Source organism: Acomys russatus, chromosome 21 (genome assembly GCF_903995435.1).
Source record: "Acomys russatus chromosome 21, mAcoRus1.1, whole genome shotgun sequence".
In the NCBI taxonomy this organism is placed as follows: Eukaryota; Metazoa; Chordata; class Mammalia; order Rodentia; family Muridae; genus Acomys; species Acomys russatus.
This window is the reverse complement of record NC_067157.1, coordinates 30,205,068-30,276,664: the sequence shown is the minus strand read 5'-3', so window position 1 is coordinate 30,276,664 and position 71,597 is coordinate 30,205,068. Positions and strand designations below refer to the sequence as shown.

General features: G+C 40.7%; 7 protein-coding genes and 1 pseudogene across 7 annotated transcripts; 6 read left to right on the top strand and 2 right to left on the bottom strand.

Moving 5' to 3' along the window:
• The first annotated feature begins 1,522 nt into the window (after nucleotides 1–1,522).
• LOC127204965 (trace amine-associated receptor 7b-like) lies at nucleotides 1,523–3,328 on the top strand. The gene is made up of 2 exons (XM_051164081.1): nucleotides 1,523–2,445; nucleotides 3,271–3,328. Exons 1-2 carry the CDS (start codon nucleotides 1,523–1,525, stop codon nucleotides 3,326–3,328), a joined length of 981 nt encoding a protein of 326 aa, XP_051020038.1.
• A 1,503-nt stretch (nucleotides 3,329–4,831) lies between these two features.
• Nucleotides 4,832–5,908, top strand: LOC127204964 (trace amine-associated receptor 7e-like). Its single transcript, XM_051164080.1, has one exon. The coding sequence runs from the start codon at nucleotides 4,832–4,834 to the stop codon at nucleotides 5,906–5,908; it is 1,077 nt and encodes a 358-aa protein (XP_051020037.1).
• Nucleotides 5,909–15,773: 9,865 nt separating this feature from the next.
• On the top strand, nucleotides 15,774–16,850 carry LOC127205226 (trace amine-associated receptor 7e-like). The gene has a single exon (XM_051164418.1). It carries the CDS (start codon nucleotides 15,774–15,776, stop codon nucleotides 16,848–16,850), a length of 1,077 nt encoding a protein of 358 aa, XP_051020375.1.
• Nucleotides 16,851–29,864: 13,014 nt separating this feature from the next.
• Nucleotides 29,865–30,943, top strand: LOC127205222 (trace amine-associated receptor 7e-like; annotated as a pseudogene).
• Nucleotides 30,944–33,836: 2,893 nt separating this feature from the next.
• On the top strand, nucleotides 33,837–34,481 carry LOC127204963 (trace amine-associated receptor 9-like). The gene has a single exon (XM_051164079.1). It carries the CDS (start codon nucleotides 33,837–33,839, stop codon nucleotides 34,479–34,481), a length of 645 nt encoding a protein of 214 aa, XP_051020036.1.
• A 5,084-nt stretch (nucleotides 34,482–39,565) lies between these two features.
• Nucleotides 39,566–40,638, top strand: LOC127205223 (trace amine-associated receptor 8b). The gene has a single exon (XM_051164415.1). It carries the CDS (start codon nucleotides 39,604–39,606, stop codon nucleotides 40,636–40,638), a length of 1,035 nt encoding a protein of 344 aa, XP_051020372.1. The 5' UTR covers nucleotides 39,566–39,603.
• Nucleotides 40,639–53,231: 12,593 nt separating this feature from the next.
• On the bottom strand, nucleotides 53,232–54,304 carry LOC127205224 (trace amine-associated receptor 8b-like). The gene has a single exon (XM_051164416.1). The coding sequence runs from the start codon at nucleotides 54,264–54,266 to the stop codon at nucleotides 53,232–53,234; it is 1,035 nt and encodes a 344-aa protein (XP_051020373.1). The 5' UTR covers nucleotides 54,267–54,304.
• Nucleotides 54,305–61,790: 7,486 nt separating this feature from the next.
• On the bottom strand, nucleotides 61,791–62,837 carry Taar9 (trace amine associated receptor 9). Its single transcript, XM_051164448.1, has one exon. It carries the CDS (start codon nucleotides 62,835–62,837, stop codon nucleotides 61,791–61,793), a length of 1,047 nt encoding a protein of 348 aa, XP_051020405.1.
• Between the last annotated feature and the right edge of the window lie 8,760 nt (nucleotides 62,838–71,597).

The following is a 71,597-nucleotide window of genomic DNA, read 5'->3' as shown; positions in this document are numbered from 1 at the left end:
TCATGCTTAGCATGTGTATGTATGACAGCATATGTGCCCATGGAAACCCGAGGAGGACATTGTGAGGTTTCAAAAACTACTATCCCTTGTTCTTTGAGAAAAGGTCTCCCAGCTGAGCCTATAGCTTGCTAACACTTCTGCTATAGCTAGGCCACTTGTTCTGGGCATCCACTGAATCTTCCTTCTGCACTTTGGAATTAAAGGAGAGCAGCCATGTGCACCAGGCATTTACAAGGGTCTGAGGGCCCACACTCTCATTCCCACATATGCCCTACCAGCACCTAATTTTCTAGCATCTCCTAGCTATATAAGCATGGTTTTATTTTGGGTACAGTCATAAATGTAAATCAGAGTGCACTGCTGTTTTCTTGTTAAGGTAGGCAAATATGAATGATATTATTTTGCATGTAATGATGATGATGAGGATGAGGATGATGATGATGATGATGATGATGATGGTGTTGTAAATTGTAATGCCAGCGAGACTACAGTTAGTCTAAGGGAGTTTCATGTTAGTATGTGCTATACATGAAAAAATGCTTAACATTCTTTAAATTTTTATGTGAAATATTTAAAGTATATTTTATAATTACACACCCAAAACTAGTACTAAGACTGTCCACACACTGAAAGGAAAAACCTTTTCTGATCTTAGCCAGATTCTATAACAGTATTCTGGGAGGGAAACACACATTTTACAAGTAAGAAGGAAGCACACACTAGCAGCCCACACTCTGAGATTCCTGCCACATCGGATCTGTGCAGTGTCTTCCAGTGATTCCACCACTACAAAGAAAACACAAAGAGAGGAAACTCCTACTTGTTTTAACATCCTGCTTGCTTCATTCCAGCAACAAATTCTGGCACTAGATGCACGCACTATTCCAAACAAAAAAGATTAAAGCTGAAAGTGGGGGAAAGTATGTGTCAGGACTCTGCATTTATTTCTTTAACACAAACTAGTGCTTGAAAACAGAAGGAACTGTATGCAGGGATTGTGACTCCTTTCTCTACAGAGTCATTGATAACATTTCTCACAAAGAGGAATGGCCATCTCTAGTAAAATAACAAAACCTCAACTTCTGAGCAAAGTTCTGTTGGGACAGGTATCACATCCACCTACATTACAGGGAAAGGTCATTAGATCCATCAAATTAGAAGGTAGAATGTGGTTGTGCATTAACAACCTGCTACTGACAAACTCTCACCTCACCTTACACCAGGGGATTTCAGTCCCAGGGACACTGTATTTGTCATCATTAGGCCACCTTCCTGAGGTTTAGGAGTGCTTAGGGTACTAATGTAGGTTAGCTAAATAAGGCTGAGAATTCAAAGGTGAGATTCAAATGTGCATCAAAGAACACACTGATGCTTTTGAGATGCGAAGAAATGAATGAAGGAGAGAAAACAGATTTAAAAAATTAGGAGGGTTAGTGTGAATTAGGAAGATCATTTTAGGATATGAAAATGCATTAGCATTGACATTCTGTATTTTAATTCTCAACATTTTGGAATAGCATACATGGCAGAAGACAATGACAGTTTTCTCTGGGATCAAGGCAGCATCCTGAACGGAGACCTGCTCTCTGCCACATCTGCCCAGCTGTGCTATGAGAACCTGAACACTTCCTGTATCAGGATCCCATACTCCACAGGCCCTCGCCTCATCCTATATGCAGTCTTTGGCTTTGGGACTGTGCTGGCTGTGTGTGGAAACCTCCTGGTGATGACATCAATTCTTCATTTCAGGCAGCTGCACTCTCCTGCTAACTTCCTGGTGGCATCCCTGGCCTGTGCTGACTTCTTGGTGGGATTGACTGTGATGCCCTTCAGCATAGTGAGGTCTGTGGAGGGATGCTGGTACTTTGGGGAGACTTACTGTAAATTACACACTTGTTTTGATGTATCATTTTGTTATTCTTCTATCTTTCACTTGTGCTTCATCTCTGTGGACAGATATATTGCAGTCAGTGACCCCCTGATCTACCCCACCAGGTTCACTCTATCTGTATCTGGCAAGTGCATCCTCTTCTCCTGGCTCCTGTCAATCATCTATGGATTTTCTCTCCTTTGCTCAGGGGCAAATGAAGCAAGGCTGGAGGATCTAGTCAGTGCCCTCACCTGTGTGGGCGGTTGTCAATTTACTCTAAATCAAACCTGTGTCTTCATCCATTTTACATTATTTTTCATCCCCTCACTTGTGATGATAACTGTCTACTCTAAGATTTTCCTCATTGCTAAACAGCAGGCTCAGAAGATTGAGAAGATGAGCAACCAGACTGCCAATGCAGCAGAGAGCTACAAGGACAGGGTGGTCAAGAGGGAGAGGAAGGCAGCCAAAACCCTGGGAATCGCAGTGGCTGCCTTCCTCCTTTCCTGGCTGCCATACTTCATTGACACCATTGTTGATGCCTTCCTTGACATCTTAAACATCTTTCCTATTTTGTTGGGTCTAAAATTCTGCATGGAGTTAATATCTATCATATCTCATCTCTATTAACTTAAAACATCTATCTTGATCTAAAAACATCTTAACCCCTAACCTGCTAACTTAATTGAAAGACTAAACTATCTGGTCTTCAAACCCATCAGAGACTTGAGAAGGGATAAAGCTTAAATACTTGAGTGAACATGGAGTTCAGGTTAGCAGCTTCCAAAATGAAATAATGACTGAGACAGTTTACAGTTTTCTACCTGAACAATCACCCAACATTCTCTATAATGGTGGAGCATCATCTTCAGCCTTCTGGTCCAATATATCTGACAGACATACTTGCGAGGCAGGAACTACTGAGGACTTGCTTACCCTGATCTTGGCAGAGTTTGGCCGTTGACTCTGCCTGCATCTAAACTTGCCCATTTTTAGGCAGAATTATGTCTGGCAGAAACAAGGGAGGGGACGGGATTAGAAGGGGATGAGGGAGGAGGTGGAATTGGGTGGTGATGAAGGAGAGGGCTTCAATCGTGATGTAAAGAATTCAAACTGCAGAACAAGCACGTAACTAATATTGTTAATTCCACTACATGAGAATAGCTCTGAGATTGGCTGAGATACGAAGGTTTATAGATAAGGTTTTGTGTTGGTCGCAGATTCTCTGTGACTTGTAATTAGAGGCCATTCTTAGTATGGCATGAGCAAGATTTGCAGATGTCTTACTTCTGCTCATACAATGAGCAGAGAACCAACCTTAATTGCTCTGTGCATCCCGCACACCTCACACCATCACAGTGTCAGAACTGTATAATGCCTGTGAGAAATTATGTTTTCAGAACAAAAGAACTGGACACCGACCCTGGATCAGATTCCTCTCAGCAAGCTGGATGCTGACATACTGCATTCTCCATGTTCCAGCCCCAGGCGCTTCAGTTGCTGTTACACATCAGAACAGGAAAGGACTGCTTTCAGGACAGTGTTGTAGAAAGCTTCTGATCCCAATTGGTCCAGCAGTTCAGACTGCCCAACACAGGACTCCTAGTAAGCCTGGAATTTCATCTCTATTGAAAAAATGGATTAAAAAAAAATGCTACCGCTGGCTTACTTAACCATTTCCCCAATTTTTGTGGAGCCCACAAAGGAAGTATTTGCCCCAAATTAGCCTGAAGAAACCTTAAGAGAATGATGTCCCATTTCCTCTAAGGTGGATTCGATAGGTTTTGGTTTACTCTCTTGGTCTATGGATGCTTATTTTCATTGGGAGTTGGTTATAAGTATTATTGGTCCTTTACAGAGAGGAAACTAGGTTTGACTCAGGGATGTATCTCTTTTCCTTTATCTTTCTTTGGTAGCTAAGGACATAGGACCTGAAAAGAAAGAGGGACGTATAGAAATATAGGGGGAGGATAGAACAAAAGATAAATTATTGAATCTACCCCTCATCCCAAGACCCTAATTGTTACTTACAAATAAGGTTAGTTTTAATTCATTGGTATTGAATTTTGTATATTGATACAAATCATAAACTAGTCTAATTTTATCACAAGAATATATATTCTAGGTCTAATAGATAGATATGATTCTATAGACATATGAGGATAAATAGTTAAAGAAAGTCTTCAAAAACCTCAGAGACCTACAGAATATGGCATTTAAAGATCTTTTTTATTACACTAAAGACTTTTTGACAACAAGACAAGTTAACTCCTGGCAATACCCAGCCTGTCTCAAAGAAGAAGACTTGCATCTTATTTCTTTAACACAAACCAGTGCTTGAAAACAGAAGGAAATATATACAGGAATTTTGACCCCTTTCAATGTAGAGTCATTGATAACATTTCTCACTAAGGGGAAAGGCCATCTCTAATAAAAGAACAAAACTTCAACTTCTGAGCAAAGTTCTGTTGGGACAGGTATCACATCCACCTTCATTATAGGGAAAGGTCATTAGATCCATCAAATTAGAAGGGAGAAGGTGGTTGTGCATTAACAACATGTCACTGAGAAGGTCTCACTTACCTCACCTTACACCAGGGAAATTCAGTTCCAGGGACACACTGTATTTGTCATCATTAGGCCACTTTCCTGAGGGTTAGGAGTGCTTGGGGCATTAATGTAGGTTAGCTAAATAAGGCTGAGAATGCTAATAAAAGGTGAGATTCAAATGTGCATCACAGAACACACTGGTGCTTATGAGATGTGAAGAAATGAATGAAGGAGGAAATTTTACTTGAATTTAAATTTTAATAGAAAAATCTATTTAAAACAGAGTTAAACAGCATTCTTGTAATTAGGAAGGTTACTGTAAATTAGGAAGATCATTTTAGGATATGAAAATGCATTAGCAATGACACATTATCTTTTTTTTTTTCTCCTTAGGATTTTGGAATGGCACACATGGCAGCAGAAGATGACAGTTATCCCTGGGATCAAGGCAGCATCCTGAGCAGAGACCTGCTCTCTGCCATATCTGCCCAGCTGTGCTATGAGAACCTGAACACTTCCTGTGTCAGGATCCCATACTCCACAGGCCCTCGCCTCATCCTATATACAGTCTTTGGCTTTGGGACTGTGCTGGCTGTGTGTGGAAACCTCCTGGTGATGACATCAATTCTTCATTTCAGGCAGCTGCATTCTCCTGCCAACTTCCTGGTGGCATCCCTGGCCTGTGCTGATTTCTTGGTGGGACTGACTGTGATGCCCTTCAGCACAGTGAGGTCTGTGGAGGGATGCTGGTACTTTGGGGAGATTTACTGTAAATTACACACTTGTTTTGATATGTCTTTCAGTACTTCTTCTATCTTCCACTTGAGCTTCATCTCTGTGGACAGATATATTGCAGTCAGTGACCCCCTGACCTATCCCACCAGGTTCACTCTATCTGTATCTGGCAAGTGCATCCTGTTCTCCTGGCTCCTGCCAATCATCTATTGCTTTTCCCTCCTTTACTCAGGAGCAAATGAAGCAGGGCTGGAGGATCTAGTCAGTGCCCTCACCTGTGTGGGGGGTTGTCAACTTGCAGTGAATCAAAACTGGGTCTTCATAAATTTTGTAATATTTTTAATCCCCACGCTTGTGATGATAACTGTCTACTCTAAGATTTTCCTCATTGCTAAACAGCAGGCTCAGAAGATTGAGAAGATGAGTGACCGGACTGCCAATGCAGCAGAGAGCTACAAGGACAGGGTGGCCAAGAGGGAGAGGAAAGCAGCCAAAACCCTGGGAATCGCAGTGGCTGCCTTCCTCCTTTCCTGGCTGCCATACTTCACTGACTCCATCATTGATGCCTTCCTAGGCTTCATCACTCCCACGCATGTGTATGAAATACTAGTTTGGATTGGTTACTATAACTCAGCCATGAACCCTTTGATTTACGCATTTTTTTATCCTTGGTTTCGAAAAGCCATCAGAATGATTGTCACTGGCCAAATCTTGACAGAGAATTCCTCTACCACCAACTTGTTTCCTGCGTAGAGTTTTGGTTTAGTCAAGGATTGAAGAGACACTCACAGCAGAACATCATCACTGGGGAAATTGAGTTCCCCGAATGCTCCTGCAAAGTGATGACTTATGCTTCAGCAGTGACCCAGTTTTGTAAATTCAGTGTCTGTCCTCTTCAGCAAATGTGAAATTGATTTCTATGTATAACAGAATCAGATGACCCTGGATTCAACCATTTTCTACTGAAGTGTGCTGGTTAGTGTGGCTTCATTTTCCTAACTCCTTAGCTAGTAGCTCTCTTTCCTGCTTTCCTAAAATTCTAGTTGTTGGCTCATGTTAAACTTTCTAACCCTCATATTTGAATATATAATCTTTAAATCCCTTCATAATATGCTTTTAATATAATGAAAGTTAAACAGAGTTCTTTGGGGGCCCTTTTTGCTCACAGGAGGATAGATGGCTTTCTGTTAACTGAGACCCAGATTTGCACATTTAAAAATGTGATCTTTGATGTCAGGTAGTAAAAGCCAAGATGCTAATATATACTCAGTTGCTTATAGAGGAATATGAAAATGGATAGTGACTTCTGCTCAGTGACCTGCTTTCTAGGGAGGACGCACACAAAGGCATGGCCACAGTCCTAAAGCTTTCCAAGGTGTAATATGGTCAAAGCCAGGATTTTTAGATGGTCCTTCCTTATTCACTATGATTTATAAATTAGCTGATTTTCACTTACTTGTTAAGCTTCTAAAGATTTATTCAAGTTTTCCTACATTTGCACTAAAGCAAAATTAATCATGTATTCAGAGGAAAGCAGGCTGAGCAAAGGAGCAGGTACCACGGTCTCTGCATCAGCTCTCGGTTCTCGGAGGTCCCTGGCCTGTGTGAGTGCCTGCCCTGCCCTACCTCACTGAAGGACTATTCACTGGAAGTGTAAACTGATGTGAAGTCTTTCTTCCTGAAGTTGCCTTGGTCATGTGATTCACCATATCAGTGATGACTGAGGAGTTAGTGATCACTGAAGCAGTGAAGACCCTGACTAAGATACCTTTGAAACACTAGACACGGCATTTCCCCCATGTCCCTTCCTCGATCACCATACTTTTCTGAATATTTTTATTCGCACTGGAAAACAGAGTTATGAGTTTGAACCTGCTAATGTGTCATTAATCTCTAAGAGTCTCTCACCTGTGCTGGCTTCTTGTACATGAGCCCTTATTTCAGTGAACAGGTGCTGAGCTACCCAGTAGCAAACATACCAACTCTGGAAACCTTCAGAAGACTGCATGTAAAGTTGCAGCGTGTTTATTCTGTGTTGTGCACTGCTTTAATCACAAACAGTTCATTTACTTTCACCATAACCTGGTAAATCAGGCAGGGCTGTTCCTCCATTAGTGAGTGTATTTAAGTCAGAAGAGGTCAAGTCTCAAGCCTAATGCCACCATACTCAGTGTGAGCCCTCACCACCCAGGACTCAGAGAGTAAGGGGTCTGCTCCTATATATTCCTTCCATCACAGAGGAGATGAGGCCCTGTCAGTGATGACAACTTCTTTATAGGACAAATTTTAGACCACATGAATTTCACATTATTTCAAGGGAATATATGATTTTAATCAAGAAAATCATAATTAAAGATCTATATGTGTGTATGTATGTGTGTGAATGAGCATATGTATGTGTATGTGTTCATGTGTGTGCTTATTTACATATGTATATATGTGTGCCTTTGTGTGTGTGTGTGTGTGTGTGTGTGTGTGTGTGTGTGTGTGAGTGTCTGTGTGCTATTCTGTTTTTTCCACTAATTTGAGCACCTTTGCTTTTTTTGATCCTACAGGTTCAATTATTAGGGTGTTTCAGTAAGAATGCAAGGATGTAAGTAAATTAAAGGATATAAGAACGTAAGGGAAACTTTGCATTTAGTCTGTGTGACATTTAGGTGGTGCACACTCACTCAACAATTTGAGTGTTAAGATGAGAAATAGCTCCATCGCTTATTTGAAAGTGTCTAGGCCTTGAGCCCCCACATGATCTGACTCCTGCCTCCATATTTCTTAGGCTACTGCCTAGTCCAGAAACTTACAGGATCTGAGGGCCACGCTGTGAAATATCATAGATTTGGGCTGGTCGTCGCCTGTTTTTGCTCTTCCCATTTTGGAATATGGAGTCTGCATATAACATCTGCAATCAAGTGATAATATTTTATTGGACATTTTCATTACAATAAACTTAAGTTTTTATAATGAAAGCCCAAATATAGAATTTAAGCCCAAGTACAATATTTAAGATGTATTTTAAAAACCCTAAAGCATCTGTTATTATTTCTTATGTTAAATAAAGAAATGAGATATCTCAAAACCTGTGATAGTATACAGTGGCATATTTAAATTATTAAGAGAATGAACAAAGAACATGTTTTAACCATCAAAATCTTCTTTACTTCTAGTTGTACCATGAACCTGACTGGACATATGTATCTGTAGTTTTATATTAATCTAAATTTGATCTATCATAAACATAAATGACTTTATCATTTTATTTCTCTGCTCTGTTTACTCTCCCTCCACCTATTCACCATCTTTTATTAATCCATTACATAGAGTCCAAATCCTATCAACTAGTTCATATATGTAAAAGTCTATTCAAGATATAACTTAAATTAAAATTCCAAAATCATGTGCATTTAGCACATTTGAAGTAAAAAAAAAGAAACAAAACAAATAATGTAAATTTTTACACTCTCTTTCCTGCACATGCCGTCCGTTCCAGATAAAAGAATGATATCTTGTATTTTTTCATTCTATCCACTCCTTCTCCTTTTTTCCAACATAATATTTTTATTGATTCTTTGGGGATTTCACATCATATACCCCCATCCCATTTGTTTCCCAGTCTTTCCCAGCCCATCACTCCTGCCACCAGTTCTTGCAACCTCCTTGCAAATGAGAGGGAGAGAGAGAGAGAGAGAGAGAGAGAGAGAGAGAGAGAGAGAGAGAGAGAGAGAGAGAGAGAGAGGTATTTGTGTTATCTATATATTCATTGAAACATGACCATATTCTCAACAGCCTGCCCCTTCAGTAGAGCTACAAATTGTGATAGGAAGCTGTGTGTCCATCTCCACAGCAAATGGCTTCCACCAGTGGTGCTTCAGGACCCTACCCCCCAAATAGACATGTACATCAGCCTTTTCCGCGGATCTTTCCCAAATGTGGTTGGCAATAAGGCCAAGACAGAAAACTTTGTGGGATTTTCATAAGGTCGTGTGGTCTGATGGTTCAAGCTTTTGTCGCTAACGATGCCTCCTTAGTCAGTGATATTTCTCCACTTTCCCTGTGAATATCCAAAGCAGTAGGGAGGAAAAACTTGGAAGGAAATTTGAGTGACAGGGAGAAACCACCACTAGTCCTCTCTGCCATGTAACAGAGAAGAGTGAGCTCCATATGACATGGAAGACAGGGAGCCTTGGGAAGGCTTGCATGGATTCAGTATGTGAGCTGAGGCCACAGGAAGAGGTCAGCTTGATGCTTTTATAACAGGGGAGTTATTGTGTTTCCATTGTGTGTGGAAGATGAGACCAACATGATTAAAGGTGTAATGCAGAAATGAAGTCCACGAAATGAGGCCCGTGAGCAGACAAAATATTTATAAAATTATTTCATTCATTTTCATCTTCCCTTTTGCTCCTCCTTGTGGGATAGCAGGAGAAAAGGCTACAGTAAAACGACTGTAAAGACAGACAATCATCTTCCTCAAGCCCAATATTATGCACTGTTGTTTAGCTACCACTGAAGAAAGGGTGACAGCAACACTCCAATGTGAACTGACGATTTGAACTGAAGTTGAAAGAAACTTAAGTTGTCAGTGCTCATGGTGACTGATAATTGACTTTACCAAAGGAGGAAAAGGGAAGACTGGCTGCAGAACATTTGCTGACTGTGGTTGGAGCAAGCATGATGTCACATTGTCTCACACGTGTCTCCAAGAATTCTTCAGGCAATTATAAGAAATGTTTGAGGGATGCAAAAAGATTATGTAGTAAATCAAGCTGAACTGGAACAGTTATTCATGGGCTCAAAGAACTGCTTAGACTCATTAGTAATAGACAGCTGCTGCCTGTGGTCGGTGTCCACTGCTCTTTTCACACAGTTTAGTACTTGGATCTACCTTGTGTTGGTTGTCTCCATCCTGTAACCGAGTGCATCTCAACCTGTGTGTTGTGATTCCTTTGAAGGTCAAAGTGCTTTTTCATTGGGCGTAACATGCCAGATAGCCTGCAGATATTTATATTATGATTTTCACAGTAGCAAAATTACAAGTAGGAAGTAGCAACAAAACCTTTTTATGGATTGGAGTCTCCACAACATGATGAACTGTATTAAATAGTCATAGCATTAGGAAGGTGGAGAATCACTTTATTAGAGTCTAATTTATAAGGTAGGGAAAAAAACTTACTCTAATTCCTCACACTATCTTCTTAATTTGGGCTGTGCTATGACCACCGACCATTATTACCAAACCGTTGTCTAAATAGGAACAGTTCACACTCTACATTACTTAGATGATTTCAAGTTAGTACAGTTTTACTAATGTATTTCAGGAGCCAATAACATTTAAACTAACGCTCCATGTGCATAAATGTGTATGGAAACTAAGTTCACCCAAGAGCCATGTGTTGCAGGAGAATTGTGCTCTCAGCATTAGAAACTTAACCCCCAAGGAAACAAAACTGCTGTCTCATCTTGATCTGACTCTTTTCACGGAGTCACATTTGTGCAAGAATTTTACAGGCCTTGGGCATATCTCCCAATTACATCCTGCCTCTGTACTAGGTGACGTGCTCTTCATTGAGCTAGTCTAAAAGTGAAGGTCAAATGAACCTGGATGCCCCTACTGATTTTAGGCTGTGCAGTGAAAGTACAGAATAGTTGCATTATAAAAGCATCGAAGTGATGTTTTGCATTGCCTGTACCTGACCATCCTTGTGTTTAGTACACCATCAAAGGCACTGGCTTTCCCTTCTCTAGTGCCTACTGCATTTGTCATCACTACCACATGATGCAGTTACTTCATTCCTTACAGTGTACCCAAATGAATCAAGTCATCATGCATTAAATCTATCTGCATACTTGTGTTTATTGATGCACTGTTCACAATATGCTAGCCTGGGATCAGCCTGCTTACCAAAGACTTGAGTGAATTAAGAAAGCAACATATCTGTATCATCTATCGATCTATATCTATACCTATACCTTTACCTATACCTACACCTATATCTATACCTATTCTATCTATCTACCTATCTATCTATCTATCTATCTAGTCAGGTATAATTCAGTGGCAAAAATGAAATGAAATTACTTGTGATTCCAACTCTTGGAAGGTGGAGACAGGAGTGTCACCTTCAGTTTGTAAGACTGTTTGAGATAGATTATGCACCATGAAGCTTTGCATCAAATACAAACATTATCTTACAGTAGCTAAAATATATGGAAAGTTTTGCAGAAGACTGAGCTCAGCTTTTTGCACCAACATCAGGCAGCTCCCAACTGTCTGTAGCTCAAGACCCAGTGGATTCTGGCTTCCTTGAGCACCTACATGCACATGCATGCAACCATGCATATATACATAGGTAAAGGCCAGGTATGGATCTTCCACTTCAGCACTGTGGGACAGAGACAGGTGGATATAAAGGGTTCACTGGCTAGCCAGTCTAGTACATGAGGGAATGGGAAGCTCCAGGTTTAGTCAGAGCCTATCTCAAAAGTAAGGGGAAGAGCTTTATGTTCAACATGTGCCTCCGGCCTCCACACCACACTTGCCCACATGGAGAGAGGTTCCGATGATGAGATGAGACCTTTCTTTTTGAGATGGTCTCACTCTAGCCCTGGCTGGTCAGGAACTTGCTATGTAGACCAGACCAATGTTGAACTTGGAGAAATTCACATCCCTCTGCCTCCTTGGTGTTGGGATTAAAGGTATGTGCAGCCTTGATTGGCTGTGTTGTATTATTTGTTAGGGTGTATATATATGTTTGTTTTAACTTTTTGTGCTTTATTTTAAAGTGAGAAGGTCCCTAATTTCCACCTTTTCAATTATCTCTACAAGGGTTTATCACCAAGGCTATTCCCTGTTAAGCACTAAGTCTTATAAAGAGATTGATGCACATTACTCCTCGTTGTTCATATCTAACCCTTTGGAGTCTCACATTGTCATTGTGTTTCTGATGTGAGAGAGTTGTCTGTGTTTCCTGGGAGATTTTCTCTGTCTTTACTGAACACTAGGGTTGGAAGTTGTGAAAAGTGAATAACCCATGTGAAACCCTCATCAAATTTCAAGGATTTGACAATGAGGAAGGTGGTAGACACACAGACCAGGTACTGGAAATGATTGGTTGAACTCCATTATTCAGAGATCACCCATGTCAGCAGAAGGTTTGGCTGCACATCTTATGAGGACTAACCACTGCTGGATTTGGAGGGTATTTCTCAGAACACACCAAGAAATGCATCATGAACTTAACAAGGATATTCATGGAGCACATGGATATCAGTAGGATTTACAGCTGCCTTACAGGTATAAAAACTGATGCTGAAGTCAAAGTGTGACAGGGCATGACACCTTGGATAGGTAAGTTTATGAGGGTCTTTCCACCCTTGCAGCAAACGTAAAACTATCTGTCTTATGCAGTTGCTAAACTTGTGAACAGCAGTGCCAAGAGCACCCACGTGACATACATGCTTGCTTCCTACAAGGACCCAAAGAAGAACTCTGTGAAACCCTATTCACCTGTGTCCTTGCTTATCTCCTACACAGTACTTGGCTTCAGGGTTATGCTAGCCATGTTTGGGGATGTGCTGGGCAGGATGTCCATCTTCCATCTCAAACACCTGGACTTTATCATATATTTCTGGGCTCTTCTGACATCTGGGTGGAGTTCTCTGTGAGGCCCTTCAGCATGGTGAGGTCCATTGAGAGCTGCTGGTGCTTTTGAAGACATTTTTCCACTTCCCACACCTGCTGTGTTGTGTTTCATTACTCTTTACTCTTCAATCCAAGCTTCATCTCCATCAACAGGTATATTGCTGTCACAGACCCTCCGGTTTATCTCACCAAGTTCATGGTGTCTGTGTCAGGAATTTGCATCAGCATCTCCTGAATTCTGCCCTGGGTGTACAGCGGTGCCGTGTTCTACACTAGGGTCTATGATGGCCTGGACCAATCATCCAGTGCTCTCAATTGCACTGAAGGATTTCCATTATGTTATAAATCATGGCTGACAAGAAGAGACTTGATACCCTATGAGAATATACAGGGGGAGGTAATCCCCCCCAGGAACAGTCATAGGGGAGGGGAATAATGGGAAAATGGGGGGGGGAGGAATGGGAGGATACAAGGGATGGGATAAACATTGAGATGTAACAAGAATAAATTAATAAAAAAAATCATGGCTGAGTATTCATAGATTATCTGTCACTTCTCAGATGTGTCTCTATTATGCTAATTGTATATAGTCATATTTTATAAGGACTAGAAAGTATGATAAAAGGTAGGAAATGCCAGTCACAAGGTAAATCATTATTTCATTAATTAATTTATTTACTTTATATCCTGATCACAGCCCCAACCCTTTCTTTCAGTCCCTATCTCTCACCTCTTTTCCCCATTCCCTCTACATTTCTCCTTGGAGAAGGGGAGGCCTCCTATAGATATCAACTTGCCTTGGCCTACCAAGTTGCAGTAGGACTATATGCATCTTCTCCACTTGAGGCCAGATAAGGCAGCCCTGTTAGGGGAGAGGGATCCAAAGGCAGGTGACAGAGTCAGAGACAGTGCTGCTCCTGCTTTTAGGAGACCCACATGAAGACCAAGCTGCAAACCTGTCACTTATGTGTAGATGGTATACATCTGCTCCACGCATGCTCTCCAGTTTGGTTTAGTCTCTGTGAGCCCTTATGGGTCCAGGTTAGTTGATTCTGTAGGTTTTCTTGTGGTGTCCTTGACCTCTCTGGCTCCTTCCATCCTTCCTCTCCATCTTCCACAAGATTCCCTGAGCTCCATCTAATGTTTGGCTGTGGGTCTCTGCATCTGTTTCCATTAGCTGCTAGGAAGCCTCTCAGATGATAGTTATACTAGGCTCCTGTTTGCAAGTGTAGCACAACATTATTATCAACGTGAAGGGTGGTCTCTCTCTCTCATGGTATGAGTCTCAGGTTAAGCAAATCTATCATTGGTCGTTCCCTCAATTTTGGGTCCAGTATTATCTTTGCAAATCTTGGACAACATATAGTTTTATAAAATATAAGCATGGATTTTGGAATACTTGTCACAGAAATAGAAACTAAGAAGATAATAAATTCTTGAAATTATGACCTAAAGAAATTGCACATGATCCTGAGATGTATACTAAAAGATAATACTGTGACAACTAAAATTCATACAATGAAAGCTAAATAAATGTTCCCCCAATAATAAATGATGAGCAAAATATCTACAATAATAAAATGGAGAGTTTACAATAAAACAGAGAAAAATATTACTTCTTATCATTGTGTTTAGCATATGTATGCATGTCAGCATATGTGCCTATGAAACCTGAAGGGGACATTGTGAGGCTTCCTCAACTACTATCCCTTTTCTATGAGGCAAAATCTCACAGCTGAGCCTATTACTTGTTAATACTTCTATTCTATCTAGCCCACTTGTTCTGGTAATCCACAGTCTCTTCTTTCTGAGCTCTTGTGATGATGATGATGATGATGAAGAAGAGGAAGAAGAAGAAGAAGAAGAAGAAGAAGAAGAAGAAGAAGAAGAAGAAAAATGATAATACAGTGCTGCCTACAGTTAAGCTACATGGAAATTTCATGTTAGTATGTGCTAATAAAATAAAAATTGTATAAATTTTAATGTGAAGAGTTTAAAGTATAGTTTAAAAGTAAATACAAACAAACAAAAACAGAACAAAACAAAACTACTAACAATATCCAGACAATGAAAGGGAAAACCTTTTCTGAGCTTAGACACATTCTGTAACAGTACTCTAGGAGGGAAACACACATTTTTCAAGTAAAAATGAAGCACACATTAGCAGGCCACTCTCTGAAGATTCCTGCCACATCGGATCTGTGCAGTGTCTTCCAGTGATTCCACCCCAACCAACAGAGCACACAGAAAAGAAACTCCTACTTGTTTTAACACCCTGTTTGCTTCATTCCATGAGCAAAGTCTGGCAGTGGATGTACTCACTATTCCAAACCAAAAAGATTAAAGCAGAAAGTAGGGGAAAATAGGTGTTGTCAGGACTCTGCATCTTATTTCTTTAACACAAACTAGTGCTTGAAAACAGAAGGAAGTATATGCAGGAATTTTGACCCCTTTCAATGTAGAATCATTGATAACATTTCTCACAAAGGAAAATGGCCATCTCTACTAAAAGAACAAAACTTCAACTTGTGAGCAAAGTTCTGTTGGGACAAGTATCACATCCACCTTCATTATAGGGAAAGGTCATTAGATCCATCAAATTAGAAGGGAGAAGGTGGTTGTGCATTAACAACATGTCACTGACAAGCTCTCACTTACCTCACCTTACACCAGGGGAATTCAGTCCTAGGGACACACTGTATTTGTCATCATTAGGTCACTTTCCTGAGGGTTAGGAGTGCTTGGGGCATTAATGTAGGTTAGCTAAATAAGACTGAGAATGCTAATAAAAGGTGAGATTCAAATGTGCATCACAGAACACATTAGTGCTTTAAGGTGTAGGATATGGGTGATGGAGAGAAAAAACAGACTTAAACAGCATTCATGTAATTAGGAAGATAATCATTTTATGAAATGAAAATGCATTGATGATGACACATTATGTATGTTTTCTCTCCTTAGGATTTTGCAATAACATACATGGCAGCAGAAGATGACAGTTTTCTCTGGGATCAAGGCAGCATCCTGAGCAGAGACCTGCTCTCTGCCACATCTGCCCAGCTGTGCTATGAGAACCTAAACACTTCCTGTGTCAGGATCCCATACTCCACAGGCCCTCGCCTCATCCTATATGCAGTCTTTGGCTTTGGGACAGTGCTGGCTGTGTGTGGAAACCTCCTGGTGATGACATCAATTCTTCATTTCAGGCAGCTGCACTCTCCTGCCAACTTCCTGGTGGCTTCCCTGGCCTGTGCTGACTTCTTGGTGGGATTGACTGTGATGCCCTTCAGCACAGTGAGGACTGTGGAAGGATGCTGGTACTTTGGGGAGAATTACTGCAAATTGCACAGTTGTTTTGATGTATCTTTCTGTTATTCTTCTCTCTTCCACTTGACCTTCATCTCCATAGACAGATATATTGCAGTCAGTGACCCTCTGATCTATCCCTCCAAGTTCACTGCATCTGTATCTGTCAAGTGCATCCTGTTCTCCTGGTCCATGCCGATCATCTATGGCTTTTCTCTTCTTTACTCAGGGGCAAATGAAGTAGGGCTGGAGGATCTAGTCAGTGCCCTCACCTGTGTGGGGGGTTGTCAAGTCGCTGTGAATCAAACCTGGGTCTTCATTGAGTTTTTATTATTTTTCATCCCCTCACTTGTGATGATAACTGTCTACTCTAAGATTTTCCTTATTGCTAAATGGCAGGCTCAGAAGATTGAAAAGATGAGTGACCAGACTGCCAATGCAGCAGAGAGCTACAAGGACAGGGTGGCCAAGAGGGAGAGGAAGGCAGCCAAAACCCTGGGAATCGCAGTGGCTGCCTTCCTCCTTTCCTGGCTGCCATACTTCATTGACTCCATCATTGATGCCTTCCTAGGATTCATCACTCCCACATATGTGTTTGAAATACTAGTTTGGATTGTTTACTATAACTCAGCTATGAACCCTTTGATTTATGCTTTATTTTATCCTTTGTTTAGAAAAGCTTTCAAATTGATTATCACTGGCCAGATTTTGAGAGAGAATTCCTCCACCACCAACTTGTTTTCTGACTAGATTCTTGGTTTAGTTGGGAATTAAAAAGAGACTCACAGAATAACAATACTGAGGAAATTTAGTGCCCAGAATGCTCCTGTAATGTGATGAATTATGCTTCAGCTCTGACTCAAATGGATAAATCCAGCTGACAGTTTTTTTTTATGTAAAATTAATTTCTAGGTGTAATGGAGTCAGAGGACCCTAGATCTAAGCATTTCCCATTGTGTTTTGTGCTGGTTAGTCTTGCTTGGCTTCTGTAGATCCATGGCTAGTTGCCCCCCCCCTTTTTTTTTTTTGCCTCTCAAAGGTTAAACCTTTTAAACCGAATATTTGAACACATAGTCTTTAAATCCCTTTGTAATATGTTTCTAACACAATGCAAATGAAACAATTAGACCCTCAGGGACCCCTCTTGCTCAGAGAAGGGGGATATATCAGTCTCTGTTAACTGAGGCCTAGATTTGAGCACTCAAAAATGTGATTTTTAAGGTCAAGATGCCTAAACCAAGATGTTTGTTTATACAGTAACTAACATCTACTCAGTTGTTTAGAGAGGAAAAGAAAAGCTTTGTCACAGATAGAAGCATCTGTTCAGTGACCTGTTCTCTAGGGAGGAAGCACACAGAGGAATGGTCTCAGTCCTAAAGCTTTACACATTGTATAATGTTTAAATCAAAGATTTTAAGATGGTCCTTCATTTTTCACTATGACTTATACATGAGCTGATCTTTCCCTTATTTTGCAATGTTTCTAAAGATTTGCACAGTTTTCAAAAGATGTGCATAAAAGTGAAATTAATGGTGTGTTCAGAAGTAGAAAACATGAAAATAAAAGGCAAAATTTGCAGTCACACAGAGTATGGAAAACACATCTTATTCGGGTTTGCGGATGTATTTTTATGCTTCCTTCTATAAAAATTTGAATTACTTGTATAATTTACTCTGGATAAAGCCAATTGGGTATATTTGCAATGTTTTTTTCTTTATTATAAACTAGAGGACAGGATATAGCAGAGGAATAATCAACCCCCACATCCCACTCTTTATTATTTTGTTTGATATGTAAAATTACAAAGCTCCAAGCCTTAGGCTGGAGAGATGGCTGTGCAGTTAAGAGCACTGGTTGTTCTTTCTGACAGCCAGGATTCATGGCCCAGCATCTATGACATCTGACATCCATAGATCACTATAGCTGTGTGCATAACTCTGGCTTCCTCAGGCACTTCAGTCATGTGGTACACAGACATACATGCAAGCAAAATATTGTTACATATAGTAGAAAAATCTGAGTCTACTATGTGTAGCAAAGTTATTGAAGAATATTGAAATGTTTCTGCTTGATATTATTTTCTAATTTCTATGTTGGCAAACATCAGGACTATTTATTATTTCTGTACCTTGTCTTTTACTTACAGTCTGACTTTAAACTGGTAAAGCTTGCCCTTAGCGGTGATACTGTTTCTGATTTTTACTTTCGATATAGAGACGTTCTCTGTAGCTCAGACTAACTGCAGGCAATTCCCTGCTTCAGCTTTCTGAATCTTGTGATTAGAGCTTGGATTATTTCCTATATTAATGTTTTTGAGGAAGCCTGTCTTTGTGTGACTGACAGGTGACTAATGGCACCTTAGACTCTTTAATATCCCCTGCTCGTAGCTCCTCTGTTCAGACCTTAAATATCACCAGTTTGTGTTGTCTTCAGCTGTTTCACTAAGAGCAGCTTCTCCTGCAGCCACAGAGCTGTATGCGTTAAGCTTCAGAGGAGCTCATGCTTACTGCAATCCTCTGCACTCAAAGGTAACTCTGATGGTTAGCTCAATTCAAAGCAGCAATTCCCTTTCCAGTAGCATTTTGTGCTGTCTAGTCTTATATCAACTGGACACAAGCTAGAGTTATCTGAAAAAGAAAAAGGATGCTCATTTGGGAAAAAGTCTTCATAAGATCAGGGCATAAGGAATTTTCTTAGTTAGTGATTGGTAGGGGACAGTGTGAATGGTCCAAGCCATGGGCTGGTGGTCCTGGTTCTACAAGAAGGCAGGTTGAGCAAGACAAGTTGATGAAGTCAGTAAGCAGCGCCCCTCCTTGACTTCTGCATCAGCTCCTGCTGTAGGTCTCTGGCCTGTTTCAGTTTCTATCCAGACTTCCGTAAGTGAAAGCCTGTTAGCTGAACGTGTTCTCTGAAACAAACTATTTCCTCCACAAGTTGCCTTGGCCCTGGTTCTTTATCACAATTGATGGGAACTCCTGCAGGTGTCATAGGAGGAACAAAAGTGAACCTTGCAGAGGTGAAAATAAAAACTTGATTCTGATAGGCTTCATCAACCTGCATGAAAGTTTTGAGAGTCTGATGCCAGTTGGTTTAATTTTAAGCCTATTTAAACATAATCGAATTTGGAAAAGGTTTCCAGGAAACAATCATTGTGATTCCAGCTGCAAAATAAACCTTAAGATGGGACTGAGTATAGTAACACCTTTGCAATGTTCATGTGATCATGAAGGTGCATTGTGTTGGGGAAAGGCCTAGAATCTCGTGTGGTCTCTAACTAAGAAAGCATAGTGATCCACAGGCCATAAAGACCATGGGACAGTCATATACAGGTGGAGTCTAGGAACTGAGAACTAGAGATAATGGCCCTGGTAGGAAGAGTCTGATATAGACATCCTGTTGGATTTGGGTGAGGTCTGCCACTACTAATAGCAAAAAGTTCACTGGGACAATAACAGCATCCTTTGAGAGCTGCTCATGAGGACCACAGGCATCTTATTTTCTCTCCTGCACTGAGATGATTCCCTGGGTGTTTATCAACCCTGGTTTCCCTAGTGCTTATCTGTGACTATAGGACCTTTGTGCCCCCAACATACAGCAATAGTTATCCTGACTAAGACACCGTTTAAACACCCTTGACAAGTAATTTTCCCATGTCCCCTCCTCGATCATCATACTTTCCTGAATTGTTTTTAGACACTGGAAAACTGAGTATAAATCTGAACTTGCTAACGTGTCATAAATCTCCAACAATCTCACTCCTTGTGCATGAGCCCTTATTTCAGCCACAAGATATTGAGCTGCCCAGTAGCAAACAACCCAGCTCTGGAAGTGGAGGCACATGACATGGAGGGACCCTAAGTCTTCAGAAGACTGCATGTAAAGTTGCGTGTGTTTACTCTGTGTCATGCACTGCTTTAATTACAAACAGCTCATTTACTTTCACCACAAACGGGTAAATCAGGCAGGGCAGTTCCTCTGTTAATGAGTGTATTTAGGTCAGAAGAGGTCAAGTCTTAAGCCTAATGTCTACATACTTAGTGTGAGCCTCACCACCACGGACTCAGAGAGTAAGGGGCTCTGCTCCTAAATATTCCTTCCATCACAGGAGATGAGGCCCAGTCAGTGCTGCCAAGTTGTTTAGTATAGTTTTGAAGCACATAAATTTTATATAATTATTTCATGGGAAAACAAATTTCATTAAGAAAATTAAATTCAAAGAACCTCCTAATGGAGATGGCTTCAAATGTGGCAAACAAGCCACTGGGAAAAATGTTCTCATTTCTACCACAGACAGAATTCTGCCTTAAAAAAGGGCAAGCTTAGATGCAGGTAGAGTCGACGGCCAAACTCTGCCAAGACAGGGTAAACAAGTCCTCAGTAGTTTCTGTCTCACAAATATATCTGTCAGATATGATGGGCCAGAAGGCTGAAGAAGATGCTCCAACATAATAGAGAGTTTTGGGTGACTATTCAAGTAGCAAACTGTCTTTGTCATCTTCTCATTTGGAAAGCTACTAACCTGCACTCCAGGCATACTCAAGTAATCAAGTTTATTCCTTCTCAAGCCTCTGATAGAGTTGAAGACCAGGTAGCTTAATTTTACAATGAAGCTTATTTGTTTAAGGGTTAAGATGTTTTTAGGTCTAGATAGGTTTTTTAAGTTGATAATGACAATATGTCATGGAGATTGATTTACATTCAGAAATTTAGATGCACCAAGATAGGAAAGATGTCTTCTTCAAGACTGTCAAATACAAATAGCCAAAAACACTAAGAATGTAACATTTATATAATTCCTGATTGTGTCATGGTTCTTCTTGCTATAGGTAATTTAGTGTGTGTGTGTGTGTGTGTGTGTGTGTGTGTGTGTGTGTGTGTATAAATTTAAAAAAACTTTTTTAAAAATCTACTTGAAATTATCCTCGATATGCCAGAAGTAAAAGAAAAACATAAAAAAAGAAAATTAAAATTAAAGGTCTATACGTATGTGTGTATGTGTGTATGAATATGTGCACATGTATGTATTATTGTTGTTTGGAGGTGGCCTCCCTTCCTGATCCTGTGGGAAGGGGTCCAGAAAACCCACAACTCGGAGGTCTGGAAAAGTACCCCACCTCCAAAGTGGGGCAATATCTCAAAGGAAGGGGATTTGAGTCAAGGCACCAAATATTGTTTTTTCATTTGCCTTTCTAGTACTTGGATGGAAGAGAATCCTGGTCTCAGAAGCCTAGCTTCTGAGGAAAGGTATCCTGAGACATGGAAGTGCAGGAACCACACAGCTCAGCGGGGGCAGGACAGTGTCCTAAGTGTATCCTGAGAGACAAGGAGCTCAGGAACCACACAGCTCTGAGAGGAGGCCTCCTCTGCAGAGACATTGCAGCTCCCAGGGGAAGGTTAGTCCAACCCCTGATAATATGAAGATTTTAGAAGTATGAGTTGCACTCTTTCCCTGGCATGTGTTCTCTTCTTCTTCCAAGAAGAGAGTTACACCAGCCAGTAATTCTCTTAAAAGAGATTTATTAGAGAGGCAAATCCAGGAGAAGGGGATGAATCCAGGGGTGGCTGCCTGTGCTTCAGGGAGAAAGCAGCAGAGAACTAGGCAGACACCACCTTTATAAAGGATTTCTTAGCGGGTGGAGCTTTCTGGTCAACAGTGCCAGAGTGAGGATTGGTGGGATTACAAGTCCTGGTCTTGGGGAGCTCAAGAACTGGTGGGCTTTCCTGTTTGGACACTGGTTGGCTCTCCTTCTCAGAGATTTCTAGGTTTTAGTGGGAAGGTTGCGGATTGGTCAGTTCTCTTGCTCAGAGATGGGTAGTGCTTTTTTTTTGTCCAGACTTTTCACCTCAAATTAGCATAACCTTGGATGGGTCCTACTAAGGGACTGGAGATGATAGTTTCAGAGGTCTGGAGGAGGAGCTTTCTCAGGCAGGGGTCTGGACACTTTTTTCCTTGAGGGGCTATAATGTTTACAAAGTACCTAATTTACAAAGAGTCCATGGCTCTAAAGCCTTTCCCTGCAACATGAATTGCAGACAAAGACTGAAGAGGAGGTGTTGCCATCGTGGGCAGCTCCCATGAAGGTAGTAGGCTGAAGCAGGAAAGGTTGGCTTCATCACAGACAGCTCTCATGGCAACAGTAGGCATTCTGAGGCAGGAAAGGTGCTAGCTTCCATTACAGCAGTAGGCTGAGGCAGGAAATGTCATCATGGACAGCTCCACTGAGAGCTGTCAGAAGCTGCCATTTTGTCTCTGGTGTCCACAGCCACAGGGCTGCCAGCCCTTAGGTGGGAAGGAGAGTCTGTCAGAGTTGAGGCAGGAAAGAGGGGATGGCAGTTTGCTTCTTAACATTTTGGTTGCCTGCAGCTTGAGGACTAGACATAGGTCTTGGTGAAAGGTGCATTGGGGTGCATCAGACTGCTATATCTTGGGGCTATGGGCTGCCCTAGTGGTTCCCTAGACTGAGGGTAGATTAATATTATCAGCAGCCACCTTAGCTGGGAGGGGTGGGCTGCCATGGCTGCTGACACCAGCTGCTATCTCAGCTTCAGCTGCAGCCTGGGCTGCTATTTCCAAGGTGACAGAACTACAAGGCAGGGGGGTGGCTTGGGGATGCTGTCATTGCTAAGGCACCTACTTTGATCATGTATGTATGTGTGTATGTATGTATGTATTTATGTATATATGTATGTATGTGTATATATACATAAATGCGTGTATAGGTGTATATGAATGTTTATGTGTTTGTATGTGTGTGTATGTGGATATATGTTTACGTGCTAATCCATTTTCCATCAATTTGTCCACTTCTGTTTTCTATCATTCAAGAACATGTCTTAAGGAATTTCAGAGAGAATTCATGAATAATGCAACCAAAGCTTTCTATTCATTTAGTGTGAAGTTAGGTAGTGATCACTGACTCAACAGCTTTATTATTACAATGTGGAAGTGCTCCCTCATTTATTAGTAAATACTTAGGCCTTGGGCATACATGTGACCTGACTCCTTCCTCCATGCTTGTCATGCTGCTGCATGGTCCCGGGGTCATGTGATCTGACCTCTTCCTCCATGCTGGTCATGCTGCTGCATGGTCCCGAGGTCATGTGATCTGACCTCTTCCTCCATGCTGATCATGCTGCTGCATGGTCCCGAGGTCATGTGATCTGACCTCTTCCTCCATGCTGGTCATGCTGCTGCATGGTCCCGAGGTCATGTGATCTGACCTCTTCCTCCATGCTGATCATGCTGCTGCATGGTCCCGAGGTCATGTGATCTGACCTCTTCCTCCATGCTGGTCATGCTGCTGCATGGTCCCAAGGTCACGTGATTTCAGGGCCCTGCTCCACTCTCAGAATATCACAGACTCTGGTTGGTTGCTGCCTTATCCTTGCTCTTCTGCTTTTAGAATATGGAGTGTGGCTATAAACTCAGGAATGTAGTGATAACATCTTGTTAAACATTTTCACTACAATACATTTAAATTTTGATAAAGTTAGCCAACATATAAAAATTTAAGATGTAAAGAACCACTAAATTCTTTCTTACATATCATTTCCACCAACAGTTCTAGTTTTATTTTAATCTAAATTTGGTCTATCACAAATACAAAATGGCTTTATTGTTTTATCTCTCTGCTCTGTTCACTGTCCTCCATCCATTCATTAGCTTTAATAAATCCAGTAAATAGATTTTATAACTTATTACTTAGGTTCTGAATGGATTCCGTTGCCTACCCTTGGATCCCTGTACCCTATCTGAGCTGCCTGAAAGAGGATGTGCTTGGTCCTGATGCCAGTTGATGTGCCTGAGTGGGTTAGTACATGTGCAGAGGTGGATGTCGGGAGCTTTTCTGAGGATAAGGGAATGGGAAGGGGGTGGGATATGGTGGGAGAGCAGGACTGGGAGGAGAGGAGGGAGGGGGCTGTGATCAGGATGTAAGGTTAACAATTCAATAAAGTTAGTAATAATAAAAAGATTCTGCAAAAGTATTCAAAGGTTAGTTATTGTAGATCATAGAATAGAAACAATTGCATAACAGAGACTTTTCAGTGAGCATCTCTTCTTAATATAAGTTTGCGGTGAGATGTGGAAACTGAGCTTACAATTGTAAACTCTAAGAACCTACCTGAAAATTATAGACTTTCATGAATCATATGCTTTATGATACTGTATAGTTTTAAATTAAGAAATGTATTAATTATAATTAAATAGACTGACTTTTGTGAAAGATATAATAGGCTAGGTCTATACAATGTGTTACAATGTTATTGAAAAACTAATAATTCTGAATACAAACAAAAGATATTAAATCATTAAAAATTTATTAAACTACCTACAACAATGAAAAATGGCATAGTTTTTGCATAAATTTTTAATTTAATTTACAACTTCAAAATCATTTACGTTATAACTCATGATCTTTTATGTCTGTACTATCCACTTCCACACCAGAGACTGATATCTCTTAGTTTTCAGTCTCTCTATTCCCTCTCTTGATAATCCCACTCAATGTCCAGAATTGAGAAAAAAATGAAACAAAGAGAATATTGTTAGTATGAGGGTAACCCCCACTGTCTAGTTGTCAGGTGTGGAGTTGTATGGACGTCTCCATGTGCTGTCTAACCAATGTAAGCTCTGGGATGCGGTACACACCTGATTCCATTGGGAGAATTCTGCCCTCCCCATCCAAATACATGTGGGTGAGCCTTTTAAGTGGCTCTCCCAACTCCTGTTGGCAGAAAACTTTGTGGGATTTTCAAACGGTCATGTTGTGTAAAGGACTATGCCTTTGAAGAAGTCATTCACAGGAGGGTATGAGCTTTAGTCCATAAGAATGCCTCCTTGTTCAGTAATATGCCTTAACTTTCCCTGTGTATATCAGAGGCATGAGGAAGGTAACCTGGGAAGGAAATTTGAGTGATGGGGAGAAACCTACCCTAGCCTTCTCTGATAGGAAACAAAGAAGTGTGAATTCCAGGTGACACAGGGCGCTCGTGGAAAATATGGAGCCTTGTCAGACCCTGCGAGGGGTACATAGAGAAGATGAAATGAAGTAGAAAGAGGGCAGGCTAGCGGGATAGCAAGCCTTCTGTATTTGGGGAGTTTTGTGTTTCCCATGGAGTACTAAAATAAGACCAACATGATTAGAGGCTTAATGCAGAGAGCTGGGGCCCACAAGGTGAGGCTGTGAGCGGATAAAATCAGTTATAAAATTATTTTATTCATTTTAATCTTCCCTGTGCTCCTCCTTGTGAGATACCAGCAGAAAAGGCTACAGTATAATGAATGTTTTTCAATTTTAATTTTATTAGTTTATTCAGATTACAACTAAATTATTATCCCATCACTTGTATCCTCCCATTCCTCCCTCCCTCCCTCCTGCTTTCACCCTATTCCCCTCCCCTTGGTCTAAGACTGAGGGGGGCCTCCTCCCCCTCTATATGGTCATAGGCTATCAAGTCTCATCTTGGTAGCCTGCTTATTCTTTCTTTGAGTGCCATCAGGCCTCCCCATCAAGGGGAGGTGGTCAGATATGGGCACCAGAGTTCATGTCAGAGTCAGTCCCTGCTCTCCACATAACTGTGGAGAATGTCCTGTCCATTGGGTAGATCAGAGTAGGGGTTTGATGTTTACTACTTGTATTGTCCTTGGTAAGTGAAATAGTTTGAGCAGAACCCCTGGGCCCCGATCTACCCATCAAGACGTTCTTTTTGTGGGATCCTCTGGGTCTTTCTATTTCCCCATTGCCTATATTTCTCTTACCTAGAGTCTCAGTAGGATGTCTTCACATCTATCCCAATCTCCTGGTAAGTGAAGACTTTTGTGGGACATTCCTTTTGGGCTAGTGCCCAATTATAAGTGAGTATACACCATGTGAGTCTTTCTGCTTCTGGGTTAACTCATTCATTATGATCATTTCTAGTTCCATCCATTTGTCCACAAATTTCGGGATTTCCTTGTTTTAAATAGCTGAATAGTATTCCATCGTGTAAATGTACCACAGTTTCTTTATCCATTCTTCAACTGAGGGACATTTAGGCTGTTTCCAGGTTCTGGCTATTATGAATAGGGCTGCTATGAACATGGTTCAGCATCAACATAAAACCAGAGACACTAAATCGGTTAGAAGTAAAAGTGGGGAAGAGCCTGGAACACATTGGCACAGGAGACAACTTCCTGAATAGAACACCAACAGCCCAGGCCTTAAGGTTAACAATTAATAAATGAGACCTCATGAGGCTGAGAAGCTTCTGTAAGGCAGGAGGCACTGTCAACAGAACAAAGTGACAGTCTACAGACTGGGAAAAAATCTTCACCAGCCCTACATCTGACAAAAGTCTAATTCCAAAATATATAAAGAACTCAAGAAATTAAACACCACCAAGCCAAATAAGCCAATTGAGAAATGGGGCTCAGAACTAAAGAGAGAATTCTCAACAGAGGAATATCGAATGTATGAGAAACAAAGAAATGCTCAACGTCTTTAGTCATCAGAGAAATGCATATAAAAATGACTCTGCGATTCCATCTTACACCCATCAGACTGGCTAAGATAAAAAATTCAAGTGACACCACATGCTGTTGAGGATGTGGAGAAAGAGGAACACTCCTTCATTGCTGGTGGGAATGCAAACTAGTACAGCCACTTTGGAAATCTGTCTGGTGCTATCTCAGAAAACTGGGAATAGGGTTTCCTCAAGACCCAGCTATTCCACTCCTTGGAATATACCCAGAAAATGCTCCACCACACAACAAGTATAATAAATTAACGACCGACAATCATCTTCCTCAAGGCCAACATTGTGCACTGTTGCTTAGCTACCACTGAAGAAAGGGTGGCAGTGACACACAGATACGAAGTGACAATTTGAACTGAAGTTGAAAGAAACCCAAATTGTCAGTGCTCATGGTGACTGACAGTTGACTTTACCCAAAGAGGAAAAGGAAAGACTGGCTGCAGAACATTTGCTGACTGTGGTTGGAGCAAGCAGGTGTCACACTGTCCCATATGTGTCTTCAAGAATTCCTTAGGCAATTAGCAGAAATGTTTGTGAGATGCAAAGGGATTATTTAGTAAATCAAGCTGAACTGGCTTCAAAGAGCTGCTTAGACCCACTAGTAGACAGCGGCTGCCTGTGGTCGGTGCCCACTGCTCTTCTTACACAGTTTGGTACTTGGATCTACCTTGTGTTGGTTGTCTCCATCCTGTAATGCATGGGCTGTCACCTGAGGATGGGGATCGCTCTGTGGGTCAAAGCACCTTTTCACTGGGTCACATGTCAGATGTCCTGCACATCAGATACTTACATTATGATTCATAACAGAAGAAAAAGTACAGGAAGTAGCAACAGAATCATTTTATGGTTGGAGGGCTCCAAAAGATGGGGAACTGTAGTAGATATGTATCAATCTTGTGTGTGTGTGTGTGTGTGTCCTGTTCTTCCATATATGTCTGTACACCACATGCATTTTTGGTGCCCATGGAGATCAGAAGAAGATATCAGATCCTCTGGAACTGGAGTTACAGAGAGTTTTGGACACAATGTGGGTGATGGGAATTGAACCCAGGTCCTCTGCAAGAGCCACAATTGTTCTTCCTTCTGTTCCATCTCTCCACCACCCAGAGATTGTCTTTTGTGCAATTTTTTTTTACATTTTTTCCTGAAATTTTGTGTGTCCAACGTCATAATATACAGTAATGCGGTTTTTATTTTCTACAAACAGCAATATTTCTACAATGCTGAAAAGAAAACACAATGTAGAATAAGATATGGAGAAAAGAATAGATTATTTAACAAATGATATTGTAGTATAGGGCTGTTAAAAAACTAAGTTGCCCATATCTCCTACAAAATCATAAACACTTCCATTGGATATCAAATATTAGGAGAAAATGTTGGTTTTATTTCTTGGACAAGATATTAATATTATAAAATATGAACATAGATTTTTAGGATACTAGCCACAGAAATAGAAACTAAGAAGATGCACAAAGTTGAAAATTATGACCTATAGAAATGCCACATGATCCCTGAGATGTATATTAAAAGACAATAATAGGCATCTAAAATTCATACAATGAAAAGTAAATAAATGTTCCCCAAATTATGAACTAAAAGCAAAAGTATTTCCAATAATAAAATGGACAATTAAAGAAAGAATGAAATATTACTTCTCATAATTATGCTTAGCATGAGAATGCATGTCAGCATATGGGCCCGTGGAAGCCTGAAGGCGACATTGTGAATCTTCCATAATTACTATCCCTTGTTCTTTGAGGCAAGGTGTCTCAGCTGAGCCTGTAGCTTGCTAACATTCCTTTTCTAGCTAGGCCACTTGCTCTGAGATTCGGCTGCATCTTCCTTCTGAGCACAGGAATTACAGGTGGGCAACCATGCCCACGAGGCTTTTACAAGGTTCTGAGGTTCCGAACACACATTCTCACGGGTGCACTGGCAGCACTTATCTTTCTGAGCATCTCCCAGCCATGAAATCATGGTTTTATTCTGAGTAGAACCATATGTAATTCAAAGGGTATTGTTGTTTTTGTTTTTAAGTTAGGAAAACATGAACAATACTATTTGGTATATGATGATGATGATGATGGTGAAGAAGAAGAGGAAGAAGAAGAAGAAGGAGAAGAAGAAAAATACTGCACAGCTGACTACAATTAATCTACATGGAAGATTCATGTTAACGTGTGTTGATGAAACCAAATGCTGTTTAATATTTTTACATTTTAATGTGAAGAATTTAAAGTATAGTTTACAAGTAAATACTGAAAGCCAGTACTAACAATGTCCAGACATTGAAAGGAAAACCCTTTCCAAGCTTAGCCAGATTCTGTAACAGTACTCTGGGAGGGAAACACACATTTCTCAAGTAAAGAGGAACCACACACTAGCAGCCCACACTCTGAGATTCCTGCCACATCGGATCTGTGCAGTGTCTTCCAGTGATTCCACCACAACAACAGAGCACACGGAGAAGAAACTCCTATGTGTTTTAACACCCTGCTTGCTTCATTCCATAAGCAAATTCTGGCCGTGGATGTACTCACTTCTCCAAGCCAAAATGATTAAAGCAGAAAGGAGAGGAAAGTAGGTGTTGTCAGGACTCTGCATCTTATTTCTTTAGCACAACCACTTTGTCAAAAACAGAAGGACTTTGACCACTTTCAATATAGAATCATTGATAAAATTTCTCACTAAGGGGAAAGGCCATGTCTAATAAAAGAACAAAACCTCAACTTCTGAGCAAAGTTCTGTTGGAACAGGAATCACATCCACCTACATTACAGGGAAAGGTCATTGGATCCATCAAATTAGAAGGGAGAAGAAGGTGGTTGTGCATTAACAACCTGCTAGTGACAAACTCTCACCTACCTCACCTTACACCAGGGGATTTCAGTCCCAGGGACACTGTATTTGTCATCATTAGGCCACCTTCCTGAGTGTTAGGAGTGATGGGGCATTAATGTAGGTTAGTAAAATAAGGCTGAGAATGCTAATAAAAGGTGAGATTCATATTTGCATCACAGAACACACTGGCACTTTTGAGATGTGAAGAAATAGATGAAGGAGAAAATTGTATTTGAATTTAAATTTAAACAGAAAAATCTATTTGAAAAACTTAAAACAGAGTTAAATAGCATACCTGTAATTAGGAAGGTTACTGTGAATTAGGAAAGATATCATTTTAGGATATGAAAATGCATTAGCATTGACATTCTGTATTTTAATTCTCAAAATTTTGGAATAGCACACATGGCAGCAGAAGATGACAGTTTTCCCTGGGATCAAGGCAGCATCCTGAGCAGAGACCTGCTCTCTGCCACATCTGCCCAGCTGTGCTATGAGAACCTGAACACTTCCTGTGTCAGGATCCCATACTCCACAGGCCCTCGCCTCATCCTATATGCAGTCTTTGGCTTTGGGACTGTGCTGGCTGTGTGTGGAAACCTCCTGGTGATGACATCAATTCTTCATTTCAGGCAGCTGCACTCTCCTGCCAACTTCCTGGTGGCATCCCTGGCCTGTGTTGACTTCCTGGTGGGACTGACTGTGATGCCCTTCAGCACAGTGAGGTCTGTGGAAGGATGCTGGTACTTTGGGGAGATTTACTGTAAATTACACACTTGTTTTGATGGTTCATTCTGTAGTTCTTCTATCTTCCACTTGTGCTTCATCTCTGTGGACAGATATATTGCAGTCAGTGACCCCCTGACCTATCCCCACCAGGTTCACTATTTCTGGATCTGGCAAGTGCATCCTGTTCTCCTGGCTCCTTTCCATTATTTGTATCTTTTTCCTCCTTTACTCAGGAGTAAGTGAAGCAGGGCTGGAGGATCTAGTCAGTGCCCTCACCTGTGTGGGCGGTTGTCAAGTCCCAGTTAATCAAAGCTGGGTCTTCATCAATTTTTCATTGTTTCTTATCCCCTCACTTGTGATGATAACTGTCTACTCTAAGATTTTCCTCATTGCTAAACATCAGGCTCAGAAGATTGAGAAGATGAGTGACCAGACTGCCAATGCAGCAGAGAGCTACAAGGACAGGGTGGCCAAGAGGGAGAGGAAGGCAGCCAAAACCCTGGGAATCGCAGTGGCTGCCTTCCTCCTTTCCTGGCTGCCATACTTCATTGACACCATCATTGATGCCTTCCTAGGCTTCATCACGCCCATGTATGTGTATGAAATACTAGTTTGGATTGCTTACTATAACTCAGCCATGAACCCTTTGATTTATGCATTTTTTCTATCCTTGGTTTCGAAAAGCCATCAGAGTGATTGTCACTCGGAAAATCCTGAGAGAGAATTCCTCCACCACCAACTTGTTTCCTGAGTAGATTCTTGGTTTAGTTGGGGAGTGAAAAAGTGATTCACAGAATTTCATCAGGGACATTGAGTGTCCTGTGAAGTAATGAATTATGTTTCATGCCTACGAAGATCCAGCTTCCATTTTCAGTAAATACAAAATTGATATCCAGATGCCATATAATTAGATTGCCTGAATTCTAACCATTTTCCACTGTTTTTTTTTTTTTCCTGGTTCATATAGCTTGGTTTCCCTGGATCTGTCACTTTGTGAACATCTAATTGTCAGCTCTTGTTAAACTTTTAAGCTTTAAATTTGAATAATAGTCTTTAAGTCCCTTCATAGTATGTTTCTAATCCAATGCAAATGAAACAAAGAGACCCTTTGGGGCCCTCTCTTTCCCATAGAAGGAGGTATATCTATATTTCTTTTAACTGATACCCAATTGGCCCATTAAAATGCAAATTTTAAGTTCAGGAAGTATAACCCAAGATATTTAAGTGTTAACTAACCTCCACTCAGTTGCTTACAGAGGAAAAGAAAAGCAATGTCACAGATAGTAACAGTGACCTGCTTTCAATGGAGGAAGCACACAGAGGAATGCCAAAGTTGCCCAGAAAAAAGTGGGAGAAGAGAAGGAGGAGGAGGAAGAGGAAGAAGAGGAAGAAGAATGAAGAGGAATAAAATCTCTATCTCCTTGTGAATACCTTAAAGGAGGAGAACATATCTACAGTTTGTAAAGACAACAGAACAACCCAGACAGATTCTCGAGGCTCCTTGTGTTGCCATGGAGGCTGTGATGGGAAGATGCCTTCTGGAGGGCTCTGGGCATGCACTGTGAGCCTGGACCAGGTGATACTGCGTTGGGCATCATTTTAGCCTCAGGTTGCCTTGTTTTTGTATACGGGGCATAGCATAGCATTCTGCTGACGTTCTTAGCTGTGTTCTCATGTCAGCCAGCATGAGAAGTTCTTGGCTTTTCCCCTTGAGTTCATTGTGATTGATTTTAAACTGTTGTAAAAGAAACTGTAGAACTCATCCTTGTCAGCAAAGAACTATGGCATCCGTGAAGGTTCAAGTACCCTCTGCACCTAAATGCAGTTTGCAACATTTTGTTGGCTTTTTTTCTTGTATGTTTAGAATGCTGAAATGTTTCTGAAGTTAAATAAACTGTATTACTACATTAAGAAAGTAAGTTCCTTAGGTCTTGGTGTTTTGTCATGCAATTGAAAATAACTGTGACTCTGAAGTGAGGCACTGCAAACACCAATGACCATGAGAGGCTACAAAAGGCAGGAAAAAGCGTGATGTTCTAGACCTTTCAAATGCTTTGCCCTTACTTACATTTTTAAATAAGTAGCTTTTCTTTCATTCATTTTCATCATACCCGAGGCCTTATAAAATTGGCAGGCCTTATAAAATTATGAACAAGGAAACATCAAAGCGGAGTCAAACACTGGGCTGGGCTCTTTCAAACCCAGTTTAACTGAGAGAGACCCCAGGGTGGTGAAAGTCAGAATCATCTGTACAAAATGGCTCAGTGCAGAGAAAGCGCTTCAGAGAAGAATTTCCTGGTTGTAATTATCACAGCAAAGTTCCCTTAACACCTCGTGCCACAGGGACTCCCTGAGAGGAGTTATCATGGTTGAAGTGGGTTGGCTGGCTGCCTAAAAAAATCTGTGAGGGAGAAATTCCTTAAAAGGTCCCTTCTCTAACATTTACACACACACACACACACACACACACACACACACACACACACTCACACCTTTTGCAAATTAGAGCATCACTGGATTAACAAGTATTTAAATTAAAAATTTCTAAATTATTTAGATGATGTGATTTCTGGCCTGATGACAATTCTTAAGGCATTTGCTTTGGATTAGTGAAGACATTTAGAGATAATTAAAAGTTATTATGTGAGTTGGGCACAGCTGTGCACGCCTGCAATCCCAGTACTCAAGAGGAAGAGGCAGGTGGATCTATGTGAGTGCCAAACCAGCCTGGTCTACAGAGTGAGTTCTAGGACAGCCAGGCTACACAGAGAAACTCTTGTCTTGAAAAAAAAAAAAAAAGGAAAATTATTATGTGACTGTAAACACAGTATCATTTTATGAATTTTAAATGTCTTTTTTTCATTATGTATAAAAGGGGCAATACTTAAAGTAAGCGATCAGATATGCAGTATACTTGTTTTTTTTTTTTTTTTTAATTCACAACTCAAAATGTAATGTAGATAAGTTTTCTTCAATTGTCAATGTAACAAGTCCTGGACTAATATAAGGCTTATAATAGATATACCTGGAGCTAAGAATGAAGTTAAACATGTTTATGAAAATAGTTTTCTGAGTTTACATTTTTTAAAAATTAAAATTGAAAAGGGATGTAATCTTGGACAAAGTCGAGTTGCTGATCACTGATGGGGTGGCTACTAGGGGAGAGGACTAGGTCATAAATAAAATGCAGCCACTGCTGGCCGAGCTATTTCTCAATGCAGGTGTCTACAGATGAGCTTTTCAAAACGTAAAATGACACCCGCAAATATCTTTTCTAGTCATTAACAAATTAAATTCTAATTACTAATAATATAGTAGTAATAATTATATGACAATATAAAATAAGGTCTACAATAGACTATGTACATTGCTGGTCACTTACTGAGTAATGCATTTGACTTTTTAAAATCCCTTTTTGCAACAAGAATCTGTTAATTAAGAACTTGAGAGTACCTCTGGGAAAACCTAAAATGCTTATAGACAGACATGGAAAGTGTGACTATAACGGTTAGCTTTATTCTAACTGGAGTTTTCTTTTTGTTTTTGTTGTTGTTTTTTTCCCAGAAGTCTTTGAAGTCGTCACCCCGTTTTTGTTTTAGATCGCTAGAATGGAAATCTGGGAAGACTAAAATCACCGAAGCTGAGGGGATGGCAAGCACCGTCTCCGCAGAGGAGTCCCTGGAGCTCTGCTACGAGAATGTGAACGGATCCTGCATCAAAAGCGCCTATTCACCCTGGCCTCGAGCCATCCTCTATGCGGTCCTCGGCTTGGGAGCCCTGCTGGCAGTGTTTGGAAACTTACTGGTCATTATTGCTATCCTCCACTTTAGGCAGTTACACACACCTACGAACTTTCTGGTGGCGTCCCTGGCCTGTGCGGACTTCTTGGTGGGGGTGACAGTGATGCCCTTCAGCACGGTGCGGTCCGTGGAGAGCTGCTGGTACTTTGGGGAGAGCTACTGTAAGTTCCACACGTGTTTCGACACCTCCTTCTGCTTTGCCTCTCTCTTTCACTTGTGCTGCATCTCCGTCGACAGGTACATTGCAGTTACGGACCCGCTGACCTACCCAACCAAGTTCACCATATCGGTGTCAGGAGTATGCATCGCTCTCTCTTGGCTCTTCTCTGTCACATACAGTTTTTCTGTCTTTTACACGGGAGCCAATGAAGAAGGGATCGAGGAATTAGTGGCTGCTCTGACCTGTGTGGGAGGCTGCCAGGCTCCCCTGAATCAAAATTGGGTTTGTTTCCTTTTACTCTTTCTGCCCACGGTTGTGTGGGTCGTGTCCTGAACTTGTTCTTTCAACCTAGTGATCTGTAGGCCTTGAGTTATTTGCTTTGCCCAATAAAAGGCTCCAGACTATTACAAAGAACAATTAATTCACTTAAGCCCTGGTATAGCTATGGAAATACAATACCTTTCAAATACATGGATTCTTATTAATATACAGGGTTAAAGTTTTGATCAATTTTAAACCTGTTTTTTAAAGCTTTTGTTCACATGTGTTTTCTCAGGTTATTACTTAATTTGACAGCCAAATTAAATAAAGCTCTGTGTATTTTTTTAAAAATAGTATTTAAAAGCGTTCAGACATATTATAGAAAATACCATCCATCAGACAATTTCTCTCTGTGCTGCTGGTCAAGACGATAGCAACTTTTCCAGTCATTTAGTGGAGTGATCAATTGTTTACCAGTAACAAAATATAGACACAGCAATAGTGGATTGGGGATACGGAACAGTGACAGTGCGCTTGCTTTGTACATGTGCAGCCACGGATCTCATTCCCAGCACAGCTAACAATGAATGGATGGATGGATGGATGGATGGGTGGGTGGGTGGATGAATGAATGAATGATAATAAATCATCATTCACACCTGAACCTCTGAGAACTAACAGTGTGACCGAGCCTTGCTGTAATACAGTGTCGCATCTGTAACAGAAGCCATAATAAATATTTAACTGGCTGGTTTCATGACCTCTTTATTTTTACTGCCTGTTGATAAGCCATATTTGTTTTTATTTCAATCTAATGCCTTTGACTCAGTTTTTGTCTTACATATTTAAAGACCCAGCCATAAAGAATTAAATTTCTCACAACATTTGTATTTAGAAAAAAAAAAAAAGAACAAGAACAGTACAATCTTAGAAACACTAATTTCAATTTAAATTGCTTTACAAATAAGCATTGAAGACAATATGCATCCCCCTAAATACCTTGACAATTTAGTCCATTAAAATATTTTTATAGCTAGAACTAATTTATGTTAAAAAATAAATGTTAAATTTGAAGTTTATATACCATGATGCTAAGATGATGTGAATCAATATTATCTACCATATAATAAATTTTTTGTTAAAAGAGTGGCTCATATCTATGTATTTAATAAAATTATCCAATAAAGTATAATGGAATTGATAATGCTTGCTTCATATATGAGCCTCTAGGCCTGTTTGTATTTTAGAGCTGTCCTCTTGTTTCTTGTTTCTGCACTTTTTTCTCCCTCTTTATTGCTACACACACACACACACACACACACACACACACACACACACACACACACACACGTCTGTCTGTATGTCTGTCTGTCTGTGTAGATGTATGCCTTGAATGTAGGTGCCTGTGGAGGTAAAAAGTTTGTTGAGTCCCCTGGAGCAAGAGCTACAGGAGACTGTGAACTGCCCATGGTGTGTGCTAGGAGTGGGGCTCAGGTCCTCAGGAGGAGCAGCACGCACTTTTACTGCTGAGAGACCTCTCCAGCTGTCATTTGCTCTACTGTAAAAACCATTTGTTATAACACTTAAGTAATACTGTGAAATATTTTTCACTCCCAGGTAGATATATTTCTGCCTTTATAAATCACAATATTGGATGGCTACAGAAAATGCTAATTTACCACAAATTTTGTTTGCTGGTAAAATCTTGTTTATGCTATTTGAATATTTGTAATATTGTCTTGCAAAATTTAAACATCTAAAAATATTTTTAAAGCAAACACATTACCAATTTTTGTTGTTGTTGTTGTTGTTGTTGTTTTGAGACAGGGTTTCTCTGTGTAGCCTTGGCTATCTAGACTCACTTTGTAGACCAGGCTGGCCTTGAACTCATAGCGATACACCTGCCTCTGCCTCCCAAGTGCTGGGATTAAAGGCATTAGCCACCAAGCCCAGATCCAATTTTAAAATTTTCAGCCACATAATGATAGTCCATTAGACTTTTCCTCTTAAAAACTTGCATCACTGTTCATCTTTATTTGGTTTTCTAAAATGTTTAATGACTAATAGTTGAAGAGAACCCAGCGATAGTTTGCTCTACTTACATTAACAGAGAACAAACAAGGTAATAGCTTAGAGACCGACCTTAATGACTGCACATGGCAGGTTTGTTTTTGGAAGCAGGTTCTTTCTTTTGTGTGAACAGCCCATGCACAAGGCCAGGATCCAGCGCGAGCTCCTCAGGCCAGACCGCCTGGGTTTCAAATGCCCAAGTCCAGCCACATCGTTCACTGGCTTCCCTTGGGCTCAGTCATTTATCGCTTGTGTGGCTGAGTTCTCACCTGTAAACTGGGGGTGAAGATGGAATGTTGTCCATGAAGTGCTGACTGCAAAGCAAAACAGGCCTGTAGAATCTAAAACCAAAGCAATGATAGAAATGTTCTCTGCAAGAAAAAGCACCAACATGCTTTATTCAAGAGACTTTTAATGCAAGCCCAATAAATGAGTTCACCAACAAGTCTTGCATAGAGAAATATTGAGTCCAGCTCTCCACAGAAAGACCTGGAATCCAAATGTAAAGAATAAAGGCAGCATAATTACAAATAAGATACTTGTATGAATAGCTTGCAGATCTCCACTGCCCCTACTATTTCCAGAATGGTTCATTTCTAAGATGGTAGTGATTGAAAGTGCAAGAGAAAAAATTGAAAACATGCAGAGCAAGTAGGTTTATACAATAAAGAAAATACCAACTGAAGTTCTAGGAAAGAAATATTTAACTAGGTAGGTTTTCATTAGTATTTGTTTTTCTTGTTGTTTTAATATAACTTAAAAACATTAATTAAGAAACCATATTTTGGAGAGGTTTTATATACTAAATTCTGAAGCTAGGATAGCTACAGCCATATCTGTTTTCAGACTCAATCCCATTGTGAATGGGTCAGAAAAAAAGAAAAGCACTACTCCAACTTTTCCAGAAGTACAAGGCAGAGACTGTCTTCTCAAGAACTGCACAGGAAATGTTTTGGATGTTTCATTTTGTTCAAGCACACATACATATGCACACTATACTAATGCCAGGAGACAATGTTGCATCATTTCTTAAGACAGTACTAAGTGAGCTTAGCATTGTATACCATATAGAAAAAACATAAATGCAGGGGTCTCTGGAGTAACCTATGGTGGAGTAAATTTGTAAAGACAGCAAAGCCCACCTGAGAGGCCCCAACACAAGCAGTGTCTCCTCTAACCTTCATCCTCTTAACTCTCCCACTTCCTTGCCTGCATTCCAGGCTACTATGCACATGTCTGTTCTGTGTCCTTTCCCCTCAGTGATATTAGCTTCTAGACAATAACTATTTGCTAAGTGAATTAAGTTGTTACTAAGAAATAATTTTTAACGCCCCACTATTTCCAGAGGGAATCCCTTCTGAGACAATAGTGAATGAAAGTGTAAGAGAAAATTTTGAAAAAATTCAGAGTGAGCTACACAGGAAATAAAATACTGAGTGAAGTTCTAGGAAGGAAGGAATTAAGTAGGTGGGAAAGTCCTGATGCTGACATCAGCTGAGCAAACCAGCACTCCACTATTGAGAAGAGTTGCCGTCTCTGTGTTCATCTGAGGCCGTGCAGAGCAAGCTTACAACAGATCCATCCTTTTTGGTGTACGTCGACACAAAATGGCAGCTCACCACTAGCTCACCTGGAGCTTTGCTCGTGTTATTTGAGGTCTGAGGTAGAGGACACTGGGGAAGGGCACCTGCACAATGTCTCTACAACTGATACCTCCAGGCCCACAAAGTCACCAAGTGCTCTGACTTTTACCAAAGTCCCATCTAACCATGGGGCATTTTTCCTGCTCCTAGCTCCCCATGGAGCCTTCCAGAATGATGCTCCTAAGTGTGGGTATGTCACCTTGAGACCATGAGGAGGCCTTCCACACACTGTGCCTCGCTTTGATGGTGGAGATAGGAGATGCAGGCATTAGACCTTTCCCTTCAGTGAAGGACATCTTTGACTAATGAAGTGTAAAAGCCCTCAGTCTTTATAGGGATGTCACAACTTTACAGGAAACCTTCACCTTATTAAAGCTTTCAGTGTTTGAGGCACCATTTGCTAATTCCTCCCCAGGTGTCACCAATGTAATGGAGCCACATGATCCTCTGTAAGTCGCCTGGAGGGTGATTCCTGTTTTGATCTTTATTGGTTCCAGTTTACTGTTATGTTTCCATCATGTGATTTGGAAATGTCATCGATCAAAGAGTCAGACACTGCGTGTCTCAGCCCAGCTGAGAGGTATGTACAGGAGAGAGAGCGTGACCAAAGGACTTTGTGAATGAGCAGTGAATTCTCTATTTCCTGCCTTATAATTAATGTATGTTGATGCAAACTAATTGCAAAACATTTTAGTATCTTTGCCCTGAATAGTAGATCACATTTCTCTTTCAAACTTTTGAATGTACTGCTCTAGTAAGAAAATAGGTTCTTTAAAACATCTCAACTGATAATTGCTTCATCTGTCAGATAATAAATAATTGTGTGTCAGGTTAAGAATATTAAATGCGTAATATAGTTGCCACAAACTGCACTAGGCCACTTCATGGCATTCAAAAAATCTTGGTTGTGACTGTCAGTAGTATTTGCGCAAATTAGCAGTTTACAGAGAAACCTAATTGAAGAACTTATTATAATTACAGTACTGTGTGTGTGTGTGTGTGTGCTTTGAAGATTCACACCTAGCACGGTAGGGATTTCTCCTGTGGAGTATATAATGGAGAAAGTGGATTGGCTGGCTTCTCCAAACATCACAGGCTTTAGGATGCTATTAAAGGCGAGTCTTTGAATATGCAATTTTATTTTAAGCCATCATCTTTTGCAAGAAAGGAATCTATCCTTAATTACTCAGGTAATGTGGTTTCTGAACAGATGAAAATCATTATTAGGTTTGCCTGGGGTAAACGGTAAAGTTTAACAGAGTTACAGGAATAAATTTGTGACAAGAGATGGGAAATTAACTCTGAGTTTTTAAGTGGCTTCGTTTCTTTATAATTAAAATAGAAAAAAAAGTGTTATAATCTTAGGCAATGTTTAAATTCAATTATTCAGAAATAGAGCTTTATTTATTTAATTTTTAGGTCTCAAAATTACTGCTTCTCCTACCAGGACAGAAATCCCTCAGGCATCAACGGGCAGAATCATGAACAGCGACTTTTCCCAACCAGCCCCGCAGCTCTGCTATGAGAACACGAATGGGTCCTGCATTAAAACTCCCTACTCGCCAGGGGCCAGGGTCATCCTGTACATGATCTTTGGCTTTGGGGCTGTGCTGGCAGTGTGTGGGAACCTCCTGGTGGTGATCTCAGTTCTGCATTTCAAGCAGCTGCACTCTCCAGCCAACTTTCTCATCGCCTCTCTGGCCAGCGCTGACTTCTTGGTGGGTCTCTCCGTGATGCCCTTCAGCATGGTGAGGTCCATCGAGAGCTGCTGGTACTTTGGGGACAGATTCTGTAGCCTTCACAGTTGCTGTGATGTGGCATTTTGTTACTCTTCTGCCCTCCACCTGTGCTTCATCTCCATCGACAGGTACATCGCCGTCACCGACCCTCTGGTCTATCCCACCAAGTTCACGGCGCCGGTGGCAGGAATTTGCATCAGCGTCTCCTGGATTCTGCCCCTGGTGTACAGCGGTGCTGTGTTCTACACTGGCATCAGTGCCGCGGGCATGGAAAGCTTAGTAAGTGCTCTCAACTGTGTAGGGGGCTGCCAAATCGTTGTCAATCAGGAGTGGGTTTTGCTAAGTTTTCTTTTATTCTTCATACCTACCTTTGTTATGATCATTCTCTATGGTAAAATTTTTTTGGTGGCTAAGCAGCAAGCTCTCAAAATTGAAACCACCTCAGGTAGCAACAAAGGAGAATTGTCCTCAAAGAGTTACAAAGCCAGAGTGGCCAAGAGAGAGAGGAAGGCTGCAAAAACCTTGGGGGTCACCGTGGTGGCATTTGTGATCTCATGGTTACCATACACAATTGACACGTTGATCGACGCTTTTATGGGATTCATCACTCCTGCGTACATCTATGAAATTTGCTGCTGGGGTGCCTACTATAACTCAGCCATGAACCCTTTGATTTATGCTCTGTTTTATCCTTGGTTTAGAAAAGCCATAAAGCTTATTCTAAGTGGGGAAGTTCTAAAGGGTCATTCATCTACCATGAGTTTGTTTTCAGAGTAAGTATTAATTTCAAAATTAGAAAATAACTTAAGGCACAAAATTATGAAATGGTGATGGAACGGAACGTAAAAAAACAACCCTTTCACAATTCTGAAAACATAGCATTTAAAAAGATTAATCAGCGGAAAAGTCATGGGAAAGTTAAGCAATTCAATTGTCATAGGGATGCTTGTTATACTGTATGACAACCGTGGCTTACGTACGTAGTCAATGTCAATGTTTTTCAACATGCACTTTTCGTGTCTATCAATGCACTCAACTTTAGATCTATGTTTTGGGTGTGAAATCTCTAACCAACTGATCTTTCTTCCTTTTCCTTTTGTAAGGCTGCATTAGATTTCTATAATTGTTAGAACAGAATACAGTAAGACAGCTGGCTTACACCGAGAGTACACTGTCTCAAAGCTGAGAGCCTGGAGTCTACCCTCAGCTTGCAGGTGTCTCTTGCTCCCTTACAAAGTCATCAGACACACAGGATTAAGGTGCATCCTAAATTACCGATTGTGACTCAGTTTCCTCTTAAAGATGGAGGGCTGAGAGGCTAAGCTTCATCATGGAATGAATCTGGGATGACACGAAGCGGCTGTTACAGACGCACCCAGCCACGATGACACGTACAGGGCCAATCTTCTCACTGTCCCTCCATAACTATTCCTCCATCTTCCTCCATTACTTTTCACGTCTCAGGATATGAGGTGGTGTGGAACTCTCCTGTGTCCATCAAGGGGTAGGAGGGTGCAGGATCTTGGAACAATCACAATGTCTTAGCACCAGTATTTTAGATATAATGTCAGACACTACCCAGAAAGTGGAAATTTTTCTCACCAAAAGGAAAATCCAAGGAAGATAAAACAAGAGGGAGAGAATGTAAAGGAACAGGTATGATCTGGAAGCCAAGTGGGGCAGGGCACGTGGGAGAAGGAGAGAATTAGCAAGAGAGAAGGGGCGGTTGCCCAAAGCCATGGAATGCAATCACAAAGCTACCACAATAAAACTCATCACTTTGAATGTTAACTTAAACTTTCTTAATGAAACATTGTATTTATAAATATATGCAGTTACTATTTGTCAATTAAGACAGAAATATTTTTCAAAATAATATAAAGCTAAAAACAAAAGCAGGGCCAGTGACCATAATCAACTTTAAGACTGTAAATAAAGTATCAGTTATCACTGGAAAATGTCATTTATCAAACATTTTTTCACCTAAGTTCATGCACAATTCACTTCTGCAGATTTCTTAAGTATTTTTCTCATCTAAAAGGAGTTCATAGAACAGCTGTCATCTTTGAAAGGTAAAATTTAAAGCAGACGTCATAAATTGGGACAGGACTGATGTCTGTATCTAAATTTTCCATACATATTATATATGCTAAAAAGTATATGTCTAGGTGATGAAATGTAGTGATGTGAGTGGCGAAGCACTTACCAGCCATTAGGGACATAGCTTTTGCCAGTTGAAGTGTTGCACAAATAGTGTTTCTTTACTGTTCTTTAAATTTTCACACAAGGAAGCCTTGTTCTTATTGCAGATCTTTGCAACCTCAGCATGTGATTTTTTAAAAATTCTACAATAAAATATAAGATTGCTACATCTATACTTAGTGAAAGCAATTTCTGGCTGCTCTTTAGCAGCCCTGTATTAATAGCATTGCTACCTTTGTGCCCCAAGACATTAAGTAAAATGAGAGACACTGATCTCAAGCCTTGCTTTCCCACAAGGGTGAATGTAAGCAAGAAAGCTGCTGTGTGGCCATTGGGCAGCCCTCAGTGTGTGGAGAGTGGAGAAAGAGCAATTAAGGATGTACTCAGGGTCATGCGTAATTTAAAATTTGACTTTTAATATTCACTCACTGTGGAGCCCAGGCAGGCTTTATTCTGAGGTGATTTTCTTCCCCAAAATCCTGGGTACTGGGGGTCCTGGAGAGATGGTTTAGTGGGCTAAGTGGTTGCCAGGTAAGCCTAAGTCCCCTGTTCAGATCTCCAGCAGCTATGTAAGAAGCCCTTACAAACTGTGTGGATCCACACATGTAAGCGCACATACATTCATATGTAACATGCACACACAGATGATGGTGGTGGTGGTGGTCGTGGTGGTGATGATGAAAGAAAAAATTGCAGGCATATGCCACTATGTCTGGGAAAATGTGGTCATTTAAATTCTGGAATTTCCCAGAAAGTTAACAGTGACTAGCTGAACTAAAGAAAGGAAAAAATGAGGGGCTTTGAAGTGGGGAGCATTGGTCTTCAAGTTCCCATGCCCCACTCTCCATTCCCTGTATGATGAGGTAGCTTCTCACCATATTCAGCACATACTTAGAGGAAGAACTGCAGCAGCAACCTCTTTAGGGCCAACATGACAGCAGGGTCTAATATTATCTAAAATTACCACGTTATCTGAATATTGTTTTAGAAATAATAGTTAATAATAATGAAACCAGAGAAAATAGATATGGGGATTCAAAACTAGTAAAAGAAACAATCATTATTTTGAGATGTGATCGCTGAAAATCGGTTTGTTTAAATTTACGTCTTACCGTTGAGTCTATTTCTGAACCCCAATAAGTCTTTTCGTGACAATGAAGCAGATTAAGCATCATCTTTGTCACACATAGAATTATCTGGTTTCCACAAGATATGAAAGTGCTTAGCCGCTTTAGATTATGCTACAGACAACACTTTATGTGATTTCCTTTCTGTGTGTTAATAATTTCACCCCTGGAACATCTTGTCACAGTAATGGTTGATTGCATAATGCAGACCAATATTTCAAATGAGAACATTTTCTGGGGAAAACATTTAAAAAAAAACTCGTAATATCAGAATGCGCTTTATACGTGTATGAAATTATCAAAGAACAAATTCAATTAACCAACGAGCAAAATACACTGGAGAGGTACAAAGGCAGTGAGAAATTATTCAAGATTCACTGGGGAGAAAGACGAGATCACTTTAAATTTTAGGATGACTTTTTCATTTCACCAGATATCATGTAATTCTAGAAGAAATATTTGAGAGAGTGAAGAGCCCGGCACAACTCTGCCTGTCTTACGGGGCAGTGAGAAAAGATTCCATGTTTTTATGCTCTAACCAGAAGGAGGAGCCCACCTCGTGCCCACAGCCAGTGCTTCTAGTAAAACCTAGGACCACAGTATTTCCCAAAAGGGCAGGCTGTTCCCTCATTGTCTCAGGGTTTATGGTACAAACGAGCATGGGGAGATACTGCTGGGTCTCTTAGTGTCATGCTAGAAGCAAATGTTTCTGTCTCAGGGAAAGATCATATCACCCCATGCCTTAAAGTATACAAAAATTTCATGAGGAAAGTTTCCGTCTCAATAGAAACATTAGTAACAAAGTGATACGAAGCAACATTGTGGACATCAACAGAAAGAACAGATAATTTAAAATGTGTGGAAGTTCATGTTACTCTTTTTCACTAGATAAGTTGAATCCTACAGATAGTGTTAATACAATTATGCTGAGAGTATTTGGTGAAATAATAATCAAATTTGGAAAGTTCAGCAAAGGATTGTAAGCTGTTTTTATTTTGTTTGTGTTGGAAGTAGATTTTTTTCCCCATACAATATATTCTGATTACAGCTTCCCCTACCTCTACTCTACCTCCTGTCCTGTTTGTATTCATCTACTTTCTGTCCCTTATTGGAAATCAAGCTGATGTGTAAGGTATAATAGTAAAATAAGATAAAAATGATAAGGTAAAACAAATAAAGTCAAATCTGAATAGGACAAAAGAAACAAAGGAAAGAAAAAGAGCACAAGAAAAGTCACAAGAAACATGTAGATGCAGAGAGCCACTTGTTCTCACACCCAGGACTCCCATAGAAACACAAAACTGGAAGCAATAAAATATGCACAAAGGCATGATAATGGTGGCAGAGGTGTGGGGGGTGGGAGGGGAGGTGTGGGGGTGGGAAGGGAGGTGTGGGGAGTGAGAGGAGAGGTGTGGAGGGGGGCGGCATTAAAGCCCTCAAATAACCCTGAGATGAGGAGTCTCTAAGGGTGCCACTGAGTTTGTTTTCTGTGGCCATCTACTGCCATCTACTGCTGGGCATGCAGCCTACCCTTAAGAGTATGTGGAGACCAGGGACTGACTCTGACATGAGCTCTGGTGCCCCGTATTTGACCACTTCCCCTTGGTGGGGAGGCCTGATGGCACTCAGAGAAAGGATAAGCAGACTACCAAGACCATATAGTGGGGGAGGAGGTCCCCCTCTGTCATAGACCTAGGGGAGGGAATAGGGTGAAAGCGAGAGGGACGAGAGGATACAAGTGATGGGATAAAAACTGAGATGTAATCTGAATAAATTAATAAAAAAATTAAAAAGAGTAGCTGTTTCCCCAGTGAGACTCCCTTACAGAACACTAACTTTTCATCGGCAAGTAGTTATCAATTGGAGATAGCTTCCGGGTGAGGGAGGATGGCGTGTGTCCACTTCTACTCTCAGCTCCAGGCCTCCACCAGGTACGCACCTGTGCAGGTTTTGCATGCGCTACCTCAGTCTCTGTGAGTTTATTATTTGTGTGGTTCCCTCTGTGTTTAGAAGACATTGTTTCCTGAGCCATATGAGGCATCCCATTTAGGGCTGAGCGTTCTCAAGTCTCTTCCTCTCTGCATACTGTCTGGCTGTGGGTCTCTGTTGTCTGTTTCCATCTGTTTCAGGAGGAAGCTTCTCTGATGATGGCTGAGAGAGCAAGGCACTGGTCTATGAGTAGAGCAGAATGTCCTTAGGAGATTTTCACAGGATGTTCTTTTAGTAGACCAGTAGAGTTTGAGTTTTCACTAGGTCCCTGGGCTATTCAGTCTCAAGCCTTTAGTCACCCAAGCAGTGTACAGGAACAGGCTCCAGCTCATTGGGTGGGCCTTAAGTCAAACAGGATATGGGCTGGTTACCCCTACAAGGTTGACAACACATTTGCACTAACCTGTCTTTTGGCAGGTCACCGTTGTAGACTGCATGGTTTGTAGCTGGGTTGGTGTCTACTTTTCTCCTTTGGTAGCATGCAGAGTCCTTCCTGGGATCAAGACTAGTCTGTAGTTAAATTAGCTCTGCAGGGATGAAGGCTCTAGTCAGGCATCTGGTCTACCTCTCCATGTTCAGTGAGTTGTGCAGGTGTTGTCTTCAGCAATAGGGCCTTGCTGCCAGTTTCTGGAAAGCAACCTTGCAACAGCCTGGATTGTTTGGGTGTCTTCCTGAGACCCCTTTGGCCAACAACTCAATTAGATGAAACCCGTTTCCAGAATTGGGAACTTCCTTTGTTGAGAAGAAATGTCCACTTGAGGCTTTGTCTCACCCTTATCTGGCACTTTCCTTTATATCACCTTCATAATGTAAATATTTTAAAAAACTGCTGCGATATCTCACTTCCATACTACCACTTAAATGGCCCTTCAACTTAGCCATCTCTCCCCATGTTCCCTCTCTCATCCCCTCTTCCCTCCCATTCACTGCTTGACCCTCCTAGTCCAGCCCTGCCCATCCATCTATAGCTATCTATTCTAGTTCCCTTTCCTAGGGAGAGCTATCTGTTATACCTCTGTAGTCATATTGACCATTCATGTCTCTCTGTCTATGCAAATGATTTGTCCATTTCTGGTTGAAATAATTGTTTTTTCCATTGTCAATTCATTTGTGTTCCTATATATTCTAGATACTAAAAAGTTGTCAGATGAATATGTGGCAAAGATACCATGCTGGTCTGTAAGCTGCTTCTTATTTATGCATGTTTCTATGCACTTTTAAAAATGTGATCTCATTTGTCAAATGATTTCCCCTTCCTTTTCTTTCCCTTTCCTTCCCCTTTTCTCTCATTTACTAACAGAATCTTTATGTTTATTTACCCCGTGTTGCTTTCAACTTACTGCCACAGCCTCCACATTGTTGTACCTCCAGGTGTGCCACAATACCCAGGTAGAATTTTTATACAACATTTATAAGTGAGAAAGTCTTATACTTGTTCTTTCTCATATTGTCTCTATTGGATCCTTCCAGTGAGGCTATTCTACTCAAAGCTTTACATTTTAAGTAGAAATTACTAAGTGTGAGCCAGGCACAGTGGCACACATCTATAAATCCCAGCACTTGGGAGACAGAGGCAGGCAAATCTCTGTGAGTTTGAGGCCAGCCTGGTCTACAAAGTGAGTCCAGGACAGCCAAGGCTACACAGAGAAACTCTATTTCTAAAAACAAAAACAAAAACAAAAAAAGAAAAAAAAAAGAAAAAAATTTTTTTAAAGAAAGAAGGAAGGAAGGAAGAAATTATTAAATGTGGATTCTCATTATTTATATTTTACAATTCAGAGACTCTGCTTTTATGTGGTTTAGGATACACAGTGGCTAGGCTTCCTAGGAGATTTTCAACAACTACTAGGGTAGACTTGTTGGTGTAAGCTGTACAAAGGAGACCTCATCAGATTTGTAAACATTAGACATCAAGTGCAGGCAGTAGGAGATCACTGGGGAGGGGAGGGGACCAACATAATTTGTAGCAGTAGGGAATTTGTGGCAGTAGATAATTTGTGGCTGATTTGCTTGAAGCGTAATTTTGACTAGATTTAAACGTTTATTTCTCAATTACATTGTGACAAAGAAGAGTAATGATCATTGCTGTGGCCCAAGCCCCTAGGCTTGTAACCCTGACTCAGAGCAACAGGAGATGAAGAAAGAAAGACAGACAGAAGTAAGACAAACAAGTCTGGAACTGGGTGGACCATATGCTCTTGGATGGGCATGAGAAGATGGCCTGGAAACACAGTGTGGAATATACACTGTAAGAACAAGTAGGCAGGTTAGCTGGTCTCCTAGGGTGGGGTTTCTGTATGGAGTGGCCTCCAGCTGCAGTCATCTGGGACAAAGAGACTGCACGTGCTACAGCTGTGAGGAATTCCTTCCTCACATGCTGTCAACATCCATTCTCACCAAGGCAAGGACTTTTATTTCCATGGGACTAAGCATTGGCCTCTGTGACACGGCTGTGCTCATGTCAACAGTGCACGTTCACTCAAGATGTCATCTACTCTCCACACATCATGATAATTAATTAAAAAAAAAAAAAAACTTCTGCAGCATTTAAATTGAGCTCGTGCTTATTGCATGGGTTCCAAGATCAAAACAGAAATGGACAGTGTATAAGAATGTACTTGATAACTACAGCTTGAGTAGTTCAAGAATGCTGTCTCTTCCTTCAGCCAATTTTAAGAGGCCTATCTCATACCTACACAACTGATTGAACATGGAGGAGTCAAGCTGGAGCCACATAGAGCCTTCACCCCTATATTCTAGCATCTTTGGTATGGGAGGGTACTCTCCACGGTACCAAAGGAGAAACAAATCAACCCAGCTACACACCTTTTGATCTACAACGGTGCCCTGCCTGTAAGATATGCTAGTGCAGGCTGGAGAGATGGCTCAGAGGTTAAGAGCAACTGGCTGCTCTTCCAGAGTTCCTGAGTTCAATTCCTAGCAACCACAGAGTGGCTTACAGCCATCTATAATGTGATCTGATGCCCTTTTCTGGACATCAGGTGTACATGTAGGCATATTTATTATGTAATAATAAATAAATATCTTTTTAAAAATATATTTATTGGAAGATATGCTAGTGCAATAGTAGCAAAAGGCTTATGGGAGTAGCTAACCAATATCTGATTTGACTAAAGGCCCGCTTCATGAGATGGAAACCACATCTGATGGTGTGTGGATGGCCAATAACCTGAGTCTAGCCAGGAACCTATGGTAAAACCAAATACTACGGTTCTAAACTATTTTTTTAAGCTGCCATAAAATGACTCCTAATGGCATTCTGCTGCTGTATTCATAGATCAGTGTCTTGTTCAACCATTATCTGAGAAGCTTCCTCCTGAACAGTCAGCCCTACATGCGATGCTTCTATCAAAGCCCTTCCTGCAGGGCTCAGAGAAAGAGGAGGAGGAGGAAAGAGTGTAGGAGCCAGAGGGGATGGGGACACAAAGAACACAACAGGACCAAGACAGATATGAACTCCCGAGACTAAGGCAGTGTGCACAGGACCTGCACACATCTGAACCAGGTTGAGTCCTAGGGCTGAAAGAGAAGAGGACACATACCTTCACCCCTAACACAGAAGCTATCTCAATTGATAACCACCAGCAGATCAAAATTTAGATTTTCCCAAGGGAGTCCCACTGGGAGAATGAACTACTCAGAGGGTAGGCTGCCTGCCCAGCAGTAGGTGGCCTCAGAAAACGAACCCAAAGGAATCTTTGGAGGTTCCTTGTCTCATAATGTCCTGTCAGGGCCCTTCCTTTATTTTTTAATTTTTAAAAATGTATCTCATTATTTTAAACTTTATTTTATTTATTTTTCCTTCTTTCTTTTTATCTTATAGATCCTTTGCATATATTTTAAGGCTTCCAGTTTAGTGTTTTTTGTTTTTTGTTTTTTTGTTTTTTTTGTGGGGTTCTTGTGAACTTCTGGGTCTCTATTTTCTATGCTTTTTCTAGGGTTCTTTTCCTTCTTTTTGTTTGTTTTGCTCAATTCCAATGTGTTAATATTTGTTATATCATATCATACTGTATTGCATTTTATTATTATTTTATAGAAGTCTGTCATTTTCTAATGAGAGACTGAAAGGATGTGGATCCAGATGGAAAACCATATTCAGGATATATGAGAAAAAACTCGAATTTCAATAAAGAAAAAATACAATTCAAAGGTAAACAAAATTGGTGTTTTCCTTAAAAAAAAAAAAAAAAAAAAAACCCCAAAGCATGTCTTGTGTGGTTGGTAAAATAACAGATTTCATGCCTATGCAATGGCAGTGGCAGACGTAGCCATTCACCCCCGCCAGTGTCCTGCAGCTCTTCCAGGAGAGTGTGACAGGGATCTGTGTGTGACATCTGAACTTCCTCAGGGCCTGACTTAGACAGATCTCCGACTGCCTACACCCAGCGTCACTCACATGCTGTGTGGTCAGTCTGGGGAACTGTTAAGGGTGAGGTACAAGATCCAGTCCCTCTGTGACTGGGTGACTGCGTTTCACAGTAGGAATCACCACCACTGTGCCTTTGGTATAACAAAGCCCTACAGGATTTGAAGAACAAGGGTTTGGGGTCTCAGTTAGGGAGTAAGGACAAGAGGCTTTCTGTTGAAGACTGCAGACATTACCCTTTCAGAATAGAGGAAGGGGCAAACAGGTTTACAGAAGCAGAAGTCAGCAGTGGTTTTAGCTTTGTTGCCTCAGACCAGAGAGTTTCTTATTCTGTTTTCTTATTCCTATGTAACCTAATATTTCTTAAGTAAGTTTGTTAATTGTATTTTGTTCACATTAAAGCTTGCTATTTTCTTTTTTCCTTTACCATTATGGCTGAAAAGGAGGCTCTCTTCAGTTGGGGCATGGGATGTTAAATCTGCTTACTTGAGTTAGAAAATTGCATGCAGGAAACCGACCATACCATAGGGAGCAGACACAGAACCAACAGGGGCCCATGGATGCCAGCATGCAGACAAAGTGTGCATCCTAAACCTGCTGAGATGTGCTGCTTGTACTTCATAGCATGCAAGTCTATAAGCAATTTATGTGACTGCCGAAAAATGAGTTACAATGAGAGCAAATTGGAGTGTGACAGCCTGTGTGTGTCCCTGTCACCAGGTGGGCTTTCGCCTTTTCCCCGCCGTTAAACTGCTTGTGTGGAAATCCAAACTGCTTGTCATGACATGTGTGTCATGAGGTATGCTCAGTCTCTGTCCCTACGCAGTTCCCTCATTTATGCTGCTTCTGCTATGCGTGAAGTCCAGGCTGCAGAGCCTCAACAACTCATGTCAGTCCTGATGACTCCTTGTCACCACGCGTCACCCTCTCAAGACTTGACACACACTGCTCTCCCTTTCTGGTTATCCCTGCCCCATTTTAACTAAGATTTTTATGGCATTGTTGCATTAACTTTTCTTGGAGAGACATGAACAAACATCCTCTCATCTTTCATAGGTCACCAACAACAGAAAAACAAAAGAGGGTTTCAACCAAGTCTAGGTGGGTGAATCAGCGAGGTAAATAAAGGTGACTTGTAGAAGTGTGGACAAGAAACGTCCTACAAGAATCCGGTCAAGTTGTAGGCTCCCACCAAGCTGCTGGCCCCCAGCAGCCATTAACAGCTCATGTATTTTAGGGAGGGCTAAGACCTTGTATGAACAACGCACTGTTTATACTCTGCTCAGGTGATGCCTCACAAGATTTTATGGGTGCCGCTTCATGAACTGCTCATGACCAACCACTGTACTACTCTGGGAGCCCCACCCCTTCTTCTCTGTGAAGAATGTTAGTTGGCCTAGGGCTTTGAGGGTATTGTGTAGATAATCACATGTCCTCTGATTTCAAGGGAGCTAAAGCCTCCGAGTGCCCAGGGGATAAGATTCCACAACAAAGATAAAGGCAAACAGCCAGGTGAAAGCAGGGAGAGTGGCTTGTTTTGGTTATCCAGGAAAAGACCTGAGGCAGGAAAGTGGAGAGAGAGAGTGAGAGAGAGTGAGAGAGAGAGAGAGAGAGAGAGAGAGAGAGAGAGAGAGAGAGAGAGAGGCACAGGCACAGGCACAGACACAGACAGAGAGACAAAGAGACACAAACAGGCAGAGGCAGAGCCATGCTGGGTGAGTCGAAGTTTTCACACAACTGGGGACTATGATAGCTTAGTACTGGGATCCATGTGACCTTTGCGGTTACCTCATCAACACTCCTGTACTCCTCTATCACCCCTCTGCCTAAATAATGTGCTCTATAAAATCCATTTTTATAACTCTACTTACAAAGTGGAAATTCTTAAGAGAAGTAAAAAGCTAATTTATTTTACCTAATTTTTAAACTGTGCTTAATTGTTGAATTATGTCCAGTACTGAACCTTTGAAGAGTGTGCCTTCAAAGGCCACAAAATCATATCCATACCTATTATTAAAAGACTTAATGACCTCTCTCTCTCTCTCTCTCTCTCTCTCTCTCTCTCTCTCTCTCAGACACATCACACACACACATCTAATTCTAAAATGTGCACTATCTATCATCTCTACTTCAAAATCCCAACTGTGCTTCATACTCGCTCATTGTGAAATCCTCCTTCTTTGATAAAGATTGTATTTGCTGGCTGTGTATCAACTTGACACAAACTGGAGTCATCCGGAAGTCAGAGGATAACTTGTAGGAATTTGTTCTCTCTTTCCATTGTATGGGTCCTAGTGACCAAACTCAAGCCATTGGGTTTGTTGGCCAGTACTTTAATCCTCTGAGCCATCTCTCTTGCCTTCCCATTTCTTTTGCTATGGTATATTGCTATAATTCTTTTAGTTACTAGTTATTGAATTTCCTGCTGTGCCTAATTTATACTTCATCCATATCTCAAAATAGATATGTAGGTGATAGGTAGATGAGATAGACAGACAGATATACATGCAGACAGACTGACAGACAGATATACATGCAGACAGACTGACAGACAGATATACAGACAGACAGATAAATTGATGCGAGAAACCAGTATCAATAGGATTCCGTGTCTACTATTTCAGTCATCCATTGGATATCTTTATCTTGAGAACAAAGAACTGTGACACATATTTGCGGGTGACAAAATCTATGTAGATATCATGGAGAAGTTGACTGTGCCAACCATATGTGGTAGATCTTCTCCTTGCCAATTCTCTGACAATCTCTACAGTAATTGTAGGATGACACCCAAGGCCTACTTACAGGTTCCATAATATTGTATGTGCTCCTAGATTCTTCCTCAGTACTCAGTACAAAAAAAGTTTATCACCAGTCCTCTAAAATCCTGGTAGGTACAAACACCAAAAAATGGAGGGGGAGAGGGGTTAGGATTGACAGAGAGGAGCAGGAAGTAGATAGCCACCTGATTACTAAAATCAAACTTTGATAGTTGAATTGTGTCACCTAAAATATACATGCTAAGGTATTAATTCCGAGGATTCCCTGTAGTGAAGAAATAAATGATATACTTAACACCCCACCAGACCCAATATGACAGGTGTGCTTTCAAGAAGAGAAGACCACAACACAGATAAACAGCCTGGTGGGGGGGCGGTGGAAAAGCCAGTATGTGAGACTAGTAGAAACCATGAAAAAGCCAATACTGACATCCCATGAACTGTGATTTCCAGAGAGAGTAGATTTCTGCTGTTCAACCCATAGAGTCTTGGATTATTATGCCAGCCCTAGCTATTCATGCAGAATTTCAAAAGAAAAGGTTGACAGTATGAGAATGAGTGACATCCCAGAATAAACTAGAAGCTTTGAAATTAGGCACAAAAAAAAAAAAAAAAAAAAGAGAGAGATTTCAAATATGGAAAGCACAATTGCATATGCCTGGGATATATACAAAACATGGGTGAAGAAGACATGCACTAAGCATTTACTATTAATTATTTAATACAATAAACATCTTTACAATAGTTTAATCTGTCCATGACTTCATTCCCATTACAATGAACAATATTGTTTCTCCAACTCAGAACACATTTTCCTCTTACATAGAAATTCATTCACACCTACTGAAAGTGAAAATATTCTTATAATTGACTTAGTGTTAATACTTAGTCTGAAAACAAACTCATGGTAGATGAGTGACCCTTTAGAACTTCCCCACTTAGAATAAGCTTTATGGCTTTTCTAAACCAAGGATAAAACAGAGCATAAATCAAAGGGTTCATGGCTGAGTTATAATAGGCACCCCAGCAGCAAATTTCATAGATGTACGCAGGAGTGATGAATCCCATAAAAGCGTCGATCAACGTGTCAATTGTGTATGGTAACCATGAGATCACAAATGCCACCACGGTGACCCCCAAGGTTTTTGCAGCCTTCCTCTCTCTCTTGGCCACTCTGGCTTTGTAACCCTCTAAGGACAATTCTCGTTTGTTGCTACCTGTGGTGGTTTCAATTTTGAGAGCTTGCTGCTTAGCCACCAAAAAAATCTTGCTGTAGAGAATGATCATAACAAAGGTAGGTATGAAGAATAAAAGAAAATCTATCAAAACCCACTCCTGATTGACAACGATTTGGCAGCCCCCTACACAGTTGAGAGCACTTACTAAGCTTTCCATGCCCGCGGCACTGATGCCAGTGTAGAACACGGCCCCGCTGTACACCAGGGGCAGAATCCAGGAGACGCTGATGCAAATTCCTGCCACCGGCGCCGTGAACTTGGTGGGATAGACCAGAGGGTCGGTGACGGCGATGTACCTGTCGATGGAGATGAAGCACAGGTGGAAGAGAGAAGCGTAACAAAATGCAGCGTCACAGCAACTGTGAAGGCTACAGAATCTGTCCCCAAAGTACCAGCAGCTCTCGATGGACCTCACCATGCTGAAGGGCATCACGGAGAGACCCACCAAGAAGTCAGCGCTGGCCAGAGAGGCGATGAGAAAGTTGGCTGGAGAGTGCAGCTGCTTGAAATGCAGAACTGAGATCACCACCAGGAGGTTCCCACACACTGCCAGCACAGCCCCAAAGCCAAAGATCATGTACAGGATGACCCTGGCCCCTGGCGAGTAGGGAGTTTTAATGCAGGACCCATTCGTGTTCTCATAGCAGAGCTGCGGGGCTGGTTGGGAAAAGTCGCTGTTCATGATTCTGCCCGTTGATGCCTGAGGGATTTCTGTCCTGGTAGGAGAAGCAGTAACTTTGAGACCTAAAAATTAAATAAATAAAGCTCTATTTCTGAATAATTGAATTTAAACATTGCCTAAGATTATAACACTTTTTTTTCTATTTTAATTATAAAGAAACGAAGCCACTTAAAAACTCAGAGTTAATTTCCCATCTCTTGTCACAAATTTATTCCTGTAACTCTGTTAAACTTTACCGTTTACCCCAGGCAAACCTGATAATGATTTTCATCTGTTCAGAAACCACATTACCTGAGTAATTAAGGATAGATTCCTTTCTTGCAAAAGATGATGGCTTATAATAAAATTGCATATTCAAAGACTCGCCTTTAATAGCATCCTAAAGCCTGTGATGTTTGGAGAAGCCAGCCAATCCACTTTCTCCATTATATACTCCACAGGGGAAATCCCTACCGTGTTAGGTGTGAATCTTCAAAGCACACACATATACATCACCAGTACTGTTATTATAATTAATAAGTTCTTCAATTATCTTTCTCTGTACACTGCTAATTTGCGCAAATACTACTGACAGTCACAACCAAGATTTTTTGAATGCCATGAAGTGGCCTAGTGCAGTTTGTGGCAACTATATTACGCATTTAATATTCTTAACCTGACACACAATTATTTATTATCTGACAGATGAAGCAATTATCAGTTGAGATGTTTTAAAGAACCTATTTTCTTACTAGAGCAGTACATTCAAAAGTTTGAAAGAGAAATGTGATCTACTATTCAGGGCAAAGATACTAAAATGTTTTGCAATTAGTTTGCATCAACATACATTAATTATAAGGCAGGAAATAGAGAATTCACTGCTCATTCACAAAGTCCTTTGGTCACGCTCTCTCTCCTGTACATACCTCTCAGCTGGGCTGAGACACACAGTGCCTGACTCTTTGGATAATAACATTTCCAAATCACATGATGGAAACGTAACAGTAAACTGGAACCAATAAAGATCAAAACAGGAATCACCCTCCAGGCGACTTACAGAGTATCATGTGGCTCCATTACATTGGTGACACCTGGGGAGGAATTAGCAAATGGTGCCTCAAACCCTGAAAGCTTTAATAAGGTGAAGGTTTCCTGTAAAGTTGTGACATCCCTATAAAGACTGAGGGCTTTTACACTTCATTAGTCAAAGATGTCCTTCACTGAAGGGAAAGGTCTAATGCCTGCATCTCCTATCTCCACCATCAAAGCGAGGCACAGTGTGTGGAAGGCCTCCTCATGGTCTCAAGGTGACATACCCACACTTAGGAGCATCATTCTGGAAGGCTCCATGGGGAGCTAGGAGCAGGAAAAATGCCCCATGGTTAGATGGGACTTTGGTAAAAGTCAGAGCACTTGGTGACTTTGTGGGCCTGGAGGTATCAGTTGTAGAGACATTGTGCAGGTGACTCACACTGGGACCAACGGGGCTCCCCCCCCCTCTCTCTCTCTCTGTGTGTGTGTGTGTGTGAGCTGGCCATGCTATTTGTAGTGGTACACTAGAACACTGGTTTGAAAGACAGCTCTATGCATGCTACTTAATTGAAATGGCGATAGAACCTTTGACCCTTGACATCAAGTGATCTGGTGGTGCCTGACCCTGTCCATTGTGCCCTTGGTCTTATTTGATCATCCAATGTAAGTGCACCACTGAGGCCAGGGATAAGCAAACTAGTGGGCCTCATAGGAGCTTCATGAGCCCAGATCTTATGGTCTCCTCTTCTCCAGTGTCCTCTACCTCAGACCACAGATAACATGAGTAAAAGCTCCAGGTGAGCTAGTGGCGAGCTGCCTTTTTGTGTCTGTGTGCACCAAAAAGGATGGATCTGTTGTAAGCTTGCTCTGCACTGCCTCAGATGAACACAGAGAAGGCAACTCTTCTCAATAGTGGAGTGCTGGCTTACTCAGCTGACATCAGCATCAGGACTTTCCCACCTACTTAATTCCTTCCTTCCTAGAACTTCACTCAATATTTTATTTCCTGTGTAGCTCACTCTGAATGTGTTCAAAGTTTTCTCTTGTACTTTCACTCAGTATTTTCTCAGAAGGGATTCCCTCCTTGAAATAGTTGGGGGTTTTATGAACATTTTAATTACATTAACAATTTAACTCATTTAGTCAGTAGTTAGTGGTTAGATGCTCATATTGTGGAGGCAAAAGGACACAGCACAGACATGCACATAGTAGCCTGGAATGGAGGCAAAGAGGTGGGAGAGCTGAGAGGATGAAGGTTAGAGGAGACACTCATGTTGGGGCCTCTCAGGTGGGCTTTGCTGTCTTTACAAATTTACTCCACCATAGGTTACTCCAGAGACCCATGCATTTATGTTTTATCTATATGGTATACAATGCTAAGCTCACTTAGTACTGTCTTAAGAAATGATGCAACATTGTCTCCTGGCATTAGTATAGTGTGCATATGTATGTGTGCTTGAACAAAAGGAAACATCCAAAACATTTCCTGTGCAGTTCTTGAGAAGACAGTCTCTGCCTTGCACTTCTGGAAAAGTTGGAGTAGTGCTTTTCTTTTTTTCTGACCCATTCACAATGGGATTGAGTCTGAAAACAGATATGGCTGTAGCTATCCTAGCTTCAGAATTTAGTATATAAAACCTCTCCAAAATATGGTTTCTTAATTAATGATCTTAAAAGTTATATTAAAACAACAAGAAGAAAATACTAGTGAAAGCCCACCTAGTTAAATCTTTCTTTATTGTGCAAACTAACTTGCTCTTCATGTTTTCAATTTTTTTCTCTTGCATTTTCAATCACTACCATCTTAGAAATGAACCATTCTGGAAATAGTAGGGGCAGTGGAGATCTGCAAGCTATTCATGCAAGTATCTTATTTGTAATTATGCTGCCTTTATTCTTTACATTTGGATTCCAGGTCTTTCTGTGGAGAGCTGGACTCAATATTTCTTTAATCAAGACTTGTTGGTGAACTCATTTATTGGGCTTGCATTAAAAGTCTCTTGAATAAAGCATCTTGGTGCTTTTTTCTTGCAGAGAACATTTCTATCATTGCTTTGGTTTTAGATTCTACAGGCCTGTTTTGCTTTGCAGTCAGCACTTCATGGACAACATTCCATCTTCACCCCCAGTTTACAGGTGAGAACTCAGCCACACAAGCGATAAATGACTGAGCCCAAGGGAAGCCAGTGAACGATGTGGCTGGACTTGGGCATTTGAAACCCAGGCGGTCTGGCCTGAGGAGCTCGCGCTGGATCCTGGCCTTGTGCATGGGCTGTTCACACAAAAGAAAGAACCTGCTTCCAAAAACAAACCTGCCATGTGCAGTCATTAAGGTCGGTCTCTAAGCTTTTACCTTGTTTGTTCTCTGTTAATGTAAGTAGAGCAAACTATCGCTGGGTTCTCTTCAACTATTAGTCATTAAACATTTTAGAAAACCAAATAAAGATGAACAGTGATGCAAGTTTTTAAGAGGAAAAGTCTAATGGACTATCATTATGTGGCTGAAAATTTTAAAATTGGATCCGGGCGTGGTGGCTAATGCCTTCAATCCCAGCACTTGGGAGGCAGAGGCAGGTGTATCGCTGTGATTTCAAGGCCAGCCTGGTCTACAAAGTGAGTCTAGATAGCCAAGGCTACACAGAGAAACCCTGTCTCAAAACAACAACAACAACAAAAATTGGTAATGTGTTTGCTTTAAAAATATTTTTAGATGTTTAAATTTTGCAAGACAATATTACAAATATTCAAATAGCATAAACAAGATTTTACCAGCAAACAAAAGTTGTGGTAAATTAGCATTTTCTGTAGCCATCCAATATTGTGATTTATAAAGGCAGAAATATATCTACCTGGGAGTGAAAAATATTTCACAGTATTACTTAAGTGTTATAACAAATGGTTTTTACAGTAGAGCAAATGACAGCTGGAGAGGTCTCTCAGCAGTAAAAGTGCGTGCTGCTCCTCCTGAGGACCTGAGCCCCACTCCTAGCACACACCCCGGGCAGTTCACAGTCTCCTGTAGCTCAGTAAGAGTGTGTGCTGCTCCTCCTGAGGACCTGAGTTCAGTTCCTAGTGCACATACCAGGTGTGCAGTTCACTGTGTCCTGTAACTCTTGCTCCAGGGGATCCAGTGACCTTTTTTGGCTTCTACGGGGCCTACTCACAAGCAGACATTCACACAGACAGACTGGCAGGGATGCACCCACACCCACACTGTATGTATATATGTATGTATATGTATATGTAAATGGAGGGGGAAGAAACAGGAAAATGTAGGAAGAATGAATAAAGCAGCAGCTCTAGAATAGAAACAGGGCTAGAGGGCTAGTGTATGAAACACTGTCAATTCCATTATACTTTATTAAACACTTTTATTAAATAAGTACATTAAATAAGTACATTAGCCATTTTTAATAGAAGTATGAGATGATAGATGCATTGATTCATATTACATAGCACCACTGTATATAAACCTCAAAATAACATTTATTTTTAAAATAAATAAATTCTAGCAATAAAAGAAAATGTTATTATTGGACTACATTTTCAAGATAAGTATGGGTATTATGGCCTTTAATGTTTACTTTAAATAATTTAATGCTGGAATTCGTATTTCTAGTATTGCTCTTTTCTTGGTTTGTTTTTGTTTTGTTTTGTTTTAAATACAAATGTAGTGAGAAATGTAATTCTTTATGGCTGGGTCTTCAAATGTGTAAGAGTAAAACTGAGTCAAAGGCATTAGATTGAAGTAAAAACAAATATGCCACATCAGCTGTAAAAATAAAGAGGTCATGAAACCCAGCCACTTAAGCACTTATGATGGCCTCCTAACAATGTAAACTTCTACTACAGGAATGCACAACCACACTGATTGTGCATCTAAGGATGGTTCTTAGATGGTTCTTAGAAGGCTTAGGTGTGATGGGTGATTTATCATCATTCATTCATCTATCCTTTCATCCATCCATCCATTCATTCATTCATTGTTAGCTGTGCTAGGAATGAGATCTATGGCCACACACATCCAAGACAAGAACACTATCTATACCCCAAATCTAGTTACTGTGTCTATACTTTGTTACTGGTGAACAATTGATAATTCCACTAAAGGTCTTGACCAGCACTGAGGGAAATTGTTTGATGGATGGTATTTTGTATAATATGTCTGCTCACTTCTTTTAAACACTATTTTTTAAAATATGTAGAGCTTTATATAATATAGTTGTTAATATAAGTATCAACCTGAGAAAACATATGTGAACAAAAGCTATTGTGAATTAAGTAACACTTTAAAACAGATATATATCTGATCAAAACTTTAGACTTGTATTTTAATAATAATCTCTGTGTTTGAGAGGCACAGTATTTCTAAAGCTACACCAGGGCTTAAGTCGGTTAACTGGGGTTTTCAATACTCTGGATTTTTTTTTTTTTTTTTTTTTTTTTTGACAAAGCAAATAATTCAAGATATACAGATCATGAGTTTGAAAGACCAAGTTCAGCCACATGTTCCAGACACAGTGAACATCAGAGAGCAGGGCTTACTTCCTTCTTCCTTGGGTCTGCTCTGAATATATCCGTGGCTTTGCAGGGTCTTAATGTGTGGATGGCAGAGGCATTCGGCTGCTTTCTAAAAGTCAGGGTGTCATTGGAAAGAGAGTGGAGCTGTGCTAACAGTTGGCTTGATTTCAGGATATAGGCACAAGTTTTAAGAGAAGGCATCTTTAGAAGGACATAAAGAGTGCAGAAATAAGCAAGACAGCTGATTGGGAGCGTATTTCCCAATTAGTGATGCCAGGAAGAACTTGAAAGCATCTCTGGTTAGGATTCATTACTCTCACGGTCTGTTCCTCTAAGAATGTGCTCTGCTGATTTTTTTTTTTTTTTTTTTTTTTAAGAGCTGAAAATGAATAGCTCAGGACACACTGTTTAATTGCTCTGGGGTCTTTCCTCTATTACAAGTGCTGGTACAAAGTTTACATTTGCAGTTGAAGAAAAGAACACGTGTTGATATAAAAACATATCTGACCTACTCTCCAAGAGACACAAGCTTTGGGTTACGTCTTACGGAGTGAGAACACAGGAGCCTAACAGAGACCACTTGAAAGGAGATCTGCAAACCCTGGCTTGCGCTTGTTTTCTGAACCACAAGCAGGTGCTCTGTGGGAAGGGCCCCGTTTCTTTTTTCCTCGTTTAGTCTCTTTCTGCTAAACACTCTTCAGCTCTACTTAAAATCTATCAGGCCACAAAGGCAACGTGGCTTAACTTTTCTGTGCGGTGTTTCCAACCTGGCCTATCTATGAAGAACACAGCCGGTATTCTGTGGAATGCTTATTGAACTGTTTGCTTAGAACCATTTCATGCTGTAACACAAGCTTATTTACAGAACCATTTGATAATCAGCTACATTTCCCCCCATCGTTTAAGGATGAAAGAACACTATCCTCATCATTGGGTGTTTTCAGGTTCAAACTGTATCTTGAAACAAACAACATATATTTCAACCAAAATGAATTGTAAGTCATGTTGACTGAGAATTGTATAACTGACTAGAAAGTGGGAGCCATTCCTGGAACAAATATTTGAGATTTGTGGTGTTAAAACAACCCTTGGTTCACTTTGTTTTTATGCCATATCAATATCAAATGTTCTTTCTTTGACTCAAAGAAAGACCTCAAAGGTTAAAACTAACTCATTTTAACTAACATTTTAAAATGCAAAATTCACATCTTACTTCAAATGCTAAACAAGTGGACAAGTGACAGTCCAGCCCAGACTACACAGTACAATTCTGTGTAAACAAACAGCAAACAAGCACCACCCAGACAAGTCGACAGATCATTTATGCAAATCCCTCAATAATAAAGTATGTTTTCTGAAAGTCAGGTTGTATGGCAGTATAAGCACACCTGTTCCGTGTTGAGTTTGTCTCTGTGAAATGGCAAGAGCAATTTTCAAGATTTCAGGAAAATAAGGCTTTGGATGGTTTTAGATGCTTTTCAGTCACTCAGGAGTTCTACATTCCAGCTCACTGTAAAGTTCTTTGAGGTTAAAAATAAATGTTTCAGGAATATTTAATTATATTTACTTTTCACACAAGATACACTTTAAAGAAGGCTTTGTCCCCTGAAAACCTAATCCCGTGTTCCTAAGAGCATCTTTTCATTATTTTCAATATCTGAATACTGTGTGTGTGTGTGTGTGTGTGTGTGTGTGTGTGTGTGTGTGTGTGTGTTGGGAGGAGGGGTGTTCAGTCCTTCAAATCACCTGAAGAAACCTATAGAAGTTTCAGAGCAAAGCAAAGGCATTTAAGGAGCACACTACATTGGAAGGAGCGAACAGATTCCATCAAGTGTCACCCAGCCTTAAAATGTACAGTCACTAAGGAGCAAATGCCCAGAGCAAACTTTGAATGTCAGATCTACCTGTGACCTGCCTAGATCAGAGTGGTTATTTTTTGCCTCTGACCTTTAAAGCCTAGTCAGATCCCAAATCTCTGCAGTGATCATTTTTTTAACCTACACCTGCCTCTTCGGAGAACAAATTGCTTGTTGATGAATCAGCCCTGAAGACTTTGCCACTCACAATCAGTTTTATTGCCTTCCGAAACCAAGGATAAAAAAAGGCATATATCAAGGGGTTCATAGCTGAGTTGTAATAAACGCACCACACTAGTATCTCGTAGACGTAGGCGGGTGTAATGAAACCCATGTAGGCATCAATCACTGCATCGATAATGTAGGGCAGCCAGGACACCAGAAACGCTGCCATGGCGATCCCCAAGGTTTTGGCAGCCTTCCTCTCTCTTCTGGCTACTCTTTCCTTGTAGCTCTCTGAGGAGGCCTGGGCTTGACTGCCTGTACTCTCTATCTTCCTAGCCTGGTGCTTTGCCACCAAAAATATCCTACCGTAGAGGAACACCATGACAACTGTGGGCAGAAAGAATAAAAGGAAACAAAGTAAAACCCAATTTTGATTCAGTGGAGCCTGGCAGCCTCCCACACAGGTCAGAGCAGCCACTAATTCCTCGATCCCTTCTTCATTGGCTCCCGTGTAAAAGACAGAAAAACTGTATGTGACAGAGAAGAGCCAAGAGAGAGCGATGCATACTCCTGACACCGATATGGTGAACTTGGTTGGGTAGGTCAGCGGGTCCGTAACTGCAATGTACCTGTCGATGGAGATGCAGCACAAGTGAAAGAGAGAGGCAAAGCAGAAGGAGGTGTCGAAACACGTGTGGAACTTACAGTAGCTCTCCCCAAAGTACCAGCAGCTCTCCACGGACCGCACCGTGCTGAAGGGCATCACTGTCACCCCCACCAAGAAGTCCGCACAGGCCAGGGACGCCACCAGAAAGTTCGTAGGTGTGTGTAACTGCCTAAAGTGGAGGATAGCAATAATGACCAGTAAGTTTCCAAACACTGCCAGCAGGGCTCCCAAGCCGAGGACCGCATAGAGGATGGCTCGAGGCCAGGGTGAATAGGCGCTTTTGATGCAGGATCCGTTCACATTCTCGTAGCAGAGCTCCAGGGACTCCTCTGCGGAGACGGTGCTTGCCATCCCCTCAGCTTCGGTGATTTTAGTCTTCCCAGATTTCCATTCTAGCGATCTAAAACAAAAACGGGGTGACGACTTCAAAGACTTCTGGGAAAAAAACAAAAACAAACAAACAAACAAAAGAAAACTCCAGTTAGAATAAACTAACCTTTATAGTCATACTTCCCATGTGTGTCTATAAGCATTTTAGCCTTTCTCCAAAGTATCTAAAACTGTTAGTTAATAGATACTTGTGGCAGAAAGCCATTTTAGAAGTCGAATGTATTAATAAATAAATGACCAGCGATATACATAGTCTAATGTAGAATTTATTTTATATTATTGTGTTATCATTTATTATTACTATATTATTATTAATATAGGATTTAATTTACAGAAGATATTTTTGTGGGTGTCACCTTACCTTTTGAAAATCTCACCCGTGGCCACCTGGATTGAGAAATAGCTTGGCCACCAGCAGCTGAATTTTATTTACTACTTAGTTACCTCCCCAGAGTGGCCACCTTGGCAGCAATCAACAACTTGACTTTGCTTTTTTTTTTTTTAAACTGGAAAAAATAAATTACATATCCTTCAAATGACAATTTCAAAATCCCCGTAGACTAGAGTGTGAAGGCTGGAAAGAGCTTGCTCATAGTTGCCTTAAGCACGCTTGAAGAATGTGCGTCAATTGTGCCTCATGTTGTCATTTTGTCCTTTGTATCTTGGTAACTTGACCACTGGAAGTGACCTGGAAACCTGTTACCAAGTGGTTACTAGGGTAATCAGTAGCAAAGTATTTTTTTTTTTTTAGGCAAACAGCCTGAGTGAGTTATCTAAAATCAGGAAAAAAAATTTTTAATAAGCCATAACTCCCCTAATACCTCACCTTTCATGCTGGAAGTAGGAAGTTCAGTTTTAAACCTACCACAAGGGAGAGGCAGCAGCTGGAGCTTGGGGGGGGGGGCTGCAGTGACATTTGCACATCTTCTCTGTCCCGTAAGTGTCCGTGCATGCTGCCATCCAATGCACAAATAGCTCCTGTGGGTGTTTGAAATTATTCTTCGAGGAGACGTGTAGTCCAAAGAGGGTTTTCCAAGTATACATGATAAACCAATGATTACTTTCTGCTTTGTGAGTAAGAGAATGCACTTGAATATTAATCTCTATGCTAGAGAACAGACTGCACATATTACTGTTCATCGAATGGCACACATCTGTTAGAAATACAAGGTTATACACAGGTATGTGTGCCTTTCACTGTTACTATTTTTAGGTAATGACTTTCGCTGCCCATGAGTTTTCAATGATGTGTACTGTTTCAAGCTTCACAAATTCATGTTCTTAACTTTGATTTCCCATTTATATTTGAGCCTTACTTGGTTTGTTGTTCCAGAATTAACTACTGTCTTTGGACAGTGTCCTTGGTCCCTGGTTCATATATGTCGTGCTTTATGTCCAGGCAAGCTAAAGGCGTTTCGCTTCAGGTGGTACCCTGCCCCAGAGCTTAAATGTCAGTCCTTGGATACTCCCCAACTGCACTGTGTCCAAATAATGATGCTATTTTGAGTGAGGGAGTGGTTGCCTTTCCTGGTCCTCTATCCTTCAGCTCTAGAATGACAGCTTGCAGTCTCAGCATTGTCTTAATCTTTGCCCTTACCTAGAAGCAAAGACTCAGGAGCCACAAGAAACACATCCAAGATGCACGCTGTTGTTCAATGATGCTATTCATTCTTAAGAGGGATTAGGGTGTCTTAAAGAAATGTCTGTCCCAGCAGGAGGATAGGCTAGAGAGTAAAGAGAGAGTCAAGCCCACTTTTATGCATGAAACTAAGAAGGAGATATTTTTAATGTCAAGGTATTTGGTAAGTACACTGCTGCCAGCATGAATGGGTGCCTACTATACAAATCTCCAATGCCAAAGTAACAATGAAGAATGAAAAATTATAAGTAGTGAGAAATAGGACCAAATTAGGCCATACTAATTAAGGATATATTTGTATATAAGATATTGTGATGAAGAAGATGATGATGACAGCCTCGTAAAATAAAATTGTGTGGGCTTGGTAATACATATGACATTTGACCCTAAAGGAATGTTGTTTAAATAGTTTAGTCAATGTAACAGAAATGTTCTCTAAGTGGTGTACCGGGAAGAGAAGGAAATAGTAACACCACATCCCTCAGTGACAATACCTAATGATCAGCAACTGCCTTAACGTCTTATATTGCTCTTGATAGTTATGGGAGCTCTCACTGTATAGTTAGGGCATAGTGCTCTGTATGCTGACCTAAAATTTCAATTTTAAAAATGAGCCACCTAGAAAATACATTTTAACTGTCAAGATCAATGTAGAATGTTTTTCATGCACATTGTACATAATAGCACATTATGTCCACACACAATCAGCTTTTATCTATGATAGAACACTGCAATGCGTGTGAATTGTGTAACAGTGTGGTTATATATATATATATATATTTTTTTTTAATATATATGTATAATTTATTACGTCATTGTGGTTTGCTTGCATGTATGTCCATGTGAGGGTGTCAGAAGCTCTGGAACTGGAGGTACAGACAGCTGTGAGCTGCCATGTGGGTGCTGGGAATTGAACTAGGGTCCTCTGGAAGAGCAGCCAGTGCTCTTAACCACTGAGCCATTTCTCTGGTCCCTGGTTATATATTTTGAGAAATATCTCCTCTTGCTTGCAGAGACTGAACAATTGCCAGACCTTATAGCTGAAATAATAATATGCCTTGAGATCATGTAAGTCTATGTACTTAACCTGTTAGCCTGCTGTGCATTCAGCCGGATTAAGTTTAACTGATTTTAATTGTAACAATGTAGCCAACCTTCCTAAGCCTTGGATTTCCTCAACAATCAGCTTTTTACCACTTAAACTAAGTGTGTAGCCTGAATCTTACGCACTCTTCCATGCCCCTGACCCAGAGTATAAAGCATGTGTGTATTGTGGTAACCATTTGCTAAAAACAGCCAACAGGTACTGAACACAGCAATATTCCATAAACATTAGATGCAACGTGTGACTGTGGGTTGATAACATCTGACTGTGGCTGTGAGTGCTATTCTAAGTTAGTTAGTGTCAGTAAAAATAACTTCCCTATTAAAACTCCATTAATGATCTCTGTAAAGAACCCCTTGCTCCTTTCCCAATCTGTATGTTCTGTGCTATTTGTTCAATAAACAGAAAAAAATCCCGTTGTTAGACAAGGCACAGAAACAGAATGGACACTGGCACAGAAGACAAATGTAATGGACAGGTGATAGGCTCAGATCAGGGACAGGCAACAGACAGGCAACACAGATAAGCCACCGACCACAAGCTATGAAGACCCAGGCAGAAAAGTGAAGAATTCAACCTCGGCTTTGCTCTTGGTCAAACTACTCCAAGTCTCGGTTTTCCTTCCTTAGTATAGTACCACTGGCCAAGAGAAGGTTCAGAAGAGAGCAACTGCCGAGGGAAAGACCTGAGGCGGAGCAGTCAGAGACCCACATCACACCGCAATGAAGCAGCCAGACATGCACACCACACTGCGGTGCTGAAGAGCATGATTTGCCAAGAACAACTGTTGGCCAAGTTCCAAGGCCATGCTATTTTAATCTCTATTTATATCCCATTTTTATTTTCTAATTAAAATGTAATCACACCATTTCCTCCTTCCCTCTTTTCCTTTCAACCCCTTCCATGCCTCACTTTGCTCCCTTTCAGTTCATGGCCCCTTTTCCTTTAATTATTAAAGTTACATGTGCTTGTAAACACATAAATATGAGGTGCTCAATCTATTTTGTACTGCTTGTGTGTATATTTTCAGGGTTGGCAACTTAGTATTGAATAACCTGCTAGGGGGCTCATTCCTGGGGAAGATGTCTCAAATTTGAGCTCTTAAGCTTTTTTTTTTTTTTTTTTTTTTGACATGTTATTAGTAACCTTCAGTGGTTCCCCATGATATTCCTGAACAAAGTCAGAGCAGAGAAAATACCACCTAGTGTTCCTGTTGATTCAATGCTCTTGAAGAATTGATCTGAATGCCAGATTTTTAAAAGCTACAAAATATAAATTCCCGTGATGAGGAAAATACGTACAATTCTGCCCTGTTTATATGTGTTTGAGTTTGGATGAGAAATTGGAATTTTAATTTAATTTGTTTAAGTAGCCAAAGTAGCAAGCTGCTACACAAAAAGGCTGAACAACACCACCACCACCACCAGAACATTTTGACTCAGTTTCAAGAATTAGATCTCATCCTGTGAGCTTTGATGATTTGGTCCAGCAAAACTTCGCTGTTGCATTGGAGGCCTTGTTTTTACTTTGTTTTACTTTTCATTTACTAAGTATCTATTACTAAGTATCTATTACTAAGGTGTCATAATGGAATAAAGACGGATATAGGCTGATACTCAAATTGTACCATGCCACCTACATAATAACATGATTACTCAAAGCCTCAATTTCTAGAATCCAGAGCTCCTTGGTGTTTCATAAGCAAGACATTTGGCCATTACTCTTCTGCCCTACTTTTTCCTTCCTTGGTTTCTAAAGCTGCAATGACACTCACCTAAATGATTATAGATTGTCTAACAGTTATGTCAAACTATAGCTTTCAATTTCCCGCTCTTTAACATTAGACTGCTTCTAATATCTATGCTGAAGTTCACTTATGCTTTTCTCTGTAACTTCCATTTGACTGATCCATCAAAAATATTTAATATCACAGATTATAAATGTTCCTTTCTAGCTTTATTTGTTTTATTCATGTTGTTGCTGAGACAGTCCTTCTCTATGGCCCAGGCTGGCCTCACTCTCCTGAGCCTCCCTCCCCTGTGCTAGAACTACAGTCTAGCACCACCATGATCAGCTGCAGTTCTAGAATTTGGTTTAATGTCTTAATTGTTTTTATCTCTGTACTGATGTTTGCAATGCTGCATTCATTGGTAGAACATTTTGTTTTCTCTCGTTAAAGGTTATTTTTTGTGTGTGTGCAAACTGTGCCATGTCTGTGATCTGACTTGGTTTCAGTTGACCTTTTTTCCTGGAGGATGGGCCTCCTTTTCCTAACCTAGTTTGTAAGGTGAGACACCACGAACAGAAGAGTCTGAATTCCTCTGTTTCCTCTGTGATTATTATCTTGTTTCTTCTGTGGCAGCTTGTAACTCTTGAGCTGTCTAAACTTGGCATGTGTGTTGCTCAGATACTTCCAAGTCTGAACGCATTCCCTCAATTTCCACATTGAAATTAGCAGCCAGTGTTATAGTGTGAAGAGGTGGAGCCCTGAGGAAGGGGTCAAGGGACTTACAGGAACGCTGTTACCCCCACCCCCGCACCCCACCCCCAATGCGTAGGGAAGACAAGGAGATCCAGGGTGAGACACAGGGAGGCCCCAGTAGACATTCACTCTGCTGACACCTTGAGATTCAGATTTTCAGACCGTGGAACTATGAAAAATACATTTCTGTTTAAAAATGACTTTACAAAATAAATAAAGAGGGTAGGAAGGAAAAGAAAGAAAGAGAGAGAAAAGAAGGAAGGGAGGAAGGAAAGAGAGGACTTAACTTAAAATTTTTGTTGAAACATCCTGAACTGACTCATATGTCAGAGCAGTAGGCAGACAGAATTTTGGCATTCCTAACATATTTTTTTCTTTACGAAGATTTCCCCCCAACTCTCTCCAATGACTGCAATTATCTTGCATTTAATTTTCTGGTTCTCTGGAACAAAAAATCACTTCTTTTTTTTTTTTTTTTTTAAACAACTTTTCCAACATCAACCCAAATGCCATGCTAAGTGAGCCAGGCCCCAGGCTGTCAACCAAGAAAACAAGAACTTGATTCTATCACACATGCCTTTCCCACCAAAATGGGCTTGGTGACTTATAGGTAACAGAGCTTAGGGCTCTGTTTGGAAGCTGAAGGAACATAGCAGACTTTTGTGGTAAGAGCTGTTCTTCACAGATGAAGGGTTTTCTGTCTTTGCATGGTAGGAGGAGAAAGGAAACTCTTTCAATCTTCTTATACTCTGCATGGCCTGCTCATCCCCAAACCTTGCCTCTTAATACCATCTTATTAGGTATGAGGTAACAACATAGGAATATTAGAGGAAAAAGTATGGTCACACCAGAACAATAGCTAAATTACAACCTGGCAACTGGCCCACATGTACTCAGGGTACCCAATTGACATAATGGCCATGTTTTAGTGAGATTGTGCAAATCTATGTTTCTCAATATCTGACAAGGCAGGCATAGAAAACACAAAATGTATTGGTAAATAAACCACTTTAAAAAAAAATCACACTGCTTCTTACAAAATAACCCTCCATCAGTGAATTGACTACAGTTAAAAAACTGTGTGCTTAAATGTCAGGCCCCCAAAGCATATTTGGAGTCTACAGCCAGTGTTGAAAGCAGATTTCCAGGAAATGTTTCATCACCCGTGTCAAGACAGCCTCTGTCTACGATACAGAAGGCAGACGGGATCTTTCAGGAGAAAAGCAAGTATACTTGCCTTGTCCCATTCTGAATCATTCTTTGCTAGGATGGGAAAAATAAAGGCTACAATGACTCTATGCTTCGACTCTTCCAGTATTATCCCATGTGGGACAATGTAAACTTCGATTTAATGCTCGATACTATAGAGTCTATAGGGTTAGATGAGCTGAGCCTAGTTCTGACTTTGCTATTTGATTATTACTAACCAGGCACATGTGTTTTTAAATAAATGCAAAAAAGAAAACAATACCTTTTATTAAATAATATCATTTGAACATGGTTTATGTTAATATTATATTAATATATGTAAATTAATCATTTAGTTGAGAACTCGCTGTATAGTAAGTTCTCAGAAATGATTTTGATATTATCTCAGAAGATATCATGATGGAAAAAATATCTCTTTGAGGATATAAGCTAAAAACAACATAGTTATCAAAAAGTAGCATGTGCCTAAGTCACTTTGGTAGATATATATGTGCTATAGCACATGCATGTGCCACATAAATAAAGTCTTAGGAAATGTACAAGTCTGAGACATACTGAAACATACTCATAATTCTAAGGGCAAGGCTGTTCAACTTGTGCGCGCCTTCTCTCTCACCCTTTGTCACTTACGTTGGCAGTCTCTTTGGATGTTCATAATGACTTGATGAGAAGAAAATAAAACCAAGCTTGGCTTTTAGATATGCACATAACTCACAAAACACAAAACCTGTTACATTACAGTCATGCTAGAGATAACTGTGATGGACCATGGCTAGGAAAAATTCTTGCAGTAAATAGAAATTTTGGTAGCATGGTACCTTCCAGTGCACACCTAACCTAGAACAAGGGATGTTTCCAGGTATGGATTTGCATGGATGGCCTGAACAGGCTTACCTGGATGATCAGAATCCTGGAAGAGTCTAGATGAAAGGAGATTTAAGAAAATGATAAGAGTGACTAGATCTCTTGATATAGGCTCTGAAAGAAAAAGATCCATAGTCCATGTGAATACCTACCAAAATGGTACACCTGAAGGGAAATCTGTTAGCCACCTGGTATGAAGGCAGCCCATGTGGAGATGCTAACTACCCTCACTTCACTCCTTGGCCAACAGCTTTCTGAGCCAGTAGTGATAGCAGCAGAAATGGGCGATAAATAGGGTCTTAGCATGGTAAATCTCTCTCCTCATTTTCCAATTTTATAGGAAGGCAGAACCAGGACCACAAACCAGGAAGCAAGTTAGAAAGGACTCTATTATCTCGGGGGAGCCATAATTTATTACCGTGGTTAAAAAAAAAAATACTGATGTGAACTTAAATCTAGTTTCTTCACTTGGCGTGTTCTGTGAACTCCACCATCTGCTACCCAGGGAATACCTCACACACATCACAGGGCTCACACTCATCAAGGCAGATTTATGTCAAAAGAAATGCATAGCAGGCTGGTGTGCTACAGGGCTGGACCTATACAGATAGCAAGCTAGAAGCAGCTCGAACCACAGATCATACGATGAACAATTAGACACACAAGTGGTCTTTGGCTGTATATTTCAGCCTATGGGTTATTGACTACATAGAGAGGACTTTAATAGAATCAGAGAGGAGTACATGCCACCCAGAAGGCATAGACTTGGAGCTGGAAGCAGAAGCTGAAAGGACTTCTTGTTCCTGTGACAAGCTTCGGTTACATAACGGGTGATTATATGAAGAAGGACTTTTATATGTAAGTTTAGAGGAAGGAAAGTGTGTTGAGTGTTGGTACACATGTCATTTTGAGCGGGAAATACCCCAAATCGTCTACCTAAAGGTGAGGAATAAGCATGACAGGAGACCACGTTATGCTGTTTGCCTTCTTCCTGCATGTTTTTAATGTGCAAAGATACATGTAGACGCATGATTAGAGCCTGCAGGTGTGATGCAAACAGAGAGTGACTTAGAATCGCCACTTCTGCTGCCACAATGATATTCCATGTCCACTGTGACAAAACGGACCTAAGGTTGAATAGTCTCATGTGGTTTTCCCGGTAGACCACTCAGTGGTGGAGTCTTTGTTGATTCCTATCAAAGCTAAGGTCTACTTCCTAAGCCCTTCTATCTCAAAACAGCCTTGATGATATGGATGAGAAATGATGAAAATTCCAGACCAACTCCTAACATTCTGGCCTAGGTGACCTGCTAGAGAAGTAAATATGGATAATGTGAAGGGGACAGAATTTCCAGTTAGGGAATATGGAATTAAAGATGTCCAGCATCTTAAATGGTAGGGGTAGATTCATACTGTACTCCA

Excerpts from the sequence above, each read along its gene's own strand:
- LOC127204965 (XM_051164081.1), top strand. The coding sequence starts at position 1,523 with ATGGCAGAAGACAATGACAGTTTTCTCTGGGATCAAGGCAGCATCCTG. Across the intron at positions 2,446-3,270 it reads TTAAACATCTTTCCTATTTT|AACAAAAGAACTGGACACCG; the intron begins GTTGGGTCTAAA and ends TTATGTTTTCAG.
- LOC127204964 (XM_051164080.1), top strand. The coding sequence starts at position 4,832 with ATGGCAGCAGAAGATGACAGTTATCCCTGGGATCAAGGCAGCATCCTG.
- LOC127205226 (XM_051164418.1), top strand. The coding sequence starts at position 15,774 with ATGGCAGCAGAAGATGACAGTTTTCTCTGGGATCAAGGCAGCATCCTG.
- LOC127204963 (XM_051164079.1), top strand. The coding sequence starts at position 33,837 with ATGGCAAGCACCGTCTCCGCAGAGGAGTCCCTGGAGCTCTGCTACGAG.
- LOC127205223 (XM_051164415.1), top strand. The coding sequence starts at position 39,604 with ATGAACAGCGACTTTTCCCAACCAGCCCCGCAGCTCTGCTATGAGAAC.
- LOC127205224 (XM_051164416.1), bottom strand. The coding sequence starts at position 54,266 with ATGAACAGCGACTTTTCCCAACCAGCCCCGCAGCTCTGCTATGAGAAC.
- Taar9 (XM_051164448.1), bottom strand. The coding sequence starts at position 62,837 with ATGGCAAGCACCGTCTCCGCAGAGGAGTCCCTGGAGCTCTGCTACGAG.